The sequence below is a fragment of the Zingiber officinale genome, chromosome 4B (genome assembly GCF_018446385.1).
Source record: "Zingiber officinale cultivar Zhangliang chromosome 4B, Zo_v1.1, whole genome shotgun sequence".
Taxonomy (NCBI): domain Eukaryota; kingdom Viridiplantae; phylum Streptophyta; class Magnoliopsida; order Zingiberales; family Zingiberaceae; genus Zingiber; species Zingiber officinale.
In genome coordinates this window covers 118,772,208-118,844,296 of record NC_055993.1, presented here as the reverse complement: position 1 = coordinate 118,844,296, position 72,089 = coordinate 118,772,208, and the positions used below count along the sequence as shown (strand labels likewise).

Below are 72,089 nucleotides of genomic sequence, written 5' to 3'. Positions count from 1 at the left end.
ATTAAGTATCAGAGCCCTAAAATAATCAGGTAAAGTAATTTGATTAGAACCGTAAAGTATAATCATGCTTAAATTGAAACACACTTTTCCCAACTGTCTAACCTTTAGCTACTTGCTGATTGCCTAGAGGGCAGTAGCTTTCACATGGTTAGTCAAATTAAGTCCATTTGGTCCAGTTAGATTTGGCTAGAGCTGGAAGACTTGACTTGATTAATATTTATGATGTGTTTAACGCCCAGACTCATATTGATGCACAAACATAAGCATTCCTGAGTCTAGGCTGTACCCTATGCATCTCACGCCATTCTAAGTTTTTCAAACACAAGCAAGGTAGACCTAGGTGTTTGTGAGATGCTCTGGCTTCATTCTAGAGGTACATGATATCTAGGGGAAAACCTAAGCTAAATCCAAATTTTGAAAAATCTAACAAAATTGGAGTTTTGAAAACTGTTTTTCCTAGAATTTGAATGAGTAACTGATAACTGAGCATTGTCTATTCTACCCAACATATTCCTATTTGTCTTCTAAGTGAGCTGAACTCAAGTTCAGGTAAGGGTTTTGTGAAGATGTCAGCTAGATTTGATTTTGACTCAACATAGTTGAGTGTAATATCACCCTTAGCTACATGATCCCTTACAAAATGGTGCTTCACTTCTATATGTTTAGTTCTTGAGTGATGAATTGAGTTTTTTGTTAAATTTATGGAACTTATATTATCAATCGAGATTTTTGTGTTATGATAGTTCAGTTGATAGTCTTTAAGAGTGTGCATCATCCAAAGTAATTGAGATGTGCATTCACCTAAGGCTATATATTCAGCTTCAGTGGTAGATAAAGCAACACAATGTTGCTTTCTACTTGACCAGCTTACTAGGCACTGTCCTAGAAATTGACAACTACCACTTGTGCTTTTTCTATCTAACTTGCATCCGGCGTAATCCGAGTCAGAATAGCCAATAAGGTCAAAGGTGCAAGTTCTAGGGTACCAGAGTCCTATATTTAGAGTACCTTTAATGTACCTAAGTATTCTTTTTACATAGGTTAAATGTGACTCTTTTGCACAAGATTGGTATCTTGCGCACATACCAACTGCAAATAAAATGTCGGGTCGGCTTGCAGTTAGGTAAAGCAAGCTTCCTATGGCACTCCTATAGTACTTTGGATCTACTGGTTTTCCCTCAGGGTCAGAGTCTATGTTAATGTTGGTTGCCATTGGAGTATTTATTATTTTTGAATTTTCCATGCAGAATTTTTTAATTAATTCCTTTGCATATTTAGTTTGATAAATGTATATTCCATCTTTAGTTTGTTTTATTTGTAAGCCTAAGAAAAAATTAAGTTCACCAACCATACTCATTTCAAATTCATTTTCCATTAATCTAATAAATTATTTTAAAAATTTAGAGTTGTTTGATCCAAAAATTATATCATCAACATAGATTTGAGCTATGAAGATATCTTTTTCTACAGTTTTTACAAATAGAGTTGGATCTATTTGACCTTGTTTAAAACCTTTGGATATTAAGTGATTTGATAATCGTTCATACCATGCCCTAGGGGCTTGTTTAAGTCCGTACAAGGCCTTTTTTAATTTAAATACATGATTAGGATATCCTAAGTCCTCAAATCCTGGGGGTTGGCTTACATATACTTCCTCCTTAATAAATCCATTTAAGAATGCTGACTTGACATCCATTTGGTATAGTTTAAATCCTTTGTTTGCTGCATAGGCTAACAACATTCTAATGGATTCGAGTCTAGCTACTGGGGCATAGGTTTCATCATAGTCCAAACCTTCAACTTGGCTAAATCCTTTAGCTACAAGCCTAGCCTTATTTCTAATTATTTCACCTTGATCATCTAGCTTGTTTCTAAATACCCATTTTGTATCGATTATTGATTTGTTTGAGGGTTTAGATACAAGTTCCCAGACTTGATTTCTCTCAAATTCGGCTAACTCTTCCTGCATAGCTATGATCCAGTCCGGGTCAGGAAGTGCTTCTTCTATTGTTTTTGGTTCGATTTTAGAAATTAGGGCAATCTGACTGTGGATTCTATAGGAGGATCTAGTTCTAACTCCTAGATTTGGATCACCCAAAATTTGATCAGATGGGTGAGAGGTACTGGCCCTAGTTGGTCTTATCAATGGGTCAGGGGCTGGTTCCTCTGGTTTATTAAGATTTGGTTGAATTTCATCATCTTCTATATTTCTTGGATCAATATCAACATTCTCATTTATATTTGGTAGATTATTTTCTTCATCAAATATTATATTAGTTGTTTCTTCAACTTTTAGGGTGTTTTGATTGTAGACTCTATAGGCTCGACTATTTGAGGAGTATCCTAAGAATATTCCTTTGTTAGATTTGGGTGTGAATTTTCTTAAATAATCTTTAGTATTTAAAATGTGAACTTTACATCCAAATATTTTTAAATAATTTAAGTTAGGAATTTTATGATAATATAGTTCATAAGGGGTTTTCTTGTGAAATTTGTTGATCAAAATTCGGTTTTGAATATGATTTGCAGTATTTATTGCTTCTGCCCAAAATTGGTGATTTAAATTATATTCATTTAACATGGTTCTAGCGGCTTCTTGTAGAGTTCTATTTTTACGTTCCACCAGACCATTTTGTTGGGGGGGTTCTGGGACATGAAAATTCATGTTGGTATCCATTTATTTTACAAAATTGGGTAAATTTATGATTTTCAAATTCTCCTCCGTGATCACTTCTTATTCTTTTAATTTTAGTATCTTTTTCATTTTCTATTAATTTACAAAAGTTACTAAATATTTCATAGGTTTCATCTTTATTTTTTAGGAATTTTACCCATGAAAATCTAGAGTAGTCATCAATTATTACTAAGCAATACTGGTTCTTGCTTAGTGACTTAGCTCCATGTGAATCAAATAAGTCAAGGTGAAGGAGCTCAAGTAAGGAGCTGGTTCTTTCGAGATTTGTTGATTTGTGTGTTGACTTCCGGGCGCCCGGATCCCTTCCGGGCGCCCGGAGCACCTTGTTCCAGAAAACTCCCTTTTCCTGCAAAACAAAGTTAGTCCGAGGCAATATATATCCTGTAAGATAGATTGTTAGCACATTTTATAATAGTATGAATTATCACAAATAGTATGACTTAGATTCCGTCTTTCCGAGACCGGAATCTAGTCACGATCTCGACTTAGATATCCGAAATGGATCTAAGTCGGATCGACGCCTAATGTTCCCTTCCCGGGAACACGTCCTCGAAGTCACTCCCCTCCAGTGACTTACCTCACTTACCTGCCAGACGTCCGGTCAGCCCGTCGACCCGTCTGGACTTCTCGCCAAGCGTCCGGTCAGCCCGTCGACCCGCTTGGACTTCTCGCCAAGCGTCCGGTCAGCCCGTCGACCTAGCTGGACTTCGTGCCAGACATCCGGTCAGCCCGTCGACCTGTCTGGACTTCTCCTGCACACTCGATCAAAGTGTCAGACAACAACAAAACTAACTTAACCTATTTGCATTCATCAAAACCTAGGTTAGACCGTTAGTGCTACCCGCACCAACAGTTACTAGTCTATGTAGCACACAAAGGATTCAAGTTATACTAAATAGATATTAAATCTACATTCTTTAATGGGCAAATTAAAGAGGAGGTCTATATAAGTCAACCACCAAGTTTTGAAGACTTAAAACATTTAAACTATGTTTTTAAACTAAAAAGGCACTATATGGATTAAAGAAAGCACTTAGGCTAGGTATAAAAGACTGTCTAGTTTTCTAAGTTCAAAAGGGTTTAAAGAAGGTTAAATTGACCCCACACTTTTTATAAAAGCTCTTGACTTAGACATAATTATAACCCAGGTATAAGTAGATGACATAGTAGTTAGATCAACCAACTCAAAATTTTTAAAAGAATTCATATCTTTAATGGAAAATGAATTTGAAATGAGCCTGATTGGCGAGTTAAATTACTTCTTAGGACTATAAATTAAACAAACTAAAGAAAGAAACTATGTCCACCAAGCCAAATATACAAAAGAACTAATTAAGAAATTTGGTATGGAAAACTCTAAAGAGTTAAAAACACCAATGACAAGTACCATAAACCTAGATAGTGACCTAAATGGTAATTCAATTGACTTAAAACACTATAAAAGCCTGATAGGAAGATTACTTTACTTAACTGTAAGCATACCTAACTTATTATTTATAGTAAGTATGAGCTCTAGATATAAAACATGCACTAAAGAATCTCACTTATCAAATGTTAAAAGAATAATTAGATATCTAAAAGAAACCGTAAATGTAGAAATGGGGTACCCAAGAACATCAAACTTTGAGTTAGTTGACTATTCTGATTCAGATTATGCTAGCTATAAGTTAGATAGAAAGAGTACAAGTGGAGGATGTTAATTGCTAGGACCATCTTTAGTTAGCTAGTTAAGTAGAAAGTAATATTGTGTTGCCTAATCTACTACTGAAGCAAAATACATAGCTCAATTGTTATGGATATCTCATACCTTAAAAGACTTCAATCTAGAATACAAAAATGTTAAAACTTGTATTGATAACATTGTTGAGACCTTGACGTTCGCTAGAGGGGGGGTGAATAGCGTCTCACCCAAATCATCGCTTCTTACGCTTGTTAGTGCACAGCGGAAACAAAAATACTAACAAACAAAAGCAAAGCTAACCCTAGAAAACAATAAACAAGAAGCAAACTCAATGACACGTTGTTTAACGTGGTTCAGAGATGAAGCTCCTACTCCACGGCTATCCGTAAGGTCGACGATCCCAATCCGTCGATGGATGACTCCTCGGAAAACCTCCGGCTAGCTCGTGTAGCTCCTTGTGGGTGGAGAAACCTCGCCATAAACTCTCACCAAGGACTCTTGAGAAGCTAGGGCACTGGTAGATTACTAATAGGGGTTAACCACCTCTATTTCGTCAACTTTAACCAACCTTCCAATTCTTGGTTATATAGGCAACGGGTTGGAAAACCCCGCCTACCAGTCGACTTCCCTTTGTGGAAATTCGACCGTTGTAGCCCAATGGCTCGATATCAGCCCTCTGTTCGCTCCCAGTCGACTGCACCAATCGACTGATGAAATGTAACGCCCGAAAATTCTCAAATCAATTTTATAAATATCCTAGTATTTTTCCGGAATTTTAGGATATTTTTATGGAATTTTTAGAGTAGTAGAAGTAGCAAAAATAAATAGAAACGTAAAATAGCCTAAGCGGGAATTGAACCCGAGACCTATGAGACCCTATGTCTTATGGATGACTCTAGTACCCAAGTGAACCCAGCAGGGCCATGTTGAAAGAAGAGGGAAACCATTATATTTATATTTGAGATTGGCCGGATAAACCACTTAGTATAAATAGGAAAATTATTAAGTGGAGAATTATTATTTTTTTTTAACGTAACTCTTCTCTTCCTAAAACCCTCACACGCCGCCCCTCTTCCTCTCCACCCTCTCGGTGCCCAAGACCTAGGAACCTAGGGTTCCGTTCCAAGGGCCATAGGAGCACCTTCCGGCGACGACTCCAGCACGAGAACGTTCCTCTCCGCGAGAAAGGCACGTAGACACAAGGAGATCGACAAAGGGATCTTCTCCACCGGAAACCTAGCGTTTAGATTTGTAAGAAACTTCAAGCAGGAGGTAAGAAACCCCTCACTTGCAGTATAAGTAGCTATTCGTATGTTTTTATGCATTAGTTTAGTCGTATGCAGATTTTCAGCACATAGAGTGTGAATTAGTGCACACCAAGTGTTTGATAAAATGTTTAGCTCAGTTAAATGCAACATATGCATTTTTAATAGCTTAGATAAATGCAATAGGAGCATTTTATAGCATACTTAGCCTTGCTTCAGCTTATATGAGACTATGGTCCAATGGGTGGGCTCCCACAGTCGCCTCTAGGTTCAGATAACCTAGTTCTAGGTTCAGATAACCTGGTAAGAGCAAGGTAAGGCATATTAGCTACAAATCAGTATTTTACTTTCCAGTGGCACTGTACTGGACTTCAGTTGTCCTTGGGTTGGGCTCCCACAGTCGTCCCTAGGTTTAGATAACCTAGTAAACCCTACTAGAATCGGGATTTGTAATCCCGAGTTTAGTTAGGGATGCGCGCATAGCAAGTACAGTTGTCGGGCCCATCAACAGCATGATTATGTATTTTCATCTATTTATGATAAATAGCTTTCAAAACTTCATAACATAGTTTATGTGAATACAGAGCAGCTTAGCATCAGTTAGTAGTAGTGTAGCTTAGCTTTTATTTCAGTTTAGTTCTTATGGATCCACATGATGGTTTTATGTTTAGCTATGATTGCCATGTATCGTTTGTGATTATGCCATGTTTTAGAATCCATGTTTAGCAATGTTCAGCATATATTTCAAATAGCATGTTTTAAAAAGCATAAATTGCATCGTATGCATGTTTTGTGAGGTAGATGGTTTCTTACTAAGCTCTCGAGCTTACAGATACTTCTTTTCCTTATACTGCAGATAAAGGTAAAGGAAAGATGGACTAGCGGAGGCTGGAGGTCAATGCTACAAAGATGTGTGTGGGCAGGAACTTGGAATGAAGACCCTTGGGAACTAGCAAATTTAAAGAATTAGAACCTTTTGTTCTTTTTAATGTTTATGCACCTTTAGAATGTTTAAGAATTTTGAATTGTGAAACCATGCTTATGCCATGCCTAGGACACTAGCTAGCTTATTGATGAGTAGTAAATCATGCATAATGTTAGTGAAGACCAATTACAATGTTCTGTAGGCATTTTAGGTCTATTGTATTGAGTTATGTATGATCGAGCTCTGAAATCAGAGCTCTGCAGCGAAATCAGAAACTCCAATCGATCTACCGATCGATTGGAGGGACCTCAATCGATCAGTTGATTAATTGAGAGCTGATTTCCGCGAACAGTAAGCTTCTGGATCGACCAGCCGATCGATTGGACTAAGTTCAATTGATCAGCCGATCGATTGGAGCTATTGTCGCGAACAGTAAGCTTCTGGATCGATCAGCCAATCGATCCGGTAGTGTGCCGTCGCGAATAGAGAGCTTTGGAATCGATCACTGGATCGATTGGCAAGCCTGGATCGATCAGACGATCGATCCAGAATTTACCCCGTGCACAGTAGTGTGTTGAATCGATCAGTGGATCGATCCAATAGCTTTCAATTGATTGAGTTCGATCCCAATCGATTGGGGAGCTGGGTTTCGACCAAGAAACCTTGTAGTTCAGTTCCTTGACCATAAGGGATGTAAGACATGACAGGTACATCATAGATTATACCCCTTAGCATATGATTGATGAAAAAAAATAGTGATTTGAGTATTAGCTCCAGATTTGTGGTAGCAACTAGCAAAGTTTTAATTAGTGCAGCTTTCCGCACCTAGACTTTAGCAAAGGTCAGGGAGTAAGATAGCACAGCATAATGTGACGGTCCGGCCTCGCAGCCTAGTAGCAGTAGGAGGCGGGTCGTTACATGAAACCACCAGTCGACTGCTACAGTAACACTACAGTACTGCTACAGTAAATCCTAATTCTATGATTTTACCCCGAGTACATTCACTCAGCACTCGTTCTCACCCGACCAACCTAGACCTTGCCTTCTAGCCTCCTCCATCAGCCTTGCGTCCCTCGGATGTCTCTCCATCCTTCACGTCTTGCCTTCTGGAGCTTCCATCGACCTTGTCATTGTTGTCGGGTCTTCATTTGCCAAGAGGTCGCACCTTCGGGACTTCGTCCATTGCCAAGTCACACTTGGACTTACGTTACCAAGACTACATGCTTGGACTTACACCGCCAAGACTCATCATTGGACTTTCCTCCTTTGCCAAGATCACACTTGGACTTTTCTTGTTGTACCTGTATCCTGCACACTCACAATACATATCAAATACAATAATAAACCTAACTTAAACCTTTACCCAAACATCAAAACCTAGGGTACCCAGATTACTCCAACAAACATAAGCTCTATAAATCTAACTAAAACCCCAGTTCATCACTCTAGAAATAAACATATAGAAGTCAAATACCACTTTATTAGAGATCATGTCACAAAAGGAAATATTGAATTTAACTATATTGAATCTAAATCTAACTTAGCTAACATATTCATCAAACTATTACCTGAATATGAATTTAGCAACTTAAGAAGACAATTAGGGATGTGCTTTATAGACTAGTTTTTAATATGCACTTTCTAGATAAATTACTACTTATTGGTTTTCAAAATTCTCCTTTCAAAAATTTATTTTCAAAATTACTTTCAAAATATTTTATCTTTATGGAGTATCCCAGGACTTACCGTAGAATTGCATACTCCTATAGTTTTAGCAGCCAACATCTCATAAGCACAGTAGGATACCTTGCTTGTATTTTGAAATATAGAACGGTGTGAGATGCTTAGGACTTAGCCTAAAATTTCAGATGTTTATGTCAGTGTATCGACATAAATCTGAGCTTTAAACACATACATTGATCAATCTGAGTAATTTAGCTAGTAATAAACTAGTTATAGACAAACACTCAAATTGACCAACCTGAGTCAACAGCTGCTATCTTGTATTCTTGTGGCAGTCAGCTAAGTACAAAGGTTGAATATTTCTTTAAAGACTATTTCATAGATGTGTTTTTTTTAATATTTTCAAAATTTATATATTCCATACATGCTTGGATTTATAGGAAAATATAAATTTAAGGGGGCGCATAAACATTATTTTTTACTTCAATTCAAGACTAAGTCTCTTTTCCTTAGAAAATTTTAAAAATTTATATTTTTTTACTTATTAGTTCAAAATTTATCCTCTTTATAATCTTTTAAAACTTATGTTTCAAAATTCTCTTTACAAACCATTTTCAAATTCTACACTTATGATTTTTTAGAAAACTTCATATTTTCAAAAAAAATCAAAATTGCTCAAATTCTACATTTTCAACAAAGTTTTAAAAAATTTCAAAAAATTGTTTTCTAAAAAATAATTTCATAACTTAGTTTTTGGTTCATGATTCTTATTTTCAAAAATTCTAAGCTTTCTTCAAAATATCTTTCAAGCTATTTTCGAAAATGATAATGTATTTGTCCTTAGAAAAATCTTCAAAAGTATGCTTTTCAAAACTTATTATTTCAAAAACTTATTAGAAATTTTGAGAAAAAAATTCGAACTAAAACTTGTGGCATACTTTTCTTTGAGATTGTCAAATCTTATGCTTAGAAATCTTTGGTTTTAAAATTTTTCCAAGTAATGTTTCTAACTCCAAAACTTAAATCTTGAAATGCTTCAAGTTTGTTGGTTGTATTTTTTTCTATTTTTTTATGTATGTCAAAGGGGGAGAGATAGTGAATTCAAAGGGGGAATTACTAAACTCAAGAGTAGAATTAAATACTTATTTACTTAAGTGTGCAGGTTATTTACTCAACCGGGAAAGTCCTAGTCGTGGCTAGACAGGAAAGTCTGAGTAGATTGTGGAAGTCACGCACAAAGTCCAGGTGGATCAAGGACATGGCACTTGGCAGTTAGAGACGATAGGTCTGGAGGACCTGATATTGAGAGGAAGTCGTGGTAAGCCGATCTGATACTAAGCAGAGGTCCAAACAGGTTTGGAGGACCCAATGTTTAGCAGGTAGGTTAAGATAAGCAACTGGAGTGGAGTGACGAGGAGGTCGTGTTCTAAGAAGGAACAAACTCTAGATCGTTGATCCAACTGAAGAAATAGGCAGGTTTCCAAGTTGAGATCAAGACAGATCTTATTGTCTTTTCCTATTCATTCATTACTACTTTACTAACTTTATGTTGTAGGAATATTTTATACTAATGTGTAAACTAACTCTGTTTACAGAATCCAGGTGGATTGGTCAATCGAATAGGATGATCAGTTGATCGAACCAAGTTGACATGACACAGAGTGATCAAGCAGAGCACACTTGGTATTCAAAGAGATCAGTCGACCGAACCCAAGGATAAGTTGACCGAACCCATTTTGGTAGACAACCTAGAAGATTGAAATCTTGGCAAAGTTGGAATTCAAGTAGATCGGTTGACCGAACATTAAATAGCATTAATGATAAAATAGATTCAGATTGCAGTGAAGAAGGCAATTTGAGTGATCGATTGACTGAACAGGGTGATCGGTTAACCAAACATTTAATGCTCTTAATTACGCGAAGATCAGATCTTGTCGTCGAATGAAACCTCAGTATTCAATTGATTGATAGAGGGTTCAGTCGACCAAACAGATCAGTTGACCGAAGGATTTTCAGTCGATCAATCAACACTTATAAAATCAAGCCTCGAGCGCCAAGCTGAAGCATCTTTCTACATTTCACTGTTCTACTGCGTTACTGCTCGTGCTACTTCTGATCTTCCACTCAACGTGCAAGCTACATCACTAAGAAGCTCTGATGATCTTTGTTATTGTATTGTCGGTATTTTTATTTAGCTTGTACTCTTTTGTATTAACTTCTCTATACGCATAACCTCTTTTTTGAAGTTTTCGAAAGGAGGAATTTTAATGAATTACCCAACGGTGCAATCAAGGATCGCGGGTCTTGGAGTAGGAGTCGTCACATGCTCTAAACCAAGTAATTGAATGAATCTACCTGTTCTTGTTTTCATTCCGCTGCTACTTTGATATTTCGTATTGAAAAGAAAAGTTTTAAAACAAATGATATTCAACCCCCCTCTATCGTTTCCCATTAATCCTTTAAAATTTGTCCAAGCGAAAGAACTAATGTTTTGCCACCTGAATATTTTTTTATTACCCACATAAGAGTATAACAGAGGCATTAATATGAAATTAATAGCGATTTTGTAACTTCTCGACAATAATAGCCGACATTAACTCATTAATGACGATTCTGTAACTTTTCAACAATAATAGCAAACATTAAACCCATTAATGACGATATTAAAGCCAGTGTTGAATGCCCATAGCTTGATCATTATTGCAGCTAGAGATGAGCGGTCCTATAAAAGGAGGTCGTAAGCAAGAGTAGAGAGATAGAAGTGAAAGAAATATTAAAAGAATTTTTCCACCATCATTCCCTGATTCTTCTCTTAGCCTTACATCCGCTTGACTAAACTACTTGTGATAGCACTCAAGTGTATTCTCGATTCATCGTGATCCACCAGTGCTTGCTGTCGATTTACGGTCTGTCATTGTATCCTGGGAAATAGACGATTCGAAGAACCTTGAAACACAGTCGGAGGTGGGATGAATTTGTTTCAAGGAAACTGCGTTGAGTGCATGCCTCAATATCTCCCTCTACAAACTCTACTTCCCAACTCAATGACTTCGACTTCCGACTATGCTTCCCAATTCGGTGACTCTGCTTCCCAACTCTCGACTCACCGACTCCGACTCCCGACTATGCTTCCCAATTTAGTGACTCTACTTCCCGACTCTCGACTCAGTGACTCTGCTTTCGGACTCGGTGATACGAAACAGCTATCTGTTGGTGCAATATCCCTAGGTTAAGGATGACCTGGTTGACTGAGCTTGAGTTGGCTCAAGCTTGAGTCTTTATGTTTGGGTTTCGATGTTTGACAATACAGATAATACATGGAGATTACAGGTGTAATCATCCGATTGGGGAGATTACTAGAGCAATTTCCCTCTAGTTAGGGTTTGACCAGTCTGAGTTTGAAGAAGAGTCAAGTAGGTCAAGATTGACCGGATACTTGACTGGGAAGTCCTAGTGAGTGAAGCTAGGCAGAAAGAAAAATCTTGGTGAGTGAAGCCAGGTGAAAGACCTAGTGAGTGAAGCTATGTAGTTGGAAAATCGTAGTGAGTGAAGCTAGGTGAAAGTCCTGGTGAATGAAGCCAGGCAGGTGGAAAGTCCCGATGAGTGGAGCCGAGCAGTGGAAAAATCCTGGTGAGTGAAGCCAGGTGAAAATCCTAGTGGTTGAAGCTAGGTGAAAGTCCTAGTGAGTGAAGCCAAGCAGATGGGAATTCCTAGTGAGTGAAGCTAGGCAGATGGAAAGACCTGGTGAGTGAAGCCAGACATGTGGAAATCTAGGTGGGTCAAGGTTGACCGGACACTTGGTGTTTGGAAGTCCAAGTGGGTCATGGAGGACCGGACAATTGGCATGAGATGATAAGTCCAAGTGGGTCAAGGTTGACCGGACACTTGGCACAAAGAGAAAGTCCAGATGGGTCAAAAGTTGACCGAATTCTTAGCGGTCATAAGTCCAATAGGGAGTTGGCATGAAACTAGGAAGTTCGGACGTAGTAAACTTCCGAAGGCCATAACTTTTGACTCGGATATCGGAATGAGGTGATCTCAGATGCGAAACGAAGCTAATTTCAAGCTCTATCAAGTTTTCTGCTTTCCAATCGATTGGCCAATCAATAGGGGGTTCAATCGATTGGTCAACCGATTGGTTTACGTGAATTCATGCAGAAATGGGCTGAATTGATTGGGTAATCGATTGAAACTTCCCCAATCGATCGGTCAATCGATTGAGAGAGGTTTTGAGTGAACAGTGAGCTTCTGAATCGATCCGTTGATCGATTGAAACCTCCAATTGATCGGGCAATAGATTGGGAGGCTGGAAAATCACGCGATAGCTCTGGAAATCGCGTGAGACACGTTGAATCGATTGGGCAATAGATTCAAGTATTTTCCAAGAGCACAGAGGCGCTCTGGATTGATCGATCGATCGATCGATCGATCCCAAGCCTCCCCAATCGATTGGGAGCAATCCAATCGATTGGGATTCGATCGTTGGCGCAAATATAGACGTTGGCGAGCGTTTTCTTCGACAGAGCTTCCATCTCTTCTCTACGGCAATCACAACAAAGCTCCACAGCGATCCTTTCTTCCTCACCGCCAGTTCTTGAAAGTTCTTGGAGGCACATCCAAGTCAAGAGGCGAGTTGCAACAAGAAGAAGAAGAAGCTAGGGTTTCATTGTAATCTTGTAAGATTTACTTGTATTTTGCTTCTTTCTTTCTTATTATTATATTGTGAGCTTGTAAGGCTTCTCCGCCTACGGTAGTTACCGTAAAGGAGTGTTTTCATAGTGGAGGGTGCGTGAGTGTGTGGATCCTTGGACTAGTCACCTCTTCTTGAGGTAGATACCAAGTAAATCCCTAGAGTTAGCGTTGTTGTGTTGGTTCTTGTATTTTCCGCTGCACATCTTCACAAGAAGTGAGCAACGACAAGCACGAGATTACGACGAGCTATTCACCCCTCCCCCCTCTAGCTACATTTCCGTCCCAACAAGTGGTATCAGAGCAAGGTTGCTCTTCACCGGAATCATCGCCGAAAGGGGCAAAAAGCTAGAGCGTGAAGAAGTTGGAGCAATTCTACAAGTCGAAGACTTCATTCAAGAAGCTCAACTTCAAATGGAATTCCAAGATGGACTTGGATTCGATACAAGGGTGCCTCCACCGTTCACAATGATGAGCCTCGATCTTTGGAAATCAAGGATCAAAAATTTCTTGATGTTGGAGATAGAGCAATGGTTTGCTCTCATGGAAGGCTTCGAAGCTCCAACAAGTTCAAAGGGCAAAGTTCTCAAGAGAAGCAAGTGGAGCCAAGAACAAATTCAAAGGAGCGAGGCAAATGATAAAGTGACCAAGCTTTTAGTCAATCTATTACCTAGCCACATTTTGGAGCAAATTGGAGAATTCAAGGATGCCAAGGAGCTTTGGAGCAAATTGACAACGATTCATGAGATCCCCTCCACTGTACCAATCTAAGAAGAATCAAATGAGGGTGATTCATTGAATCAAGATCAAAAAGAAGAAGAAGAGGACTCCGAGGTTGAGAGGTGCTCAATATCGGAAGAAGAAGTCCTAGAAGCTTCATCCTCAAAGGAGTGCAACCAAAAGAGCAAGGAAGGAGCATATTCCTTGTTTCATGTAAAAGAGGATGAAGAGGAAGATGAAGTCTCCACCTCTAGGATTAAGGGGGAGAGACCTTTGTTGACATCGGATCAAGAAGAAGGAGAAGCTTCTACATCCGGGTCAAATGGAGAAAAATATGTTGCATCCTCCAAAAATCAAGAAACATCAAATGGAGGAGCAAGTGTCATCCCTACACATGAAGGTAAAAATGGTTCAATTAAGAATAAAAATCATATTATATGTTTTGAGTGTAGGGAACATGGGCACTACAAAAGCAAATACCCAAAATTGGCCAAGAAAAAGAGCCAAGTGGCACTAAAGGGCAAGGAGAAGCCCACAGAGACCGCTCCCGGAATAAAGAAGAGCAAGGAGCACATTGTGTGCTTCTCTTGCAATCAAAAGGGACACTATTGTAGTCAATGTCCCAAGGGGAAGAAAGCGATCAAGGCTCAAGGAGGAAGCACAACTCAAGGGGGAGCTTCAAAGGTAATACGCAAGGTATCATTTATTGAGCCTACCTCTTTAAATTATGGTAAAAAGCATGCTAGTTCTAATTTATATCATTTTTATTCTATTTACCATAAAAATAGGAAGCATGATAGAATAAACGAAAATCATGTGGCTCTTCATGCTAAAACTACCAAACCTAAGGTTAGAAAGATAGAAAATAATTTAGGCAATAACTTTAAGGATTCTAGGTATTTTCCTAAGAAAAAGAAAAATCAAAGTGTAAATGAAAAATCTAAGGTTGAGGAGTTATGGAGAGAAAATCAAGTCTTAAGGTCAAGACTTGATAAATTGGAGAGGACTCTTAGAAAAATCACAAATGATACACAAGGGTTCAAGAGTCAAAACCTAGGTTTAGAGAAACAAGGGTCATCCTATGGTTGTAAATGTTTGAGATACAAACCTAAGGCTAAGAAGGATGCAATTTCTTACCATAGGGTTTCATATAGCTATGGAACTAACCCTAGGCCTAGTGGTCAAGTCAAAAATACAAGGGAAGTTATCCCTAGAAGTATTTTTACAACAACAAACGTGACTAAGACTTCTAAGAAGTCTAAGAAAGTCACTAGGAAGGTCACAAGGGAAGAAATCCCTAGAGTTGATATAGAAAAAGTGACCAAGGCTTCTAAAAAGCCTAACAAGGTCACTAAGAAGGTATCTAGGGAAGTTATCCCTAGTGAGTACCTAGAGCATCCAAGGAACTCCAATAGGTTTTGGGTTCCTAGGAGTATTTTCTCTACCCCTTAGATGGGATAGAGAGTGTCAACTCCGATTAGAAGGGTAGTTAACCCAACTTTGATGAAGTTGACACTCGGAGAGCATTTTCAAGGTTATTGTTAACCTTTGAAAATGAAAAGGATTATGATTTACTCTTGAAATGAGTAAAATATGTCATAATTTGAGAAAATTGATTTTAAATTAAATTGGCATAAGTGGGAGAATTGTAAAGAAATGTCAAGTTGAGATTTTGGCATTTTATTGGGAAGTTAAAGGTAAATCTAAGCCTTATTTTAATTTGTTACTCTTTAAAAGAGTAATTTGTGCCAAATTTTGAGGAATATGCTTAATTTAAATTGGCACAATGTAGGAAAAGTAAAGGAAATGTCAAAATTGGGTTTTGGCATATTTTTTTTTTTGGAAAATATTGGGAAATCTATGTTTAAATTTTAAGTTAGCTAAGATTTAAGGATACTCAGATAGTCATTCTAGGTATTTTATTTATGCTAAGTTGTCATGCTTTGTTTGCCCATCATATGTCATGACATCATATTTATTTTTGCACTCATGCCTTATTATGAAAAACACAAAAATACCATGTCATGTCATACATACATCATGTAGTCATAAGAAATTTTCTTTTGAAAATTATTTATCTTTGATGTATGCCATAACGCATCTGCATTATTTTAATTCCTTACAAACTAAGGACAAATGACATTCATTAACAAGTAACATCCTTGGTGGATGTTCCTAATCTTAAAATACCTAGATAGATATGCATGATCCCTAGATTAGGGCAAAACCAAAGTTTACATCTCACTAAAGAACTATAAGGTGACTTGTATGTGGTTTTTGTACACATTAGATATAAGTGAGATGTTAGGGTGATGAACAAAACTCAAAGTGTTGATTAAGTGCATTCTTTTGAGTTTTAAGTTCATCAAAACAACACTAGTTATGTGTTTTCCAATCATTGGGAAAGCTAATGTACAAGTCATGTGCATTGAGCCCAAAGAACATGGTTGGATATTGATTTTGAAAAAGGTTTTAAAATGCTTTTATAAAACCTTGATGAAGACTATCTTTTGATAGTAATCATCATCGAAAAATTAGACACAAACTAGAAGAAAACACTAAAGTTTTTACAAGTTTTCAACTTTGTGTCAATCTTGGAAAATAGAAAGTATTTTCATAAAAAACTATTTTTTTCTTGATAGTATATGCCCTAAGGAATGTCTACATGAATTTTCATGATTTTTCAAATTTTGTAGAATTTTTGGGGAGTTTCTGAAATTGACTGAAAGTGAATTTCAGCATTTTTAGAGCTTCAATTGATCACCTGATCGATTGGAGTTCCTCAATCGATCGGGCGATTGATTGAGAAGGCATTTCTCATGAGCAGAAGCTCGCTGGATCAATCCACCGATCGATCCACACAGTCTGAATCGATCAGTCGATCGATTCAGCTGGGTTCAATCGATTGGGACCCAACTCCAATCGATTGAAATGTTGATTTTGGTTGGGTAAGCTAGAATTCAGCATTTTTTTAGTCTATATAACCCCTCCTTATCCCTCAAAATACATTTGTATACATTTAGGGAGAGTTTTCATGATGAAAACAAGGATGGATTGGTTAAGGAAGATTAAGTAAAGGTTTAGGTTGAGGTTTAGTTTTCAATATTGAATTTTTAAACCTTAAAACTTCAAAATTTGGGTTTCCTATATGTTTAGGGATTCCAAGTCATTGTTGGTGCAATGATAGAAGTTACGTGCATGTCTTTAGGGGGAGTTACTCTTTAACGACATGAAAATCTATTTTTCATACACCTTGGAAGGTGGTTAACCTTCTTTCGTGAAAAATGCTCAAGGTTAAGCATTTGAATACAATGGGGAGTGGATATCTTCATTGTTTAGGTGGTATATGCTCAAAGATGAGCATTCGATGAAAATGAAGAGTATGAGACCTTCAGTTGAATCGTGTTTAAACATGCCAAGTGGTAATGCTCAAGGGTGAGCATTAAGGAAAATGAAAGGTATGGGACTTTCATTATCATGTTGTGAGCAACGAGTGAAGTTGTGAACAACGTTAGGTAACTCTTCAGGGGAAGAGTTTTTGATGTGTGCCAAAAGAGGGAGAATGTGTGGTTAAGTTAGGCATTCATTATCTAAAGAGGGAGTTTGCCCTCTAGGAAAGGGGGAGAATGAAGGAAACCCTTATTCATACATTGGCATGAAGGAAGTTGAGGCTATGAGATTAGTCTAACTTAAAGGTATTGTCAAACATCAAAAAGGGGGAGATTGTTGGTGCAATATCTCTAGGTTAAGGATGACCTGGTTGATTAAGCTTGAGTTGGCTCAAGCTTGAGTCTTTATGTTTGGATTTCGATGTTTGACAATACATATAATACATAGAGATTACAGGTGTAATTATCCGATTGGGGAGATTGCTAGAGCAATTTCTCTCTAGTTAGGGTTTGACCAGTCTGAGTTTGAAGAAGAGTCAAGTAGGTCAAGATTGACCGGATACTTGACTGGGAAGTCCTAGTGAGTGAAGCTAGACAGAAAGTGTTGGTTAGTCCTAGGAAAACGTACCGGTTCCACTGTACAAAAATTTTTGTACAAGTGTCGAACCTTTCCTTAAATAACATATTGTGTTCTTTAGAAGTTAAATTAGGAATCGCAGACGGAACTTAACATCATTGATTCCAAATTTAACTTATCTGTTCTTAATGGTTTAGATTTGAATCGCAAACGGAACTTAACACTATTGATTCAAATCCACCTATGTTATTAATTCCATTAAATATTAATTTCCAAAATTGGCTTCCAAGACTGCATGGCGAGGCACATGGCCTTCTTGGATATGGGAGCAACCACCACCGCCTAGTCAAAGCCTTTTAAGGAAAGCTAATATCTAATTTCCTTAAATAACTCTAGGTTAACCAAAAAGAACAATCGAATCACAAATTCAAAAAAGAAGAAAACACAAAATCGAAAAATAAATTTGATAAACTAGATCTAATTGCATCTTGTATTTAGAATTCTTACAAAGAAAATAACTAGTATGATGTGGAAGAAAATTACTAGTTATACCTTCTCTTTGTAAGCTAATAACCTCGAGATCTTCTGCCGTATTCCTCGCCTCGCCTTGGACGTCGTGTGGGCGACGATCCTCCAAGATGAACACCACCCAAAAGCTTCCTCCTCTTCTTCTAAAATCCGGCCACCACCACCAAGGAGAAGAGAGCAAAAGAGAAAAGAGAAGGGAGAGAGGGGCCGACCACTTGAGATCTCCAACCAAAAGAATAAGAGTTATGTCACATGAAGTCTCCTCACCCCTTCTTTTATATTACTTGCCCAAGGCAAATAAGGAAAAACTTTTTACAAAAATTAAAATCATCCTCTAGTTTTTTCTTTCCCCTTTTTAATTTTCTTTTTCTTTCCTCTTGATTGAATCAATCACCAATTTTAATTTTGTGATGATTTTCTTAATTTAATTATGGTCGGTCACTTGCTTGGGCACCAAGTAAGGTGGCCGACCACCTCATCAAGAGAAAAGGAAATATATTTTTTAAAAAAAATTTATAAGAAGAAATCTTCTTATAAAATTTACAAGCTTTCTTTCCTAAAGTAGGAGTTAAAAAAGGAAAGTTCTAAAAATTAAAACCATGTTTTAAAATTTAAAACTTCTCTTATAAAATTTCCTTTTTTTCTTCCTTTATTTTCTTAAACCATGAGGATGGTTAAAAAATAAAAGTTTTAAAAACTTTTAAAACTCTCTATTAAAACGTGTGACCAAATTCAAATAAGAAAAAAAATTTAAATTAAAATCTCTCTTTTAAAACTTATAATTTTCTACAAAGAGAAGATTTTAAAAATTCAAAAACAACCCTCCTTGTTTGAATATTGTGGTCGGCCCCTTCATGCTTGGTCACTAAGCAAAGGGTCGGCCCCTATAGAAGAGGATGTGGCCGGCCCTTGCTTAGTCACCAAGCATTGGACCGGCCCACTTCTTGGACACCAAGAAGAGCCTTACATTTGGATGGACTTGAGGCTATAATGAGGCTACGACAGGGACCTAGAGGAGAAATTGATTTTGACCTTCCGATGAGCTTGAGTATCCCGTGCTCGCCCCGAACACACAACTCAAGTTCATCGATAATAACTCATTCCACTAAAGAGTTATTATCGCACTACCGCACCAATCCCAAATTACATTATGGGCTCCTTCTTATTATGAGTGTGTTAGTCTCCCTGTGTTTAAGATAACAAATGTCCACTAATTAAGTAAGTTATTGACAACTCAATTAATATCTAGCTCCAAGAGTAATACCACTCAACTTCATTGTCATGTCGGACTAAGTCCACTTGCAGGGTTTAACATGGCAATCCTTATGAGCTCCTCTTGGGGACATTCTCAACCTAGATAACTATGACACAGATTCCTTCTATAATCAACAAGACACACTATAAGTAATATCATTTCCCAACTTATCGGGCATATTGATTTATCGAGTTATACCTCACCCTTTGATAAGTCAAAAAAATAAATATTAAATATATGTGCTTGTTATTATATTAGGATTAAGAGCACACACTTCCATAATAACTAAGGTCTAGTTCTTTTATTAAGTCAGTACAAAAAGAACTTACCTAAATGGTCCTACTCAATACACTTAGAGTGTACCGATGTAATTTATTAATCAAGATAGACTAATACTTAATTACACTATGACTATTCTGATGGTTTGTTCCTTTCCATCTTAGTCATGAGCAACTGTTTATAATTTATAAAGAACCGAAAACATGATCTTCTAAGTGTGACACCACACACCATGTTATCTACTTATATAAATTAATTGAACAATTACATTTAACAAATAAATGAAGATATTGACCAATGTGATTCTTTTATTTCAAAATTAAATGTTTACAAAAGCTAGACTTTTAGTATACACTCCAACAGAAAGAAAAAAATTCTAGTAAGTGAAGTTAGGTGAAAGTCCTGGTGAGTGAAGCCAGGTAGGTGGAAAGTCCCGGTGAGTGAAGCCCGACAGTGGAAAAATCCTGGTGAGTGAAGCCATGTGAAAATCCTAGTGGTTGAAGCTAGGTGAAAGTCCTGGTGAGTGAAGTCAGGCAGATGGGAAGTCCTAGTGAGTGAAGCTAGGCAGATGAAAAGACCTGGTGAGTGAAGCCAGGCATGCGGAAATCTAGGTGGGTCAAGGTTGACCGGACACTTGGTGTTTGGAAGTCCAAGTGGGTCATGGAGGACCGGACAATTGACATGAGATGATAAGTCCAAGTGGGTCAAGGTTGACCGGACACTTGGCGCAAAGAGAAAGTTCAGATGGGTCAAAAGTTGACCGAATTCTTAGCGGTCGTAAGTCCAATAGGGAGTTGGTGTAGGACCGTTGGGCCGGCTAGGAGGGGGTTGTTGGATATCCTGCTAACACAAAAAGGAAAACAAACCCTCCTCGAACTCTTTAGGCTAACACTTGCATAATTAAGTTAAGCAGATAAATTAAAAGCATAAAGAAAAGCGAGGCACAAAAGATTTACTTGGTTACAACCGATGTGGTTGTTAATCCAAGGAAGATTAAGCTCAATAAAACTCCTTCGGGCGGAGAAGCCTCGTACAACGTTGAAGTGCAGAAAACAGAAGCTTAGACTAAAAGAGAGTGTGCAAGCACTGGATTTACAATCAATGAGTTCTATCTAAGCTTCTGGACCAAGGCTATATTTATAGTCTTGGTCCGGGCACCTGGAAGGGTTCCGGCGCCTGGGGATAAATTTTAACCCGATCGAGTCAAACTCGATCCCGTTGAAAGTCGATTCCGGCGCCGAAGGGTTCCGGCGCCTTTGCCGGGCACCGAATGGTTCCCGGCGCCGAGCCCTAAGGTCAACATAAGTTGACTTTTCGACTCGGCTCACTGCCTCGATCCACCTCATCTCGGTCCGGTATGTTCGCCCGGCCTTTGCTTGGGTGATCTCGGCCTTAATAGGGCTCACCCAACCCATGTTCCGACCTTCGAGCGTCCTCCGACTTTTCGTCCCTCGGAATTGCCACGTGTTCATTCTCGCCCACCGTACTCATCCGCAGCCTTCGTCCCTCGTCCTTCTCCCTAGCTGCGCCTCTTGCTCCCCGAGCAATCTTCCGCCCGCTGTCCCTAACCACCGCTGCATTTCCTTCTCGTCCGTGTACTCTTCCAAAGACTCGTCCCTGACGCACAATCCTTCTCGCTAGTCGCCTTCCGCCGAGTACTGCTCCTAAGCTCCCGCACACTTAGACACAAGGTTAAATACAACGCAGGACCTAACTTGACTTGTTGATCACACCAAAACAACCTTGGGGTTCCAACAATCTCCCCCTTTTTGGTGTGATCAACCCAAGTTAAGCTAGGGACAAAAATAGATATGAAATTAAACAGTTTATTGCAATAACATGTAACATGATAGATAAAATTAAATTTTAACAGAATTAAATTTCAATTTTCTCTACCTCCCCCTAGACTTATACTTTCTCTTCTCCCCCTTTGATCACAATAAAAATGGGGAACAACTAAAATCTAAGGGTTGACATTAAAAAAATTTGAAAATATATTTCAATAATTTTCAGGGAAATATTTCTAAGTCAAGACAAATTTTTAAGTCAAGAAAAAAATTTCAAGTATTCGTCATCAATAATTAAACACTTTCTAAGCCGAAAAATTTATGCAAGAAAATTTTAAAAAATTTGATAGCATGAAAAAAAAAATTTCTATGCATTTATTTATTTTATACTGATACTTATATCAACAAGTTTTAAATTTCCATTTCAATTTTTCATAACTTCTCAAATTACACTTTTTCAAAATTAAAGCCACAGATATTAAACATGCAATAATTTGTATCATGTTAATTTCTATTTGAATTGCAACTTCACAAAAATATTCAAATAGCATAGATTCTAACTTGATAAAATTTTTCGACAATATAAAAAATTCTTTCGGCAATGTGCAAAATTCGTTTGAAAGAATATTTTGTAATTTGCCAGAATTTTTTAACAATAAGAATTTGCAGGAATCTATTAATAATAAGTTTCTTAATCCGAAAATATTTTTCGATGAATCAATTTCTAATTCATAAAACTTTTTCAATAAAGTAATTTGTAATTCCAAATTTTTAGGACCAGAAAAAGTTTTCGATAATATTTCTAAGTTGCATAATTCTTTCGAAAAACTTCTTTGTGATTCACAAAAGTTTTTTAGCAAGGTTTCCAACTTGCAAAATTCTTTTGTTAAGATATTTTGAAATTCGAAGAACTCTTTCGATAATATTTTAAATTTGCAAAATAAGTTTGACAATTGATTTTCTAATATAAAAAACTCTTTCGATGATTCGCAAAAATTTTCAGGCAATTCTTCGATTGAATCATTCAATTGATCAGAGGTTCGAGTCCATACCTGACTTACCTTGTCAGTAATTGATTCTCCCCCTATCGAGTTGCTTTCTTCCGAAGATTCTCCCCCTTCATCGATCTCGGGATGTACTTCGGCTGTTGTAGTACTTACCTCGATTTCAGACTCTTCTGTCGGTGGCTCGGTGTCTATTGAGGTGTCAGCTTCTGAAGGTTCTTCGTAGAGCTGCAAGAACTTTTCCCAAAGTTCTTTTGCGCTTTCATAATCTGCGACCTTTTTGAAATCTTCCTTTGGTATTACATTCAGAAGATAATATTTTGCTCGTCCATTTGCCATAGACTCCTCACGTTGCTTTTCGTTCCAGAGGCGTAGATCGAGTCCTTCTCCGTTCGTGTTCTTTGGTTCTTCATAACCAAATTTCATTATTAAAGAAATATCAGAATCTGAGTTAAGGTATACCTCCATGTTTTGTTTCCAGATGGAAAACTCCCCCTCGAATGCAGGTGGGTAGTCACTAGCTCCGGCCATCGTTTTTGTTGCGTCAGACGGCGGTTAGTCCATACCACTTGTAGGACCGTTGGGCTGGCTAGGAGGGGGTTGTTGGATATCCTGCTAACACAAAAAGAAAACAAACCCTCCTCGAACTCTTTAGGCTAACACTTGCATAATTAAGTTAAGCAGATAAATTAAAAGCATAAAGAAAAGCGAGGCACAAAAGATTTACTTGGTTACAACCGATGTGGTTGTTAATCCAAGGAAGATTAAGCTCAATAAAACTCCTTCGGGCGGAGAAGCCTCGTACAACGTTGAAGTGCAGAAAACAGAAGCTTAAACTAAAAGAGAGTGTGCAAGCACTGGATTTACAATCAATGAGTTCTATCTAAACTTCTGGACCAAGGCTATATTTATAGTCTTGGTCCGGGCGCCTGGAAGGGTTCCGGGCGCCCTGGGGGGATAAATTTTATCCCCCAAAGGTCGGATCGAGTCAAAACTCGATCCTGTTGAAAAGTCGATTCCGGGCGCCCGGAAGGGTTCCGGGCACCCCGGTCGGTTCTGGGCGCCCGGAGCCCTAAGGTCAACATAAGTTGACTTTTCGACTCCGGTTCAGCTCGTCTCGATCCAGCTCATCTCGGTCCGGGTCTGTTCGCTCCGACTCCATTTGCTTGGGTGATCTCGGCCTTCCGGAATAGGGCTCACCCGAACCTATGTTCCGACCTTCTCGAGCGTGCTTCCCTCCGGCTTCTCGTCCCTCGGAATTGCCGCGTGTTCCTTCTCGTCCACCAGCGTACTCATCCGCAGTCTTCGTCCCTCAGTCGCACCCCATGCCGACCTTCGCGCTAGCTGCGTCTCTTGCTCCCCGAGCAATCTTCCGCTCCGGCTTTCGTCCCTCGGAACCACCGCGCGCACTTCCTTCTCGTCCGCCGGTGTACTCTTCCGCAGCACCTCGTCCCCCGGACGCACAGCGTGCCGTCCTTCTCGCTAGCTGCGTCTTCCGCTCGAGTACCTGTGCTCCTAAGCTCTTGCACACTTAGACACAAGGTTAAATACAACGCAGGACCTAACTTGACTTGTTGATCACACCAAAACAACCTTGGGGTTCCAACAGTTGGCATGGAACTAGAAAGTTCGGACGTAGTAAACTTCCGAATGCCATAACTTTTGACTCGGATATCGGAATGAGGTGATCTCGGATGCGAAACGAAGCTAATTTCAAGATCTATCCAGTTTTCTACTTTCCAATCAATTGTCCAATTGATAGGGGGTTCAATCGATTGGTTTACGCGAATTCATGCAGAAATGGGCTGAATCGATTGGGTAATCTATTGAAACTTCCCCAATCGATCGGTCAATCGATTGGAAGAGTTTTTGAGAGAACAGTGAGCTTCTGAGTGGATCCGTTGATCGATTGAAATCTCCAATCGATCGGACAATCGATTGTGAGGCTAGAAAATCACGCGATAGCTCTGGAAATCGCGCGAGACACGTTGAATCGATTGGGCAATCGATTCAAGTGTTTTCCAAGAGTACAGAGGCGCTCTAGATCGATCGGTCGATCAATCCAAAGCCTCCCCAATCGATTGGGAGCAATCCAATCGATTGAGATTTGACTGTTGGCGCAAATATAGAGGTTGGCGAGCGTTTTCTTCGACAGAGCTTCTATCTCTTCTCTACGGCAATCACAGCAAAGCTCCACAGCGATCCTTTCTTCCTCACCGCCAGTTCTTGAAGGTTCTTGGAGGCACATCCAAGTCAAGAGGCGAGTTGCAACAAGAAGAAGAAGAAGCTAGAGTTTCATTATAATCTTGTAAGATTTACTTGTATTTTGCTTCTTTCTTTCTTATTGTTGTATTGTGAGCTTGTAAGGCTTCTCCGCCTACGGTAGTTATCATAAAGGAGTGTTTTCATAGTGGAGAGTGCGTGAGTGTGTGGATCCTTGGACTAGTCACCTCTTCTTGAGGTGGATACCAAGTAAATCCCTAGAGTTAGCGTTGTTGTGTTGGTTCTTGTATTTTCCGCTGCACATCTTCACAAGAAGCGAGCAACGACAAGCACGAGATTGTGACAAGTTATTCACCCCATCCCCTCTAGCTATATTTCGGTCCCAACACTATCTTCCAGACAATCTAGCAGCTCAACCTAACTTTCAAGGCTGACAGTCTGAGATTATTTATTCAAGTCATCTTGATAAATAGGCTAAAATTGATTACTTCTCCTCTATATCCAATGACAAATTATCCAACAATAAAAAGTTAGATTAAGGATGAAATAGACAATGACAGGAACACAAACAACTCTCATGGATAAAATAGTCATTCTTTTTATTCAAAACAACTTCTTTAAAAGATAATTTATGTTCAATTGGATTTGAATTATGAATGGATTTATATAGTAGATAAAAAATAATTTTATTTTGTCATAAATTTATTTTTTAAATAGATAAGAAATTAATATTAACTAGGTTAAAAATAATATTTATAGTTGGTTGGTTCTAAATGATATTTTCTGATGGTAAAAAATTTAATATAATTTAAAAAAAAATAAAATAAGGAATTTTCATGGCTTTCACTATATAGCCACTTGCATTTTGCATATTTCCAAAATTAATTTGATATTTTTTAAATAAAAAATAAAAGACCTTTTTAAATTATTCTAAATTTTCATTAATATTTTTTTTAAAAAAAAATATTTTCTTAAATCAAACCTTTCTGAAAAAGCTGCCGTGTATATATATATATCAGGGAACCCTAGTGCAGCTCTCTCTAGACCCAGCTCCGCGCCGCAACTCCCCTCCCTTCCTCCATCCTATCACGATCTCTGTACCAATCTCTCGGCCGCCGGGACGCGGGTCGGCCGTTAGGTTCCTTCGATCTGGGCGGTCAGTATTCCTTCGGCAACTCCAATTTTCCAGGGTGCTGCGGCTCTCCGTTGTCCCATTTCTCTCCTACGAGGTGTTCGTATATTCAACTCCGTCGCAACAGAATTAGGTGATAAACTTTTGTTTAAAAACATAGATTTAATTGAGTGATTTCTTCATCAGTCAGGATGAACTTCGAGTTTGATTTTGAAAAATATAAGATTTTAGCTTGATATTGCTAAAGTCTGTTACTTTGTTCATTATTTGGTTTTAGCGTCTGTTGATGTGATAAGTCGATCGATACCACAAATACAAGAAAACTATGTGTTGTAAAATATATTAAACATTGTGAATCAGATTATTCTGCGATGGTGATGTTTTGGTGTAATAGTAAAGTAGGATAGGCTTTACATTCGTATATGACAAACTCATGCTGTATATGATCAAGTTATTTGCTGCTTTCTTTGTTTGGTTTTTGATATTTAGATTGAAAAAGGTCCCATCCGAGGATAATAGAGTATCTGAATTCAAAATTTCACAGGATCATTTTTCATATTAGCTTGTCTTTATCTAGGGGGGAAAATACTTAAATAAACAGATGGTTAGGTTACAGTATAAATTATTTCTTAATTTTTGCATTAAACTTTATGCACATCTTCATTCAATGCACATTGATAAATGTTAGCGGGCATTGTTATCCCAATAAAAACAATTGGAAAAAGAGATGAAAATCTTTTTTTGTCTTTTATTGTTATTTTCTGGTACATGTTATTGCATTGGTTAAGCATGTTTCTCAAGTTACTAGTCTAGTTAATTGACAGTCTCAATTGTGATATGCGACTTTAAAAAAATAAATTCCAAAGTTTTCTGATATAATATTTTCAGGTCAAGTATAGTAATTGACCATTTGGTTGTGATGGTTAGACCCTCCTCAAACTAACAATCACTGGACATTACACTGGTTAGTTTTTTGAGATAACTTCATTTGGAGAGAAGGAAACGATTATCATGGCTTGAATCTTAATTAAAAGAAAAGAGAACTTGAATCTCAATTGCAGATCCCAAAACTTGAATCTTAGCTTCTTGATCTGGTTGTTTTTTGTCGATGAATGTTTGCTTTTTTTTTTGTGTGGATTTCATTTCCTCTATTGATTATGGTCATATGATAATTAGTTCAATTACTGTGGAACTATGATAATAAGAGTTTGTTAGAACATAAATCAATACAAAATTGATATCAGCTTGTTTGATTTTGATGTCTTGCTTCGATTGATTAGGATCAACATTTTTTTTTATAAGTGTGAAATTATGATACAAGGAGTCTGTTAGAACTCTTCAACAAAATAAATTGATATCAGTTAAGTTTTTCAAATCATTTGGATGCCTTCAGTATACACGTTTTTCATATAGTACTTGAGGACAGTTGAGTTTGTTCTGGTTGATTATGCTTTTTATTAATGCACATTTTTCCAGGCAAGGTAAAAATATTGTAACAGAAGTCTTTTGTGTAGTTAACTTATTGTGAAGATGGTTCAGTACAACTTCAAGAAGATCACAGTAGTCCCGTCTGGGAAGGACTTCATTGACATCATCCTTTCACGAACCCAGCGTCAAACTCCAACTGTTGTCCACAAGGGATATGCCATCTCTCGCCTTCGTGAATTTTATATGCGCAAGGTGAAGTATACCCAACAGAACTTCCACGAGAAGCTGTCAGCCATCATCGATGAATTTCCTCGGTTGGAAGGCATACACCCATTCTATGGAGATTTGCTTCATGTATTGTATAACAAAGATCACTACAAGCTTGCTCTTGGTCAGGTTAACACTGCCAGAAACATTATTGGGAAGATTGCAAAAGATTATGTTAGGTTGCTCAAGTATGGTGATTCATTGTACCGTTGCAAGAGCTTGAAGGTTGCTGCTCTGGGTCGTATGTGCACTGTTATAAAGCGTATCAGCCCTAGCTTGGCTTATCTGGAGCAGATACGGCAGCACATGGCTAGGCTTCCTTCAATTGATCCCAATACTCGCACAATTTTGATCTGTGGATATCCTAATGTGGGCAAGAGTTCCTTCATTAACAAGATCACTAGGGCTGATGTTGATGTCCAGCCATATGCCTTCACTACTAAGTCTCTCTTTGTTGGTCACACAGATTACAAATATCTTCGTTATCAGGTTATTGATACCCCTGGGATTCTAGATCGTCCTTTTGAAGACAGAAATATCATAGAAATGTGCAGTATCACTGCATTGGCACATTTGAAAGCTGCAGTCTTGTTCTTCCTTGACATATCTGGATCATGTGGTTACAGTATTGCTCAGCAAGCAGCTCTCTTCCATAGCATCAAGTCATTGTTCATGAACAAACCACTTGTTATTGTGTGCAATAAGATCGATTTGCAGCCATTGGAAGGGCTTCCTGAGGAGGACATGAAGCTGGTGATGGAGATGAAAGCTGAGGCTGTCAAGTCAATATTAGCCCAAGGTGGAGATTCCAAGGATGACGAGGGAGTTTTACTCACTATGAGTACTATGACAGACGAGGGAGTAATTGCTGTCAAGAATGCTGCCTGTGAAAGGCTTTTGAACCAGAGGGTAGAAATAAAGATGAAGTCGAAAAAGATAAATGATTGTTTGAACAGATTCCATGTTGCAGTTCCAAAGCCTCGCGATACAAAAGAGCGCCCACCATGCATTCCTCAAGCTGTTATAGAAGCTAGAGCCACTGCTAATGCGAAGGAGAAACGGAAGCTCGAGAAGGATCTGGAAGAGGAGAATGGCGGAGCTGGTGTTTATTCTGCTAGCTTAAGAAAGCATTATCTGTTAGCTAATGATGAGTGGAAGGAAGACGTTATGCCAGAGATCCTAGATGGGCACAACGTGTATGATTTTGTTGATCCTGACATCTTGCAGAGGTTAGAGGAACTTGAACAAGAAGAGGGTCTGCGTCTTGAAGGAGAGGCAGTTGAGGAGGACTTTGAAATGGATGGGAAAGAACTTACTGAGGAAGAGAAAGCACTCCTCTCTGAGATCAGAAGAAAGAAGAAATTGCTTATCCAAGAGCATAGGATAAAGAAGAGCACTGCCGAGAGCCGTCCTGTTGTACCAAGGAAATTTGATAAAGATAGAAAATACACAACTGATAGGATGGGTAGAGAGCTATCTGCTCTTGGGATCAATCCTTCTGCAGCTGTCAATCGTGCTCGTAGTCGATCTCTCTCTACGAGGGGTCGCAAACGGGATAGATCTCTGGCAGGACAAGGTGAAGATGGGGAAGCTATGGATATTGACACTGAACACTCTAACAAGAAGCTGCGTGTGCGGTCAAGGTCGATATCCGCATCTCGATCGCGGGCAATAATTGGTGCCCCTGGTGGATTCACTCCTGGAGAAGGGTTCAGAGACATCGTTCAAAAACAACAGGCACTTAAAATCGCTAAGAAGTCAGTGAGGCAGAGAAACAAGGCTGCTTGCAAGGGAGAAGGTGATAGAGTTATTCCAAACCTGAAGCCAAAACATTTGTTCTCTGGAAAGCGAGGCAAAGGCAAGACCACCAGGCGCTAGTTTATGCAAATGTTTTCTAAGTTTTGTCTCCTTGCACTTTATCTTCCCCATGGACTTGTTATCAACAGTATAAGAGTTTTGAAGAAAAAGTGTATCAATTTATTCCAGATATTTTGCTGAGTTGATTGTGACTTGGTAGTAGCATTTTAGTGTCATTTATGCCAGAGCTTGACTTATTTTTAGTGTTTTTGTGAATTTCAATTTGAATAATGCATTTTGGATGCTACATTTAGTTACAGGGAAATTTTCTGATTGAGTTTAACAATTCCAAGTCTTGATTTCATACTTGAAAGTAAGAATGTGAGATTAGATTAACTTGACAGTAATTGATTAAGTTGTAAAACTATTGATTAGCATTGTGGTTGAACTTTAGAGGATGACAAACATTTAGTGGCATGGTTTGGAAGATTTGAAGTGTCGACTGGTTGTGTGAGAGATCGAGTGAGACATTTTATAAGATTGATAGAGTTTGTTCTTTTGGTTGATTGTTTAGAATGAATGGAAAACTGTGGAATGGTCGAGTTTCATTCTTTTATCTTTTTTATGTTGATAGAATGAGACATGAAGTAGAACAATGTATCATGTTGAGTCGGTAGAGGAGCTCAAACAACTGGACGCTGAGAACAGGAAGAAACATAACAGAATTTCTGATTTACAGAATTTCTGATTTGATCGAAGGCGGCCTATGACTGTAGCAGAGGATTGCTGCCGGTTCGACTTGCAGGTTCAGTGGAAAGGGAGGCTGACCGAGACTCCATTACTCGGAGAAGGCCTAAGATCATGGCAGACCTAATATCAAACGGTTCCATATTCTATAGAAGGGAATAAATCATGGAGGATATTTGTCATAATACAATGACTTTTTATATAGAGAAGGTAAGACATTTAACGAGTTATTTTGTATCCGTTGGGAATTGATCATAAATCTATTAGAGAATTACTCAGGTAAATACTAACCTAATCGTGGAGGCTAGTATCATGTGATATCGATCTTGTTTTAGGTCGACAGGTATGCCAATGTGAGAGATCATATTTCAGTCCAATATTGTTAGGTTGGTAGGTTGGCCAACCTCTTTTGTTGATTGCCACTTCAACTCCCCTACGCTGAGCTTGATTTCTCAAACACTTGTTTTTGTTTTTTAAATTTTAGGCTCCAGTGAATCATAGTGAAGCCGTCGATTTTTTTCCCAGCTTACGGAGGCATGAGAAAGTGGAGTCATTAATCGTGCAGTTCCAAAGGAGTTTTAAAAGCAGCTTTTCATTTCACTTTGACCGTGCAGTTTCGGAATAATAGATTCTTTATTTTCCAAATTTTGACCATGTAATTTTAGAATAATGAGATCAGATTTCCATCGGCGAGTCAAAAATTACATATTAATATCATTCATTTGGTGGAATAGGTATGAAAGATCTAGCGACTAACAACAATGGGTTGGCCTTGCTGCGGGTGGACGCCGCATCAGCCACGGCGGCGAGGCTCTCTGGAAACCTCCCGTCTGCACCTTCTATTAAAATCGCTCACCCAACACTTATCTTATGATTTTTTTCAAAAAATAAAATAATAATAGTAATCTTCAGCCAGTAAATGGCGAATCGAACCATAACTGATGATTTTGAATCGTAACATTAAGAGTCGACATTCATGGAACATCCATTCCGAGATCGGATCTATTTTGCACTCTAACTTTGAATCTATTAATATATATTTTTTTAAAAAATAAATTCTTTAATAAAACCGATGATTTTGAATCGTAACATTAAGAGTCGACATTCATGGAACATCCATTCCGAGATCTTAAAAATACATATTATCCACTTTATTCCCAACACTTCCATATGTTCATCATTGGTTCGGATTGATGGCTGAAAAAAAATCTTTCAGAGAATTTGAGCATCAAACAACTGCAGGGTTGCAAGTTCCAATCAATGTCAGTTAAACAACTAGCTCAGATTTCATTCACAGGCCTAATAAAGAGCATTAGAAATCAGTTATGAGGAAAGTGGTATCTCAATTTCGTCCATGGAAACGAAGGCATTTGTAAACTGGAGGCAGACTCGATCAGTAGTGTTGAGCCACTTAAGAAGAGATTGACAGAATAAAAAAGACATCCACACGACTGAGCAACCTGCCATGTAACTCCTGCTGCTTTCCTCACATCAAGATCTTTTGTGATTCGATATCACTAAAAACAGTTCCAATCTACAATATCACAATCATGCTCAACAATTCTGGGGACTAAACACATTTATTAAGAAGAACACTTAAAGTACCAACCAGACGCAAACTGAAAATAAATGCAGCAACACAAGACTCAGACAAACGGCAATGTAAGCTTAAGGTTTCAACAGACTTGGGACTCTAATGGAGACGACCAAGGCAAGCAAAGGGATCATATATCACTGACCACCTCGAAGGCGGAGAACCAGGTGAAGGGTAGACTCCTTTTGGATATTGTAGTCGGCCAGGGTGCGGCCGTCCTCCAGCTGCTTGCCGGCAAAGATGAGCCTCTGCTGATCCGGGGGGATGCCTTCCTTATCCTGGATCTTTGCCTTCACGTTATCGATGGTGTCGGAGCTCTCGACCTCCAAAGTAATGGTCTTGCCGGTGAGGGTCTTCACAAAGATTTGCATGCCTCCCCTCAGCCTCAGTACAAGGTGAAGAGTGGACTCCTTCTGGATGTTGTAGTCAGCCAGGGTGCGGCCGTCCTCCAGCTGCTTGCCGGCAAAGATCAACCTTTGCTGGTCAGGGGGGATCCCTTCCTTATCCTGGATCTTAGCTTTGACGTTGTCGATGGTGTCGGAGCTCTCCACCTCGAGGGTGATGGTCTTGCCAGTAAGGGTTTTGACAAAGATCTGCATGCCACCACGGAGACGGAGCACGAGGTGGAGGGTAGACTCCTTCTGGATGTTGTAATCGGCCAAGGTGCGGCCGTCCTCGAGCTGCTTACCGGCAAAAATCAACCTTTGCTGGTCCGGGGGGATCCCCTCCTTGTCCTGGATCTTGGCTTTGACGTTGTCAATGGTGTCGGAGCTCTCCACCTCGAGGGTGATGGTCTTGCCAGTCAAGGTTTTAACAAAGATCTGCATGCCACCACGGAGACGGAGCACGAGGTGGAGGGTAGATTCCTTCTGGATGTTGTAATCGGCCAAGGTGCGGCCGTCCTCGAGCTGCTTACCGGCAAAAATCAACCTTTGCTGGTCCGGGGGGATCCCCTCCTTGTCCTGGATCTTGGCTTTGACGTTGTCAATGGTGTCGGAGCTCTCCACCTCGAGGGTGATGGTCTTGCCAGTCAAGGTTTTAACAAAGATCTGCATGCCACCACGGAGACGGAGCACGAGGTGGAGGGTAGATTCCTTCTGGATGTTGTAATCGGCCAAGGTGCGGCCGTCCTCGAGTTGCTTACCGGCAAAGATCAACCTTTGCTGGTCCGGGGGGATCCCCTCCTTATCCTGGATCTTGGCCTTCACGTTGTCGATGGTATCGGAAGACTCGACCTCAAGGGTGATGGTCTTGCCGGTAAGGGTCTTGACAAAGATCTGCATGCCACCACGGAGACGTAGCACGAGGTGGAGGGTGGACTCTTTCTGGATGTTGTAGTCGGCAAGGGTGCGGCCGTCCTCGAGCTGCTTGCCAGCGAAGATCAACCTTTGCTGATCCGGCGGGATCCCCTCCTTGTCCTGGATCTTGGCCTTTACGTTGTCAATGGTGTCAGACGACTCGACCTCAAGGGTGATCGTCTTGCCGGTGAGAGTTTTAACGAAGATCTGCATCTGCTTCAATTAATAGGAAAAATTAAGACCCAACTGAACAAAACAAAAGATTTAGATCCAAAAATCAGAACAATCTACTGCAAAAAAAAAAAAAAAAAAAAACGAACGATCGGCGTACGGCAATCTTGTTGCAATTAAAAAATACCCAACAATCGAGTTGCAATCGTATAGAACTATGAAACCCTAGCTAATCGAAAATCCAATCAACAACAACAAGAACAGAGGAAGATGGAAAAAAAAAATTTGAAGAACTAAACAACAATTACTAAAAAATCGGAAGATGACAAAAGCATACCTTGATCGAAGAGAAAGAAAGGAAAAGCGCAGCGCTTTGTTCCTATTCGATTAACAATTGGGATACGATAGACGGGTCGATTAGGGTTCCTTTTATAGAGCTTTCAATGGATATGAACACCTCCCAGTGAATTTACCGCCAATTGATGCTTCCCACGAGAGCAAGGACGTCTTCGTTAAGTTACCGTGGCTCCGTCGTATTTAGACTATTTGCTCCACAAGGGTGGCCCTGTTTGTTGTCCAATCATATCTCGGGTATGTGACGTCGTCCAAATCGTCGGTGGTCCGAAGACCGATTCTTCCGTTAGGCAGGAGACACTTTCGTGGAAGCCTACGGAACTTTCTGGATTTATTTTAGCCGCCTAGTTGGAGCGCCAACAATATGAAAACAAAGAAATGTGGATTTAATTTTAGTTTTCTTTTTAGGTAATAATCTTCCTATGTATAATGTATGTATTCAATCAAGAAATAAATATTGTAGGTCAAAATCAATGAAATAAGTTTTATATCCAGATAAGTTGAGATACTAAGGTGGAGTTTAGTTTTCTTTTCATATTTTGAAAAATATTTTTTTTCCTTTTTTTAGAAAATAATTTTAGATATTTTTTATTTTTCCATAAAAATAATATCTCCTTTTCTAAAAAAAACTATCAGTGTGAAAATTGCCAACCAAAGCTTTCTATTTTATCAGAAAATATAAATAGAAAATTTACAATCGAGAATCTTCTTATTTTCTATTTTCTGTTTATTTTTTTTTATTTTAGTGCCGTTAATATGCATTCAATTTCAATTATTTTACTAGAGTTACTTAATTGTGTTTTTAAAAATAAATAAATAAATAAAGTCCTTTGACCCTATTTTATTAAATTTTAAATTATTCATAATTTAACTATTATAGTTCAGATCTCTTATTTATTATGATTTATTGTTGAATAAAACCTCAAATTTAATATATATATTTTTTAAATTATAGCAAAAGATTAATCTTAGCGTCCCTCATATCATATTATACTAAGAGAAGTAAATTATATAACCAACTTATATCTAACCATCAAATAATTATGGTATGGAGGAGTTTTTCATTAAGGACATATACGGGATTTATTTTTTATCCTATTATACTAAATCTATCATCCTCTACCATTAAAATTTAAATATTATTTAATTAATATTTTTAGCTATTTCCAAATAGACTTCTCTCAATTCCTCATATAACTTTTAATTTTCTTGGATTTCACTTTTATTTTATTCTTTTATCAACAATTAATTAATTTTTTTTATCATTTTCATTTGTAATCTAACAACGAATACTTTAGTAATCCATGTTGTGGCCTTTAAACCGAGTAATCCATGGCTATTTTTTTTCTCGAAGGCCTCATACCCTATAGATCTGATCCTGACCTAGATTGGTACTATAAAGGATCATAATTCTACAAATTATGGTCTTCATCACTCTCCCACTCGCCATCCACCCAATTGAAGGTCCAATGAAAAGTTAGTGTGGTCATGATTGTAACGGATAGGTCCAAATTGAGGAATCCTAATATTATGATAGTAGCATTCAAGATGTGATCATCAAGGATTTACAGAGTTAAGTCGTGAACTCAGTGAGAAGATGCAAAGTCATTTTCTTCTTTTTTGGCTACGCCCAAGCTTTGTATCAATGACTTCATGAGTTGAGATAGAGAACGAGATCAGTCGGTGATTAAATGGTGGAGCTCTACCAGTTGATTGTCCAGAACGATCTATTTGAGATAGAAGAGTAGATGATGACATGATACTTAAGGTTTGCACCAGTCCTTACAAGATGTTCTCATTCTTCATTCGTTGTAGACAATTTCAGAGGCTTATCAACATTAACTAGCTATTAAAAATTAACCGAACTGAAAGCCTACTGTAGTTTAAGACGACCAAAATAGCCTCAAGGATTTGTTTCCTATTTAGCAGTCACTGAAGGTTAATTCGAAACCCACTATCAAGTGTTTCGTTGGGGTGAGTAGGGTATAGAGCAACCAATTGCATAAAATCTATTAATTAGAAGGGCAAAAATTTGTTAATTAAGGAAGAAATGGAAGACAAGATAGAGCCCGTTAGTGAGCTAGTGTATGATATGTATGACTATGATGATGATCATTAGACATTAGTCGTTCGTAAGAGTCTACCAACTCTTAAAGGTAATTTAAGGGATGATTAGTTGAAAATCAATATTTTTTGCACAATCTGTACAGTTGCAAATAAAATGTGCAAAATGATGATCGTCAGTATGAATTATAAGAATGTTGTGTCCAAGAAGGCTATCTAAAAATTACAGTTAAAGGTGGACCATTATCCTAAGTCATACAAGTTATCATGGCTAACTAAAGATAATGAGGTAATAATAGTTGAAGGTGGACCATTATCCTAAGTCATACAAGTTATCATGGCTAACTAAAGACAATGAGGTAATAATAGATAGGGGATTTCAATTGACAGCAAATATTATGATAATCCTTGATATAATGTTGTGTTTATGGAGACATCTTATGTATAGGAATGACAATGAGTCATGTTTTTCATCCTCATATCCATTGGGAATCGAATATTCATTCTTATATCTATACCTATTAAAGAATCAGATATATACTAATAATTTTTTTTCTTTCCATCTAATTATATCATCATTCAACAAAAATATATTAGAATTAACATCATATTAAAAAAATATATATAATTAAAAAATAAATTTAACATTTATATAATCTACTAAGCATTAACAAAAATAGTTACTCCAAGCAATAACAAAAATAGTTAATGTATTTTGAAAAAAAACTTTTATATATATAATAGGATATTTGGATTGAATATTAAATATCGATAGTCTCTCTCTATCATCGTATATTCGGGTCGAATATCGAATTCTTTATTGAGTTCAAAGAAAATTGTTATTATTAGATTGACTTTGGTAGTATCATTGTAGTGGTATTCATAATGGATAGAAACGTCCCTTAAATTCACGGGAAAACAATATTATGTTGATGTCCCAATAGAAAGAAACCACTTTTACCTGATAGTCAATAATACTAATTGATAGGAGTACAACAACTGTTAAAAGATTTTATGTCAGAGAATCTTCCTTTGAGCTGAACCTCATCTAAATTCGAGAAGCCCAACATGTTCGTGCTTTGAAAAATAATTTGTGTCCCCTAACACATGCGGTCATGGTTGGCTTTAGGCATAGGCTATTGATCCTGTCGGGAATCTGAGAAGACGAAACTGTCGAAATAATGGAATGTTGACCGCATCTCCATGACCTGAATGGTGAGTTGTCTTCTGTGTTGACCAAGTTGTCAGAAGTCCTCTGGTCAACAGTCAATGTTGTCAAAATCGCGAGTCGGAACGTAGAATCACACGATTCTACGCATTTTTGGTGGCCTTCCGCGTTGCGTGCCCAAGCGGAAGCGAAATCGGGTGGAGTCGTGCAAAATCGCGTGGAAGCGTAGCGGAAATCGTAGACTCGTAAGAGTCCAGCGATTCTACGCGAAATATCCGCTGGTTTTCCAAGACCGGAAGGTCGATCGCAGTGATCTTTCAAACACGGGTCCAAGAAACCCTAACTTTCCTAAGTCGCGTCGCGAGCCATCGTCGCCGCAACTGCTGTGCTTCGTTCTTCTTCAGCAACCATCGTCTCCTTCACGTATGCATCTGTCTCCTCCTCCCTGTGCGTCCGGTGTGCGTCGACCGGCACTGTGACTGACTTCGATTAAAGGTATGCCACCATCCGCCTCTGCCCCTTCTCCATCTATCTCATTTGTGGGTCTCTGTTCTTTACTTCTTTGGCAGTCTCTGTCCCGTCTGCATCTCTGAAGGCTGTTGGCCACGTCTGTGGTTCGCGAGCTGCTGTTGCAGAGTTGCAGTGTCGTTGGTGAAGCTGAAGCTGCGTGGTGGTGTTCTTGTTCTTCTTTAATTTCACGAAAATGAGTAGAGAAGCTAGTGTTGGTGGGTCTGGTGAAGCAAGCTCCAATAGTGGTGTAGCCACTCCAAGCGTAGCTTCCACAACTAGTGGAACTTCATATTCCAAAAGATTGGCAGTGAATGCTCCTGGAAATAGATCTGATCTAGGTTGGAAACATGGAATTGCAATTGATGAAAATCCAAAGAAAGTGCAATGCAAATACTGTCAAAAGGTGATAAATGGAGGGATTTATAGACTCAAGCATCATTTGGCAGGAACACAAAAGGATGTTGGAGCATGCAAGGCTGTTAGTGATGATGTAAGGAAGGAAATGTGGAAAATTGTATCATCATTGCAAGAAAATTTAATAAAGAGGGCAAAGGAGATTGAAGGAAGATCAAGTGATTCAAGTCCTCTTGGCCAATATGAAGATGAGGAGGTGGAGGGTGCAAAAAGACAAAGGCGAGAAATTGCAAAGAATCCTGCTGATCTATTCAAGAAAAGGGGTGTGAGTAGTCAAACTACCATCAATGGCATTTTCAAGAAGAATTTGAGGGAGGAAGTTTGCCAAGGGATTGCCTCTTTTTTCTACAATAATGCTATACCTTTTCATGTGGCAAAAAGTGATGAATTCAAGAAGATGCTAGACTTGGTTGCAAGACATGGTATTGGCTTTAAGCCTCCATCCTACCATGAGATTAGAGTCAAGTATTTGAAACAACAAGTTGATTGCACCAAAGAAGTTATAGAGCAGCACAAAGCATTTTGGAAGAAAATGGGATGCACAATTATGACTGATGGGTGGACAGATAAGAGGAGGAGGACTATATTAAACTTCTTAGTTAATAGTCCTATGGGAACCATTTTTTTGAAGTCAATTGATGCATCTGATATATCTAAAACAGCTGACAAGATTTTCAAGTTGATGGATGAAATTGTTGAAGAAGTTGGTGAAGAGAATGTAGTGCAAATTGTCACAAACAATGCAGCAAACTACAAAGCAGCCGGGGAGATGTTGATGGGGAAGAGAAAGAGGCTATATTGGACGCCTTGTGCAGCCCGTTGCATCGATTTAATGTTGGAGGATTTTGAAAAAAAGATACTAATACATAAAGAGACAATTGCACGAGGTAAAAAGATCACAACTTACATCTATTCAAGGACTGCGCTTATTTCTCTATTGCATCATTTTACCAAAGAAAAGGATTTGATTAGACCAGCCACTACCCATTTTGCCACATCTTACTTGACTTTGGGTTGCTTGAATGACAATAAGGGAGCATTGATTAGAATGTTTACATCCAAAGAATAGAAATCTAGTCAATTTGCAAAGACTAAAGATGGAAAGGTTATTGAAAATGTGGTAATGGATAAGGACTTCTGGAAAAGCATTATTACATGCTTGAGGAGTGCTTATCCTTTGATCAAAGTCCTTCGTTTGGTAGACTCGGATGAGAAGCCTGCCATGGGGTTCATTTATGAGGAAATTGACAGAGCCAAAGAAAAGATACAAGCTGCCTTTAATGGTATTAAGAAAAGGTAACTTAATTTATTACTAATTATTAAATACTCGTATAAATTTATAATTTCTTGGAAACTAATTCAAATTTTTTTCTCACTCTTTAGTTACTTGCCTCTATGGGAAATTATAGATGCAAGATGGGATAATCAACTGCATCGGCTTTTGCATGCTGCGGGCTATTACCTTAACCCTCAATTTCATTACAGTCCTAATTTTAAAGCTGACTTTGAAGTGAAAAGAGGAATATATGATTGTCTACAAAGGATGGTTGAAAGTATGGAAGAAGTAAATAAGATTGATGCTCAACTGGAAGACTTCAAATATCGAAAGAAATTCTTTGGTAGTGCAGTAGCCACTTGTGGAATTGAAACCAAAACTCCAACACAATGGTGGGAATCATATGGTTATGAACATCCTGAGTTGCAAAAGTTTGCTATTCGTGTTTTGAGCTTGACATGTAGCTCATCTGGCTGTGAGAGGAATTGGAGTGCATTTGAGATGGTATTGCATTTCATTCTTGAATGAAATTACCTAGTTGTATGTGATTATATGAGTATGTGTTAATTGATTTTGTTATTATTTAGGTCCACACTAAGAGAAGAAATCGTTTGAAGGCAAAAACGATGAATGACGTAGTCTTTGTGATGACTAATTCAAAATTAGCCAAGAAGAAGGAATTGAGGAAAGTCAATGACTATAGCATTGATGACCTAGCTTCTGATGATGATTGGATTGTGGATGATAGTGAAAATTTAGATTTGGATGCTTCAAATGAAGATTTGGTTCCAGTTGAAGAAGGACCTAGTAGTAGAGCACCTCATGATGATTTGGAGCTGCCTAGTTATGATGATGATGAAGTTGAAGAAGGTGGAGATGCCATGGAGGATGCTGGAGATGAAGAACACATGGAGGATGATTATGAATTCATGAATTTATGAAGCTTAGAACTTGACTATTATTTTTCATGTTGTAGACTTATATGTTATCTAAAATTTGTCACTTATGACTTATTTTATGTGTGGATTGTAGAAGACCTTATAAATGTTTAGTTTAGTCAAATGTTTAATGTGTTTTTGAGGTTATTAATCTTATCTATGTTATTTTCTATGAGTATATATATGTTTATATATAATTTTACATTTTGGTAGAAACTTACGATTCGTGTTACGATACTACGAGTTTACGATTCTACAACTCCCTTTCGTTTCAATGTAGAATCTCGATTTTGACAACCTTGTCAACAGTACCTGCAACAAACGACCGGGTTGCCCCGGTCCCTGGTACCCCGATGTTCGAGGCAGGTCCCATGAATACATAAGCAGCCGAATAATAGTAAAATAACGAAATAAATACAGGATGAGTACAATGACGTACCCTGTCCCCGAGGGGCACCCTCGGATGGATCGGTGAGTTGGTCGCGATGTTGATCGAGTCGTCGCGACCCTGAAGAATAGACGAATGTAAGCCAGCTGAGGAGCCGGATTTGGGGGCGACAACATGGAATTCAATGCAGCATGGATCCAAGAGGCGACATGTCGACCGAAATATGACGATGGCTCCTGAGACGGAATACCACAACGGTTCGCAGGCGGGAACACGTCACGCAGGCCGGAGAATACCAGTAACTCACAATCATAATGGTGCAAAAAGTGAAACACAACAGCTCGATAGCCGTCACACAATGGCTCGATGGCCGGTACACAACAATGATCGGATCTGCGCCGAAAACGATGGGGATAACGATTGTCAAGCCGCTAGAGTCGCCTGTAGGGATGCCGGATCGACAGTAGAGACATCGAAGGTTGCTATAGGGGCGTCGGAGGGAACAGGTAGTGGAGATAGGAAGAGGGCAACAACGATGGCGCTATGAAGCCGGCAAAGGTCGTGGATCGGCCAAGGGTTGCTGCGGGAGACGACAACCAAAGAGAGTCGGTAGCAGCAACCCGGATGCTTGCGGCAGCGACGAGATCTAGCTCGCAGAGGGTGCACGGCGGCAGCGGTCTGGAGGCTTGCGGCAGCGATGAGATCTAACCCGCAGGGGGTGCACGACGGCAACGATCCGGAGGCTTGTGGCAGCGACGGGATCTGACCGTGACTGCTCAAAGCGCTGGCAGCTTGCGCACAGGAGGGGAGGGGGAGCTGCGACGCGAGGCGCGTGCCAATGAAAGGAGAGGGAGAGAGGAGAAGGCGATCTCGCTGACCAGGGATGGCCGGCGCCAGAGGCGATGAGGAGGAGCAGTGTTGAGGGGTGGGGTCGGCATGGAGAAGGGGAAGATGATGGCTCCCTCGCACGTGCCCTGGTGGCAGAAGACCCCCCCCCCCCCCTTTCCTCCTCCTGGTGGCGGCGCTGGTGAGAAGAGGTCGGAAGAAAGGAGGTAGAGGAGCAGCCGGCGACGAGCGTGAGAGGAAGAAAGCCCCTTTCTTGGTGGCGGAACAAAACACGAACCCCATCCTCCCTCTTGACCCATGAACAGTGCCTCTTCTCATAATCCCTAAACACTCTTCATGTGAAATGATCAAAAGACCCCTCTTTTTCTCCCTAATTACCTTTGGACCCAGGGACATATCCGCATCAGCTATTAAGGCCTATGCCTAGGGCCCTAATTTTTATTGGAGCCTATTATTTTTAATGTATTAAATATATTTTTATATGTTTTTTAAAGATAATGGAAAAAATAGGGTCCACATGATAAAAAATTACACAACCTTATTCTCTAAATTTTTTTAAAAATTGGGATCATTATTTTTAATATATTGAATATTATATATATATATATATATATATATATATATATATATATATATTTTAAGAGAATGGAAAAGAATAGGCCACGTTATTAAATAATCTCAATCTATCAAAACTTCGAATTTCACAAATAACTCATTAGGGTTTCAATGGATAGAGTCATGAAAGGACTTTTTTTAACAAATTAAAATTATTTTTAATTATGGATGTTATTTTATAAAATCTAATCTGTTCGTTTTCAATTATGAATGGTTACATTTATCAGTCGTTAGTGATGTTTTCTCTTTTGATCAGTAAGAATATAAATTAGAAATTTTTTATCTTATCCATACAATGCAAAATAAAAAATATTAATTTTTTTAAGTTCCCCCTCTTCCCCTTTTCCAACTCCCCCTCTCTGAGCTTCTTTTACTCATTGAGATTAGAGAAGAGAAATCGCACCTAACACTAACACGTTGATGCAGTCAGTGTTATGATGCTTGTTGCTTGATTAAATTCAAATGTTCATACATTTATTCATATTGTGTCTCATCAAAATGAAAGATTTTATTATTTTTTAGCAATAACGAGTTAGATACCTCTACAATTTCGGTTTCTTGATAGACATTAAGTTTAACTTTTATTTAAATATATTTACAGTCATAAATTATTCGATTTTTCATTTGTCTCAATTCTACCATTTATAATTGTTCTGATTTAGATAATGAAAAATATAATTTATTTTTTCTTTTGCTTTGTGCCTAAAAAGGCTTCCAGTTAGTTCTTGATAAATGATAATGACTGTTTGTTTTAGTCTCATTATGATCTTTATTTTCTACGGATTGTATTCAGTTTTATCATTTTATATATTATTTTTTATTTGTTTGTTTTTTGTGCTTGCTGATGATGATGAGTTGAGCACGGGAGCATGATTTTTTTTATATTGTTATCCTATTTTATTGTTCTTATTTTCTCAATTTTATTCTTTTTTATAAGGGTTGTTCTCTACTTCTCTTCATATTTTATTTAAATATACTTATTTTTAGCTAAGTGAATTGTAAGCTTACTATCTACTTAAAATATATTATTATATCTAATAATAATACTCTGTTTAAAATAATAAAGCTTATATTTCTTTAAATTATGTTATCAAAATTTGAATATAAAAATTTAATTAATAATTTTATATAAAAAAGTAAGAAAATTAAATTATATAAAAAATATTTTTTAAAATTAATATTTAATTTGTTAAAAAAAATTAAACCAATCTAAATCTAAATGAAAAAAAAGTGAGAATTTTTTTTTAAAACAAAGTCAAAGGTCTAATTTTTTTTTTCCACCTAAGGAGTTTAAATTCATCTACTTTGTTATATCTCTTGCAAAAGAGTCTAAAAGCTGCCGGTGCAGCTAGTTCTACACCACGAGGGAAGCCTCCATCACCAACATCATTATTTGGGCGGATGACACAAGTATGCAATTCATCTGGTCTTTTCTTTGATATGCAAATTTGTTGTGAATTTTTCTTAGTTACTGAACGAATTCTTCAGTAAATGTAAAATTCATCGACTTCATTTCTTGTGTAATGTGGTGCAGGGGTTCCGCTCTTCTTCAAATATTCCTGTGGATGAACTTGCTTTTGTGCGCAGTCCGCCAAGTAGAGGCCAAATACCCAGCATTGCTGTTCAAGCAACAGCTCTCAGCTAATGTTGAAAATTTTGTTGGGATCCTTCGTGATAATGCAAAGAAAGAGTTGAGCTCATTAATTTCAGTGTATACAGGTGAGATGATTTTCACATCTCCGTGGTTGTTAAAAATTTGCCAGTCATCGCTCATCACAAAACTAAAGTTCTTAAATACGGGCAAAATCTACAATTTCATGCTCTTAACACCACACGCATGAGCAGATTGCATTAGGTGGTGCATGCTCTAAGACCGACAATCTTAACCCGGAGTGTAATTTTTTCTTTTGAGTATTATGAGTATCAACATTGGCAAAATTTGTGCACATCTATGATTGCACAAGCACAAATTTAATAACCATTCATCATTAGGAAAAGTGTATATTTTATTATCTCATATTCTACTTGCCTTGGCGCAACGATAAAATTATTGTCATATGATCAAAAGGTCACGGATTCGAATCCTGGAAACAACCTCTTGCAAAAGCAGGATAAGGTTGCGTACAATAGATCATTCCCCAGGATCCCGCATGATGAGAGCTTCATGCACCGGACTGTCTTTTTTTTTTATATATTCTACTTGCCTCTGCAATTTAGTTTTACATAAATTCTCTGACTGCTTATCTATAATGCCTGCAAGTGTTCCACTCGTTCTTTATGCTCTTCATTACTCAGATAGTATTACATATATCATGTCCTACAGTAGAGACAGGTTAAATCAGTGTTTGGTGCATATGCTTTATGTTTGGAGAAAAGTTTAAATACCAGCCAGACACTAACTTCATCAGACTGGTCACTGGTGTGGCTGGCTTTGCTATAATCGGAGAATATATATACCAACTTGTATCTCAGAATAGCTTCTTTTAGATGATATTCTTGGCTCTAACAAATGCTACAAGGGCATATTACCATTAATCACATTCCAAGTTATAAACATGTTTGATGGTGTTTTAAGACCTTAAGCGCACATTTATTTACTTTATTGATAAAAATTTTTGAAACTGAAGGTAACTAGGACAGTAAGAGCAAAAAGTATGCTGAGAGGGCGTTCATTTGGAAGTAATGCTCAGAACAGCCCGTGGCAAAGCATCATCGACAATCTTGATAATCTCCTGGCAGTGTTGCAAGAGAACTATGTAAGGATTGTTTTGTTGTGTATAAATTAGGAACAAATGTTTATTCTGGCAACTAGGTTAGTATGCTACTATATGTTGTTATAGTCTTCTCCTGCGCCGAGAATGTTGCTCCTTTAGCAACGGAGAATATGTGAAATCTGGTTTGGATGAAATGGAATTGTGGTGTAATAAATTAAAACCAGAGGTAATTACTATATATTTATATTCTTTAGCTGGTAGACTCTGTATATACGTCTAATATTTTGGGTTTTCTTAATTGTAGCTTGTTGGATCATCGTCGGATGAACTTAAGCACACAAAACAAGCTACTGGTTTCTTGGTAAGTTCATTTCAATACACAGTGGTTTGTCAATCTACGTGGAGCAGTTGTCTCTTAGATATCTGTAAATTCTGTGCACCATTTTCTTGAATGAATCATTAACTAATATCTAATATCATATCATTCCATTTTATTCTCGAGTGTAATTGTAGTTTGTCCATTTGATCTGTTACTGGTGTATATTGAGTTGGTTATTCCTATTAATTACACATTTATTTCTCAATGTGGAATTACCCCCAAGAAGATTGCAAAGAAACACTAGTTGATGTAATTCTATTTCTTTACTATTAAATTTAATTTTTGGTGGTTATACTTGCTACTTGAGAAGAACCTGAGAAGCTTTTAAGTGAATATTAGAGTGTAGATTCTTAGTGTCGTCAGTAATTCACAAAGCTTCTAATTGACTATTGTCCACAAACATAAATCTAATTCATTCTGAGCCCTAACAAGATGAAATCGAACTTTCCAACAGCAACCTTAGTCAGACCATGTCCCTTGACAACAATTACGTGACTCCATCCCTATGTCTAAGAAAAAGTATTATGTACATCCACCACCCAATTAAGCCCAGCTAACATAGTCAGACCATGTCCCTTGACACGAGAAATCCCCAACTCTAAAGACAAAATATTACGTACATCTAAGCCCTCCTTCGTGCTTAGCTCAGGTCGAACTGCAATACGTGACCATGCCCTTGAGTCGATCCTTGCTCAGCTAATACGTGACCTTGCCCTTGAGTCGATCCTTGCTCAGTTCAGATTGCAATTACGTGACCTTGCCCGAACTCTGTCAAATCAGCCACCGATATGAATATGTACCGAGTCAACAAGTCATGTAACATTGTAACCCCTGCAGCTTTTCGCGCATCATCTTCCGTGATTCCAGCTCCAAAGAGAACAAGAATGATATCTCATCCGACTCCACAATAAAATAGAATTATTATAAACATTTTGCCAATCTCACAGCAGCGCTTTAGGTGAGGACGTGCTCAAAAGATTTTTTATTTTCTCAAAAGATTTAGGGACATAGTAGACACTCTCTTATTATTATGAAGAACAATCAGAGTTTCAACCAGACGCAAACTTAAAATATAATGCTGCAACACAAGGACACAGACAAACGACATTGTATACTTCAGGTTTCATCAGACTAGGGACTCTAGTGGAGACGACCAAACCCAGCCAAAGGGATCATATATCACTGACCACCTCGAAGGCGGAGAACCAGATGAAGGGTAGACTCCTTTTGGATATTGTAGTCGGCCAGGGTGCGGCCGTCCTCCAGCTGCTTGCCGGCAAAGATGAGCCTCTGCTGGTCCGGGGGGATGCCTTCCTTATCCTGGATCTTTGCCTTCACGTTATCGATGGTGTCGGAGCTCTCGACCTCCAAAGTAATGGTCTTGCCGGTGAGGGTCTTCACAAAGATTTGCATGCCTCCCCTCAGCCTCAGCACAAGGTGAAGGGTGGATTCCTTCTGGATGTTGTAGTCGGCCAGGGTGCGGCCGTCCTCAAGCTGCTTGCCGGCAAAGATTAGCCTTTGCTGATCCGGAGGGATTCCCTCCTTGTCCTGAATCTTGGCCTTCACGTTGTCGATGGTGTCGGAGCTCTCCACCTCAAGGGTGATGGTCTTGCCAGTGAGGGTCTTCACAAAGATCTGCATTCCACCACGGAGACGGAGCACGAGGTGGAGAGTTGATTCCTTCTGGATGTTGTAATCGGCCAAGGTGCGGCCGTCCTCAAGCTGCTTTCCGGCAAAGATTAACCTTTGCTGGTCCGGAGGGATACCCTCCTTGTCCTGAATCTTAGCTTTGACATTGTCAATGGTGTCGGAACTCTCCACCTCGAGGGTTATGGTCTTGCCGGTCAAGGTTTTAACAAAGATCTGCATGCCACCACGGAGACGGAGAACAAGGTGGAGGGTAGACTCCTTCTGGATGTTGTAATCGGCCAAGGTGCGGCCGTCCTCGAGCTGCTTACCGGCGAAGATCAACCTTTGCTGGTCCGGAGGGATCCCCTCCTTGTCCTGGATCTTGGCCTTCACGTTGTCGATGGTATCGGAAGACTCGACCTCAAGGGTGATGGTCTTGCCGGTAAGGGTCTTGACAAAGATCTGCATGCCACCACGGAGACGAAGCACGAGGTGGAGGGTGGACTCTTTCTGGATGTTGTAGTCGGCAAGGGTGCGGCCGTCCTCGAGCTGCTTGCCGGCAAAGATCAACCTTTGCTGATCCGGCGGGATCCCCTCCTTGTCCTGGATCTTGGCCTTCACGTTGTCGATAGTATCAGAGGACTCGACCTCAAGGGTGATCGTCTTTCCGGTGAGAGTTTTAACGAAGATCTGCATGCCTCCACGGAGACGCAGAACGAGGTGGAGGGTGGACTCTTTCTGGATGTTGTAGTCGGCAAGGGTGCGGCCGTCCTCGAGCTGCTTGCCGGCGAAGATCAGCCTTTGCTGATCCGGTGGGATCCCCTCCTTGTCCTGGATCTTGGCTTTTACGTTGTCAATGGTGTCAGACGACTCTACCTCAAGGGTAATCGTCTTGCCGGTGAGAGTTTTAACGAAGATCTGCATCTGCTTCAATTAATATGAAAAATTAAGACCCAACTGAACAAAACAAACCATTTAGATCCAAAGATTTAGAAATCAGAACAATCTACTCCAAAACAAAAAAGAATCAAACGATCGGCGTAAGTCAAATTTGTTGCAATTAAAAATACCCAAGACTCGAGTTGCAATCGTATCGAACTATGAAAGCCTAGTTAATCGAAAATCAAATCAACTACAACAAGAACAGATAAAGAGGAAAGAAAAATTGAAGAGCTAAAAACAACTACTAAGAAATCGGAAGATAAAAAAGCATACCTTGATCGAAGAGAAAGAGGCGAAAAGCACAGCGCTTTGTTCCTATTCGATTAACAATTGGGATATGAGAGACAGGCAGATTAGGGTTCCTTTTATAGAACTTTTAATCGATATGAACACCTCCCGGTGAAGATACCGCGAATTGATGCTTCTTCGCGAGGGCAATGACGTCTTCGTAAAGTTACCGTTGCTCCGTCGTAACCGTTATCCGCCTTGCAATTTTTAGACTATTTGACCGTCCACCACAACCGGGGCCCAGCTTGTTGCCAATTATATCTCGTGTACATTTGGTAAACTCAAAAAAAAGTTCAAACGTTACGCCAGATAACGTTTTCGGGGGACGGAGACTTATTCTTCCGTTAGGCAGCATACTCTTTCGTGGAAGCCTCCGGAACTTTCTTGATTTATTTTAGCCGCCTAGTTGGACAATTTTTCCGGTCTTATTTTTTATTTTCTGATCAATTTTGTTTTAGTTAGTTTGCATTCAATTTCATTTATTGTATATTAGTTATTTTATTTTTTAAAAAATAAATAAAGTCATTAAACCTTACTCTTTTAACTTTTTAAATTATTCAGATCTCTTATTTATTATGATTTATTGTTGAATTGCTCCTAAAATTTAATAATTTATTTCACCTATACTATAATATATGAAGATGGAGACATTTTTTATAATAACAAATTTTAAAAAATAATATATAAGGAAAGAATCTTTATTTCCCTCCCAAGTAAACATTGCCTTAAGAGCATTACAATTTAAATATTATCCAATTATATTTTTATTTGTTTTCAAATCCTCCTCTTTGTATTCCTGGTATAACTTTTTAATTTCCTTGGATTTCACTTTTATTTTGCCCTTCTTTCATCAATTAATTGATTGATCTACCAATGAATAGTTAGTATTTTTATTATTTTCACTGGTAATCTAACAATGACTATCTTAATCAATAAAAATTTATCATTACTCAATTGATTTATTATTGTAGTAAAGATGATTATATTACCATATGTTGGTTAGTAGTGGGAGGTTTTTTTTTTTAAAAAAATATACACCTATAGAAAATCGATCCATTGATCCATTATAATGAATCTGTCAGTCTTTAAACAATGGGCCATTCCGTCTAAACTCAATTCATTTATTATAACTCTTAGATAACGGGACCATTGCAATGCTAATTACATGCCAAATTAACAATTCCTTTTAGCTTTCTCCTTCTCGAATAATCCAATTAGTCGATTTGGTCTTGAATTGTGAGTCACCAAGTTTGAGTTGAATTATCATTTTTTTCTTGTAGTCTGTTAATGACTATCTTAGTTAAATCCATAATTAGTCGACTAATCTACCGTAGAACTTAGTAATTCACAGGGCTAGTGTGTCAAATCAACTACTATTAATTTTCTCCCTTTGCACCAATTAACTGATTACTCATTCAACTTGGTCTAAAATTAGAACATTTTATTTATAAAAATAATAAATTCAGTTAATCTCATTGATTAATCTTGGGATGTTCGATCCGATCTCATAAAATTTTTCCAACACTCATCAAAGTAAATCGAGAAACTCTCGCGACAGACAGCTAAGAAGTCCAACATTTTTAGTTACACGTCCCATTTGGTAAATTAGAAAACGCTCACGGCGAGCAGCTAAGAAGCTTAGGTGCCCCATTTGATAAATCGGGAAGCGTTTGCGGTGGATGGCCAAGAAGCACAACATCCTTTGGTTATACACCCCATTTGAAAGAAAACATTTTATAAATTTACTATAACTGAGCTCGAACCGTGAATACCTGAATAACAATCTAGATATCATACCGTTGTACCATAGCTCCGGATAAGAACATGTTATTCATGCACCACTAAGTATGAGTTCACTCCTTAATTAACTCAGCTTAGCAATTGATTATTTCCAATTGTCATCTGTCAATTGTAATCTTAATTAATTGGAAATCTCGACTGAGTAATCAAACCATTGGAGTGTCATGTGTTAAATCAATGACTACTTTCACTTTCTCCTAATAGGATCAATCAATCAGCTGATTTCAATCAGTCAATTAATTCTGAACAAAATATTTTGTTCATGAGCTATTATGTTTGAGCCCACTCTTTAGTTGATTGGAATCCACCATTAACCAATTACTAATGATTAATGATGATCTTCCTAATGATCAAATCTTTAACTACTTTGAGATCTACTATCTCCCAAGATATTAGTCTCTTAGATTACCCCCACTCTAAGTCCTCAAACTCCTTGATGTCTCTTCTATCACTATTTCCTATGTAATTCGTCTTCTTTTAACTATCTTTTGTTCTTGGAGGTCATTTTTTTCATTGTACAATTATGGAATATTAGACTTTTAGATTGTCATCATGAGCACTTTTTGATATATTTAGTGGCCGGAGGAAATTAACATATATAAGGTTGAATTGATGATCTCAAATTCAATATTATTTGATTTATCACTTTCTTTTTAATATCTCCCTTTTATTATCTCTAGTGTACCTTGAACCATCAAATCGATCAACTTGGTCCTATCAAGCCAAATTACACTAACTATTCTAAATGTGAAACCGTCACATCAGTGACCCCCCTAGAGTCGGTCCCACGGATATGGAGAGAGGTAAATGCAGGTACACAGGTAGAAAGTGCATAGCGGAGACGTTAACCCCAGGCAGTGACATCCCGGGGATCGACCCCTGGACCTTTCAGCCACAGAACCATGCACTCCCCATCTGTGCTACGCCCTGAGGACAATTACACTAACTATTCTAGCATCGTCTAAATGTTTCTTTTCTTACAGTCTTTCAAATGTCTTATGCAATATTCTTCTAAAAAATATCAATCTTTTAAATCATTGAGCGTGTTGTCTTGATCGCGCTAAGGTATCATCCACATCAAACTCAAGCTCTATGTGTGTCATGCTAGATCCTTACTTAGTTTAACATACATATGAGTACAAAATATAAGGTGCAACTTAAATGTTTAAAAAATATATATATAATATTCGATTTGAAATTAGAAAATATAAATAATTTTGACTTGCGTTCAAATAAAATTCGCGAACCTTGATTGAGTAGAATTAAATTATAGTTTGGAATGACTTAAATTCAAGTTTGGTTCAAGTTATCTAGACTGAAAAAAATTAAAAAATATTTCAAGTTTATCAAATACTCATGCATAATCGAATAAAATATTATAATTTTAAATTAAATTTTAAAAAATTATCAAATATATTCGACTTTAACTCAATAATTTTAAATACGAATCAATTATGTATTTATTTATTTTTTGAGAAAATTTAAAAAAAACATCATGAAGCTCAATTAAATAGATGGAATCTTAAACTCATCTTTTTTAATTTTTTTTATTTTTAATTTCATTCATTTTTGGTGAAATTTCAGAAACTTTTATAGTCTTCTAATTAATTTCCATTAATGCAAATAAATATTTGAATACAAAATTGGATGCCAGCGGCAGCGAGACATCGGGCGTTTTAAGAAAAATCTAAAAGGAAAATAATTTACGGTTTTAATTGAAAAAAAGAAAAACAGCCTAAAATTCGGGACCGGATCCTTGATCGCAAAGGTTGGATCAGTTTTGGTCTAATCTTTATATTAGTAGAGGGCAATGACCCTCCATCTGTTAATAGATGAATGTTATTATCTTCCACCAATTCTCTTATCTTAGTCCAGAATAAAGAGATCAGATGATGATGATCCGATCCCACAAAATTCACAGTAGCTTCAATGAAAAATATTAATTATAATATAGAAAAACATTTATTTAAAAAGGTTTTATAGCATTAACTCTGGAGAGGCATTTATTTCTTTTCTTTTGCTTTTGATACGTAAAATAGAAAAGCATAGAAATTAACTATACATTAATTTAATTCCACTGTTTAAGTTAGTTAATGTTAGAAATCAAAGTTTTAAAATTAATATATTTACAGTTTTACAGTAATTAATATTTCCATATTTTAATTAGATTATGCATTTATAATTGTGTTATTTTACTCTGTTAAGTAAGAAATATTATAATGATTAGACAAATTAGCAAGGGCAAAAATAAAAAAAGGGTCAAAACGATCATATATTTAAAAAAAATTGAAAAAAATATCATTTTATTTTTATCTAACAATGCTTTTATTTTAACATTTAGTATATTTTAGAAATTTTAATAAATATTAGAACAGTTTGTTTTTAACTAAAAAACTATAATAAATAAATTAGATGTTCGTAAATAAATTTGATGCTCAATTTGATAAAATTTAGGTTTAAGAAATATTGGGTGTTCGATGGTATTAGTGTGTACAAGATTTGTCGACTAGATGTTGTTTAAGCTGACTAGATTTTTTTTTTTTTTTTAACTTGAGCTTGATTTATACTTAATTTGAACTTAATTTATTTAAATGTTGATTGAAATTTTATTGATAAACATAATACATAAATTTTTGTTCATGGATATTACTTATAAATATTGTTCACAAATGAATATTTCATCATCCTTATGCACAAACATTAACAAGTTAAATACATACATATTTAAATTTATGTATTTAATTAATGTTATGTATATTAAATGAATATAAATAAATTATTATCATGTTAAAAACTAATGCTTAATTCATTTACAACTTTAGAGATTACCATTGATGGATCTAATACCTCTTTCTTCTATAGCAGCGAAATGGATGGGATTTGAGTTGCATGATATTCTCTGTTTAAACTTATTTTACATGACTAATCAACCGTTATTTAATTTACATGGCTAATTAAGTGTCGAATTTTTTTTCTATTTGTTTGTTTGTTATTTTTTACTTCCATTGTTTTACTGCCATCCTCGGTTGCTCGTCAAAGTTCAAATATGATAGCCTCGGTTGTGTTAAATATGTGAATGGAGAAAAGATGGAAGAAGAGAGAAGCTCCATTATAAATGATATTTTAGTTCAACTTATTAATTAGAATATAATTGACTCAATGAGTCTAATTCAAATTAGACTCAATCCAATAGTTAGATTCAATTGAGTCTAACACAATGAGTTTAATTTGAATTATATTTAATCCAATGATCTATCATGTGAATCTTGTTGGTTGCTACTCGGAAAACCTATATGTTCCACTGTACAAAAATTTTGTACAAAGGTCTGAACCTTTTCCTAGCTACCATGTGTTTTTTTAAATTAAATTTTGGATCGCCTGCGAAACTTAACACGTTTGATCCAAAACTTAATCTATTTGTTCTTTTAGGTTTTGACTTGGATCTCCTGCGGAACTTAACACGTTCGACCCAAGTCTCCTTAAGTTATTAATTCCATTAAATATTAATTTTCATAATTGGTTCCCAGTACTGACGTGGCAAGGCACATGGCCTTCTTGGATATGGGAGCAACCACCACCGACTAGACAAAACATTTTATGGAAAGCTAATATTTAATTTCCTAAAATAACTTTAGGTTAACCAAAGAGAACAATCAAATCACAAGGAAAAGAAAAAAACAAAAGAACACAATATCGAAAAACATATTCGAAATTCTAGAACGTAAGCCTCTTGTATTTGGTATTATTTCCATAAATAACTAGCATGATGCGGAAAGAAAAATTACTAGTTATACCTTGTAGAAAAACCTCTTGATCTTCTACCGTATTCCTCTTCTAACCTCGGACGTTGTGTGGGCAACGATCTTCCGAGACGAGAAACCACCAATCACCTTCTTCTCCTCCTAGCTAGGTTCGGCCAACAAAGAGGAAGCTTCACCAAGGAAGAAAATCAAAACACTAACCAAGCTCCAAGAGATGCTAGCTTTCTCTCCTTCTTCTTCTTCTTCTCCGAGTAGTATCCGGCCACCACAAGAGCTCCAATGAAAGAAGGAGATTCGGCCACCACAAGAAGAAGAGAGGGAGAGGATGGCTGGCCACACTAAGGAACAAAAGAGGGAGAGAAATAATAGATGTTGTGTCTTGTGAAGGCACCCTCACCCCTTCTTTTATATTCCTTGGCCTAGGCAAATTAGGAAATTTAATTACAATAAAATTTCCTTAATTCCCTTGACATGATTTAATTGAGAAAAATAAAATAATATTTCCCCAATTAATCTCTAATGGCCGGCCACATCATTGGAGAACAAATTGGACATGTTTCAATCAACAATTAAAACTTCCTAATTGTTTCCGGAAATTTAAAAAAATAAAATTTCTCTTTAAAAATCTCTTCATGGTTGACAAAAGGAAATTTCTATAATTTTAATTTTATCAACATGTGAATAATTTTAAAGATAAAATATCTCACCAATCTACAAATAAGAAAGAGATCTAATCTCTTTCTTTAATCTTTTGTAGATCTTTTATAAGAGAGATATTTTAATTTAAATTCTCTTCATAAATTATTTCTTCCACATAATAAAAATTAAAATTAAAATTCCTTTTTAATTTAATTTGGCCGGCCCCCACTAGCTTGGGTTCAAGCTAGGGCCGGCCACCCAATTTGCTAGCTTGGCCGGCCTCTATTGGGTGGGTATAGAAGGTGGGTATAGGTGGGTATAGAACTCTACAAATAAGAGGCTACGATAGGGACCGAGAGGAGGAATTGATTTTGGTCTCTCGATAAAATTAAGCATCCCGTGTTCGCCCCGAACACACAACTTAATTTTATCAATGATAATTCATTCCACTAGAGAACTATCATTGAACTACCGCACAAATCCCAAATTATATTTTTGGGCTCCTTCTTATTATGAGTGTGTTAGTCTCCCTGTGTTTAAGATATCGAATGTCCACTAATTAAGTGAGTTACTGACAACTCATTTAATTAATATCTAAGTCCAAGAGTAGTACCACTCAACCTTATTATCATGTTGGACTAAGTCCACCTGCAGGGTTTAACATGACAATCTTTATGAGCTCCTCTTGAGGACATTATCAACCTAGTATCTCTAGGACACAGTTTCCTTCTATAATCAACAACACACACTATAAGTGATACCATTTCCCAACTTATCGGGTTTATTGATTCATCGAACTAAATCTCACCCATTGATAAATTAAAGAAATAAATATCAAACATATGTGCTTGTTATTATATTAGGATTAAGAGCACACACTTCCATAATAACTGAGGTCTTTGTTCCTTTATAAAGTCAGTATAAAAGAAACGACCTCTAATGGTCCTACTCAATACACTCTGAGTGTACTAGTGTAATTATATAGTCAAGATAAACTAATACCTAATTACACTACGACCTTCTAATGGTTTGTTCCTTTCCATTTTAGTCGTGAGCTACTGTTTATAATTTATAAGGTACTGATAACATCATCTTCTGTATGTGACACCACATACTATGTTATCTACAATATAAATTAAATGAACAACTACAAACAAATGTAGACAATTTGACCAAATGTGATTCTTTATTCATAATGAATGTTTACAAAGCTTAGGCTTTCAGTATACAATCCAACAATCTCCCACTTATACTAATGACTAAGCTGCCATATCTTCTACCATACATTTGATTCCCATTCCCTCCACATGCCGATCGAAAACTTTCGCCGGAAGGGCCTTAGTGAAAGGATCTGCCAGGTTATCCGCTGATGCAATCTTGGCGATGACAACTTCTCCTCGCTTCACAATATCTCTTATCAGGTGGTAGTTGCGCTCTATATGTTTACTTGCCTTATGGGCTCGTGGTTCCTTCGAGTTTGCAACTGCACCGCTATTATCACAATAAATTGTGATGATTTTGGGCAAACCAGGAATCACATCTAAGTCCATTAGGAAGTTCCTAAGCCATACAGCTTCCTTGGCTGCCACATACTCAGCTTCCATGGTTGAGTCTGAAACGTATTTCTGCTTAACACTCCTCCATGCAATAGCTCCACCTCCTAAAGTAAACACATAGCCTGATGTAGACTTACTATTGTCCCTATCTGATTGGAAGTAAAAAATCGGTGTAACCTTCAAGGAGAAAATCGTCTGCTTGGTAAATCAGCATATAATCTCTAGTCCTTCTCAGGTACTTTAATATATGCTTTACAGCAGTCCAATGTCCTTGTCCAGGGTTACTTTTGTAACACCCATAGGATCCCTAGAAATTTTACATGAATCTCGTACATAGCATTGCATACATTAGGCTTTCTACTGACGAAGCATAAGGAACTGCTTTCATGTCCTCTATCTCTTTTGATGTCTTTGGAGACATCTCTTTAGATAGAGCTACTCCATGTCTAAAAGGTAAGAAACCTTTCTTGGAATCCTGCATGCTAAAACGAGCAAGGATTGTATCTATATATGAAGCTTGGGATAGACACAACATTCTTTTCTTACGATCCCTTATAACTTTGATCCCAAGAATGTGTGCACAATCTCCTAAGTCCTTCATATCAAATTGTTTGGACAACCATACCCTTACGTCTGATAATACCTTGACATTGTTGCCAATTAACAAAATATCATCTACGTATAGTACAAGAAATACCACCACGTTTCCGTTACACTTCTTATATACACAAGATTCATCCGGACTTTGAATAAATCCATATGACTGGATTACTTCATTAAACCGGATGTTCCAAGATCTTGAAGCTTGTTTTAGTCCATAAATGGACCGATTGAGCTTACACACTAGATGCTCTTTGCCTTTTTCAATAAACCCTTCTGGTTGCTTCATATGGATGTTCTCTTCAAGACTTCCATTAAGGAAAGTTGTCTAGACATCCATTTGCCAAATCTCATAATCCATATGAGCAGCAATGGATAAGAGTATCCGGATAGACTTAAGCATGGCTACCTGTGAAAAGGTTTCCTCATAATCGATTCCCTCTTTCTGAGTGTACCCTTTCGCAACAAGTCTAGCTTTGAAGGTTTCTACCTTCCCGTCTATCCCTCTTTTCCTTTTGTAGATCCACTTGCATCCAACGGCTTTTATACCATCAGGTGGTTCTATAAGCTCCCATACCTTATTAGAGTACATAGACTCTATTTCAGAATTCATTGCCTTTTGCCAAGATGCTGCATCTATATCTTGGAGTGCTTCATCATATGTTCGTGGATCAGGTTCATGTTTACCCGGGATCAAGTCCGAAGACTCTCCCAAAAACATGAATCTATCAGGCTGCCTTACAACCCTCCCACTACGACGAGGCATTGTCTGTGGTTGTGTATCATGTGTGACACGTGTTGCAGTCTCTTGTGGTACTTCATCTTGTACTGTTGGTACTGAAGTAGACATGTCCTCTCTAAGTTCTTCTAAAACAACTTTACTACTGGGCTTGTGATCCATTATATAGTCTTCTTCTAAAAACTGGGCATTGATGCTAACAATGACCTTCTGGTCTTTAGGACTATAAAATAAACCACCTTTCGTTCCTTTGGGATATCCTACAAACACGCGAACTTCTGTACGAGATTCTAACTTATCAGCATTTGGTTTCAGCACATGTGCTGGACTACCCCAAATCCGAATATGTCTTAGACTGGGTTTTCGCCCATTCCACAATTCTATGGGAGTAGAAGAGACTGATTTAGAAGGTACTAAGTTCAGAACGTATACTGCTGTTTCCAGAGCATATCCCCAAAACGAATTTGGTAATTCTGAATAACTCATCATCGATCTAACCATCTCCATGAGAGTCCTATTCCTTCGTTCTGCTAAACCATTCTGTTGGTGTGTTCCAGGTGCAGACAGTTGGGATTGAATCCCGACCTCTGATAAGTAATTCCTAAACTCTCCTAAGAGGTATTCGCCACCACGATCAGATCGTAGTGTCTTGATACTTTTATCTAATCGTTTTTCCACATCAGCCTTGTATTCTTTGAACTTATCAAAGCACTTGGACTTGCGGTGCATTAGGTAAATATATCCGTATCTTGAATAATCGTCTATGAAAGAGACAAAATATTCAAAACCTCCTCTTGCCTGGACAGACATAGGACCACACAAATCAGAGTGAACCAATTCTAACACTTCTTTGACTCTATACCCCTTGGCCTTAAAAGGCCTCTTGGTCATTTTACCTTCCAAGCAAGATTCACAAGTTGGAAAATTTTCCAACTCTAATGAACCCAAAAGTCCATCAGCTATAAGCCTCTGAATCCTACTTAAGTTAATATGACCAAGCCTTAGATGCCAAAGATATGCTTGGTTCATTTCTGAAGGTTCTTTTCTCTTATTTGAGTTAGAAGATGAATTATAAATTTCCATGTTTTGCTTTGTGGAAGAAATTGGATTTAAAGTATACAAATTGCCAACTAATGCACCAGAACAGATAATCACTTTATTTCTTTTAATAACTACATTGTTACTGAAAGAAACTGAATATCCATCTAAAAATAGTTTAGAAACTGAAATTAAATTCTTTCTAAAACTGGGTACATAAAGACAATTTCTTAAAATCAAATTTTTATTTCTACTAAAAGATAAGTAGACGTCTCCCACTGCAACAGCCGCCACCTTAGTAGCATTGCCCATGTAGACGGTAATCTCTCCTTCAGTTAGTCGTCGGATTTCCTGGAACCCCTGCAGGGAATTGCAGACATGATCAGTGGCTCCCGTATTTACACACCAGGTGCTGGTAGATAACACCGCTAAACATGTTTCAACAACTATAGCATGAGATATACCTTTGTTGTTCTGATTCCTACGAGGACAGTCCGCCTTCCAATGCCCTGACTGTTTGCAGATGAAGCACTTGCCCTTCGGCTTCTTCACTCCAACTTTGTACACTGAGATTTATTCACTTTCTTTGAACCACTTGTTTCTTCTTCTTCTTTCCTCTCGGTTTAGAAGTAGAACCATTTTCAAGATAGTGAATTTGAGAATTGTGACGAAATAATCATTCTGCTGCAGTCAGTAGTTTCCCTAATGAATAAATCCTCTTATTCATATTATAGCTCAGAAGTGCTCAAAACTTCTAGGTAGCGTTGGAGGATCATATCGATCCGGGTTTCCCATCAATTTCTCCTCCAAGGATCGTATCTCGTTCGGATAAGCCATCATCTTTAGGATATGATCCTTACAGGAGTACCCTCTTGCATGGTGGTGTCATTATCTTTCTCATAGCTTCTTGTCTAGAAGCCCTATCCACGATGACCAAAGAGTTCCTTGAGATTGCTCATAATATCATAAGTCATTGGTAAATCTTTGCCGATGTTGCAATACATTTGACATTGAAGCCAAAATGTAACACCGCGCCATCTCATCTGCCTTTACCCATCTCTTATGATATTCAATCTCCTCTTGGGTAGATTCACCAGTGGGTGCATCAGGACAAGGTTCAGTCAGTACAAATTTATAGCTTTCAGCGGTCAGAACAATATCTAGGTTTCTTTTCCAATCTATGTAATTTGGTCCAGTAAGTCTATTTTGTTGAAGTATGATGGACAGTGGGTTGAAAGTCATCCTAAGAATCACAAATAACTTTTGGTCAGAACTCTAAATTTAGAATAATATTGATTCCTCAAACAATACTATTTTAAATTAACCAACACCTCATAACACCGTGAATTTTGTATGCCACGTTAGTGTGGACGTATACAAATTCATCATTTGTAAAGGAGGGTTTTAACTCATTAATTTTATTATCTTGTCAACCTAACTCTTGACAAATAAAATTAATAGTTGGTATTATTTGGTCACACAAATAATAGCAGTGACTCTGTTGAGGAGGATACTATTAGATGTGTCTAAGTGTATACCATTACTTGACACTAAGTCCATTAATAAGATTATGCCCCTTCCGTTGGGGAAGATCACACGCTCTTAATTAACTTCCTATAGTCATCCAAAAATGGAAGTCTGTTCTAGTGATCCGCAAACAAGCTCATCCGTTATGGAGGAAGGCACACAGAGCCAACGCGCAAGCTTGTTTGCATCACTTACAAACCAGTAATGGAGACCATGGGATTTACTTAAAAATCCCTCTCCCACTTAGTTATTTATAAATGAGGAATTTTAACTATGCTAGTCTACTTAACTTGTAAACTAACATGCACACATAGCACAATATAAAAGCAATAAATAGAAAATCTAATTTTCAACTATTATGGCTTTTATCTCTAGTTGTCCTCCGTGTGTTGTCATCCCAAGCTGCTGCCATATTTGGCCACCGCTACCGAGTTTAGCTGTCGCATCCATCTTGCTCCTAGTTCCGCTGCGCCTCTGGTCTTTAGAAGGTTCCACGCTTTGCAAGATTCGATCTGCGACATAAATAGAATTTTACATTTTTGATCCTATATTCCATAAAAGGAATGTACATGTATCTAGATCAAAAATAAAATCCTAATAAAACTAAATACAGCTCCTGCTGTATTTTAATACAATCATGCACACACATATAAATGCCCTTGACATGTCCAAGGGTCCAATCACACACATAATAACTAAAAGCCATAATAGTTGGATCCTGCATCCACAAAGTTAGCACATCCTACTATTAACCTGCCTAAATTATGTATGACATGTGCATAATTAAACTAAATACCAAATACACAGAGGCAAAACCCTAGCTCTGATACCAATTGTTGGTTGCTACTCGGAAAATCTATAGGTTCCACTGTACAAAAATTTTGTACAAAGGTCTGAACCTTTTCCTAGCTACCATGTGTTCTTTTAAATTAAATTTTGGATCGCCTGCGGAACTTAACACGTTTGATCCAAAACTTAATCTATTTGTTCTTTTAGGTTTTGACTTGGATCTCCTGCGGAACTTAACACGTTCGACCCAAGTCTCCTTAAGTTATTAATTCCATTAAATATTAATTTCCATAATTGGTTCCCAGTACTGACGTGGCGAGGCACATGGCCTTCTTGGATATGGGAGCAACCACCACCGACTAGACAAAACCTTTTATGGAAAGCTAATATTTAATTTCCTAAAATAACTTTAGGTTAACCAAAGAGAACAATCAAATCACAAGGAAAAGAAAAAACAAAAAGAACACAATCTCGAAAAACATATTCGAAATTCTAGAACGTAAGCCTCTTGTATTTGGTATTATTTCCATAAATAACTAGCATGATGCGGAAAGAAAAATTACTAGTTATACCTTGTAGAAAAACCTCTTGATCTTCTACCGTATTCCTCTTCTAACCTCGGACGTTGTGTGGGCAACGATCTTCCGAGATGAGAAACCACCAATCACCTTCTTCTCCTCCTAGCTAGGTTCGGCCAACAAAGAGGAAGCTTCACCAAGGAAGAAAATCAAAACACTAACCAAGCTCCAAGAGATGCTAGCTTTCTCTCCTTCTTCTTCTTCTTCTCCGAGTAGTATCCGGCCACCACAAGAGCTCCAATGGAAGAAGGAGATTCGACCACCACAAGAGGAAGAGAGGGAGAGGATGGCCGGCCACACCAAGGAACAAAAGAGGGAGAGAAATAATAGATGTTGTGTCTTGTGAAGACACCCTCACCCTTTCTTTTATTCCTTGGCCTAGGCAAATTAGGAAATTTAATTACAATAAAATTTCCTTAATTCCCTTGACATGATTTAATTGAGAAAAATAAAATAATATTTCCCCAATTAATCTCTAATGGCCGGCCACATCATTGGAGAACAAATTGGACAAGTTTCAATCAACAATTAAAACTTCCTAATTTGTTTCCGGAAATTTTAAAAAATAAAATTTCTCTTTAAAAATCTCTTCATGGTTGACAAAAGGAAATTTCTATAATTTTAATTTTATCAACATGTGAATAATTTTAAAGATAAAATATCTCACCAATCTACAAATAAGGAAAGAGATTTAATCTCTTTCTTTAATCTTTTGTAGATCTTTTATAAGAGAGATATTTTAATTTAAATTCTCTTCATAAATTATTTCTTCCACATAATAAAAATTAAAATTAAAATTCCTTTTTAATTTAATTTGGCCGACCCCCACTAGCTTGGGTTCAAGCTAGGGCCGGCCACCCAAATTCATACCTAGGCCGGCCCTAGCTTGTTCCCAAGCTAGCTTGGCCGGCCCCTATTGGGTGGGTATAGAAGGTGGGTATAGGTGGGTATAGAACTCTACAAATAAGAGGCTACGATAGGGACCGAGAGGAGGAATTGATTTTGGTCTCTCGATAAAATTAAGCATCCCGTGTTCGCCCCGAACACACAACTTAATTTTATCAATGATAATTCATTCCACTAGAGAACTATCATTGAACTACCGCACAAATCCCAAATTACATTTTTGGGCTCCTTCTTATTATGAGTGTGTTAGTCTCCCTGTGTTTAAGATATCGAATGTCCACTAATTAAGTGAGTTACTGACAACTCATTTAATTAATATCTAAGTCCAAGAGTAGTACCACTCAACCTTATTATCATGTCGGACTAAGTCCACCTGCAGGGTTTAACATGACAATCTTTATGAGCTCCTCTTGAGGACATTATCAACCTAGTATCTCTAGGACACAGTTTCCTTCTATAATCAACAACACACACTATAAGTGATACCATTTCCCAACTTATCGGGTTTATTGATTCATCGAACTAAATCTCACCCATTGATAAATTAAAGAAATAAATATCAAACATATGTGCTTGTTATTATATTAGGATTAAGAGCACACACTTCCATAATAACTGAGGTCTTTGTTCCTTTATAAAGTCAGTATAAAAGAAACGACCTCTAATGGTCCTACTCAATACACTCTGAGTGTACTAGTGTAATTATATAGTCAAGATAAACTAATACCTAATTACACTACGACCTTCTAATGGTTTGTTCCTTTCCATTTTAGTCGTGAGCTACTGTTTATAATTTATAAGGTACTGATAACATCATCTTCTGTATGTGACACCACATACTATGTTATCTACAATATAAATTAAATGAACAACTACAAACAAATGTAGACAATTTGACCAAATGTGATTCTTTATTCATAATGAATGTTTACAAAGCTTAGGCTTTCAGTATACAATCCAACAAATCTATCTCCATTGACTTACTTTTTGTGTGTAACTCAATAAGTTCTCGTAAAGTTGACAATGTATCCAAATCAACTTTTAGATACATAAGCAATGAGTGACATCTAGCAAGACATCATTGTTACCCAAGTAACGAGAATGTCGAGATTCGACTTAACCTTTCCATGGCTATTATCTTGTATGACTAATCTTTCTATCTTTGATATCTAGATTGATCAATGAGATATAGACCATGTCATTCTCTTATCAATCTTTGTGTTTCTTGATATCTAAGTAGACACTTAATTAAATAAGTTCAATATCGCATATTGACTCATTTAAGCATGGTCATGCATTCTTGTGTCCTACTAATCAAGGGGCCCACAGATATTACTTCCGTTATATGGAAGGGATAGATCTCATTTACATCACTCACATCCCTCTGCATAACTTATTGCATACCCAGTGATCGACTTTATGGTCCATCCTGTTACAAGTGACGTTTATCGATACCAAAGTATATAACTCCTTATGTAGGGAACCGTAGTGATTTCAGGTCTAAGGACTATTCATACTAATAGTCACATGAGAATGTTTATAACACTCATATAACGATCCATGAAACATTCTTATGCCGGACCATTCAATATATATTCTATAATATATACCCATGTGTCAACCTAATATCTCATACCCATGACTTGTGAGATTAAGTCATCCGCTGACATACATGCTAGTATCAACACATTAATATTGTTCTTGTATATTAATGTTTGACTAGGAATAGTAAAGAGTAGTGTTCTATGTATCTCTACAATATCTCACTATCAATTCAACCAATTGATAAGTTGCAAATTAGAACCTACTACCCAAGGACATTATTATACTTATTCATTCGATACTGAACTGAAGTAAATATAATAACCAACTTTACCTTTTATTAATAATGGAATATGATACAAAATGAGCTCTTTACAATCATCTCATAATTGGTACTAGGGCTAATACTAACACTTATCACTCGATCGACCTTTGTAATTGCCCTGACCAACCACTTTAGTCGTGCTTCGCTCAGCCACCGTAGGCGGGCCTTTTGACATCTTGGCTTTGACCTCCACCTCGGCATTTGACCCGTGCCAGGTGGGCCCTCCTCTATCACCGTATCACAAGCCTCCCCCTTAAGTCTAGTCGAATGAGGCTGCAAGTCCGACTGACTGGACCAGTAAAGTCTTCGGTGGCTTCCACATCTGATTTGACCAAGTGCGCTCCCTTAGATGAGTGCCTTGATGTCATCTAAATTTCTCGAAGGCCGTGCAAATCTCTGATCATTAATACTTTTTAATTAAGCCTCATTAATGTCTTTTGCTAGCTGAACATCACGTGCCTCACTTTTTGCCGCTGCACATTTGACGTGACAGGCGGATATCCACGGATGATGTGACAGACGTCTTTTCAAATTCTACGGTTGGATCTTCTCCTGGATTTTCGAACCCTGGATCGGACGACTCAGGACGATCGACCGCGAGGTTTATAAACCTCGCTTACGTCGCTATCTACTTCACTTCGCGTGCCTTCATCTTCAAGCCTTTTGCGACGCTTCACCCTTCTTCTTCGATGATCTTTTCTATAAGCTTCTTCACCTTTTCCTTATCTAAATCCATTCGCTACTTCTTCTTGCATCTTTTATTTTCGATGGCTAGTTCTTCGCAACCCCCCCTGTCCCTGGACTCTAGTATACTTCCACCGAGTCCAGGTTCGACGAGGACGATATCCAAAGTTTGAAATCCATCTATAAATGTCCCTCCGACTACCAAATTTCTATTCCTTCTGCGTACAACCAGCCACACGAGCCACCAGAGGGCTTTTTGTATTTTTTTAAGGACCAGCTTATCACCGGTCCGTGGTTCCTTATTCATCCATTCTTCTCTGCTGTTTGTAAATATTTCCCTATTTCTCTTAACCAGTTAGTGCCGAACTCCTTCAGACTACTGTGCGGGGTCGTTGTCTTGTTCCGCTTGCACGACATTCCCTTAACTACTAGGCTCTTCCATTATTTTTATTACCTTAAATTGTCCAAGTCGGGGACCTTCTTGTTCCAAGTCCGAGTGAGCTTGGTCTTTTTTTATAAGATGTTGTCCTCCAATAAGCATTGGAGGGACCATTACTTTTTTCTTTGTTTTCTCGAGCGGCCAGACTTCCCAATCGGTTGGCAGATGGAAGTGATGAATCTCCCATCGCTTGGGAAGTACAAAAGCCGATCGAACTTTCTCTAGGTAGCTTCCAATTTAGTCGGCCAAAAAGACCACATTCATCGATTACTGTTAGAGGGCATCCTTTACGTGTTCGGCTTGAGCCCGATCTGCACACGACTTCTGTCTAGCCTAGGGATGCTCTTTTTTTCCTTCATCCTCGAAACTAACTGATTTTGCTTTCTTTTTTATAGCTCGCATCATGTTAAGAGTGCATCTGGCTAGCAAGAGCAAGCTTGCAGATGTCAAGATCAATGCTGCGGCAGTGGCCAAACTGGAGAGTCAAGCCCTACAGTCGATCAACTCCCACAAGGATCCGTTCGGCGAGGCTGAAGGAACGCAAGTGCCAGCCAGCGAGGGTGGGAGAAGTCAGACAGCAGCAAGTGACGCAGCGGCTGCTACAGCCGATTTTCCTCCCGAACGACGCTCGATGATGCTGATCGCGGTGGCTTCTAAATCAACCACTTCAGGCAAACCCCTACAACGCCGCAAGAGGCACCATGTGGAAGGGTCCTCTCAATCTGCAACTTCTGCCATGTAGAGTCCAGCCCAAGGCGGCTCACAACTATCTCCCGAGAGGAGTGAGACTTCCACGCCTGCTCCTCCAGAGCAAGGAGTCGTAGTGCTCCACATCTCACTGTCATCCGACTGGACGTCGTCATTGCTCGGGCTGTCGCTGGGGACAATTTGCGCACTACCGGTCACCTTTCTGTCACTCCAATTTTTACCAGCAGCCCAAGTCTCCCGCATCCGACTGGTCCCCACGCCCCAGTCTACGGGCAGAGCTACCTTAGATCCCTCTGGTCCAAGTGGTTAGAGACAAATAACAACGAGTATACATTTGCCGACTGACGATTGGCGCAGTCCGAACTATATTGGGTCCCGCACCCCTGAGCACCAGATACAGATCCAGGGGCTGCTTGCACAAATATGGGCCGATGCTTGGGCCCGTGCGATAACCAGCTCTCCAGAGGAGCTCGCAAACTGCTACACCCAGATGTCCACTGGGGTATGTGTGTTGCCTTCATACTGACTTCTTTTTATCCGCTCGACTCTTACAATTTCTCTGTTGTTGTAGTACTAGGTCGAGAGCTTGGTCATGTGCCAAATGCTTGCATTTTTGGAGCATAAAGTCCAACAACTGCACGCTCCGAGCGGCTAGTCGGCGGCTTCTGAGGTGCGGTGGGAGCAGCTGAATGCCGAGGCTGCTCAATTGAAGGTTGATATGCAAAAGAGTGTCGAGCAGGCTTCGCAACTGGCGAGGCTCAATAAGAGGCCAGCTCTTTCCTGGCGAAGATCCTTTCGACCAATACCAGGAAGCTCCGAGCCATTGAGGACCTAGAGATCAAGAACAAAGAGGCTCAGATCCTGGCTCAAAACCTGAAGGAGGTTGTTCCAGCTCTGGCTATTGACCAAGAAAGCTGATCGGCTGAACAAGTAGCAGCGCAAGAACAGCTCACTCTAAGGATGTCGAGTTGGACACTTTGAAGGTAGAGCTGGAGGCTCTCGGCCAGCTGAAGGGCGGTGGTTATATTCCATTCACATTGACCAACAAGGTCATCAGTCGGGATAAACTGACCTAGTCGCTGCCCGATGATGTGCTGGATTGTCTGGAGTGAACCCGCCCCATGTGAAGCTCGCCTCATTTTGTACTGCCCCTCGCCAACTTGTAAAAATTTTCTAAGTCTTAATACATGATCACCCGTTTGGTGTATCCTTGTTTATTTGATTTTGTGTTTCATCATGCATCGTCATTCGACGTTTCTTTGCTTTGTTGGGATGTCGCACTTTGCTTATGCTTGCTTCACCACTTGGATTGAGTACGACTACAAACCACTTTCTATTTTGCGAAAAATTTCAAAGTGTGGTGTTGTGTCCTCCCGATCATCGATGTAACTAGTCGTTGGAATATCCGAGCGATCACTTCACTGCTACTGAACGACCTTATTTTAGTGGAAATTGTTGCTTCTTCGAGCAACACGTTTCCTGGTCATCCTTATTCTCGGCTTACATATTCATCGATCCTCTTCGTTTGTCGTAGACTTGATTTTAGAGCAGTTGATTGGTCATTATTCGTTGTAGACTCGGGTTTATAGTTGTCACTCGGGTGTTGATGAAAACCAAGGTTTAATGTCGCTCGACGGTTAACGAAGACTTGGGTTTAAGGTCGCCACTCAACTGTTGACGAAGACAAGGGTTTAAGATTGCTGCTTGACCATTGATGAAGTAGGAGTTTAAGGTCGCCGCTCAGCCATTGGCGAAGACATGGATTTAAGGTCGTTACTCGACCTTTGGTGAAGACAGGGGTTTAAGGTTGCCGCTTGACCGTTGATGAAGACAGGGGTTTAAGGTCGCTGCTCGACCATTGGTGAAGACAGGAGTTTAAGGTAGACCTGACCACGGTTCGGAACCGACGGTTCGACGGTTTGGAACCGCCAGTTCGACGGTTCCAGGCAGGTCGACCCTTAACCTTAACCGCCCAAGACGGTTACGGTTCACGGTTCGGTTCACGGTTCGTCACGGTTCGTCACGGTTCGTCACGGTTCAAGATTAATATGTTAAAAAAAATTAAAAATTAAAAATTAAACATTAAAAATTAGAAATTAAAATTTATTAAAAAAAGATCTTGCACTTATTTAAGTTGCCTACGTATCCCTTTAGGGGAATCAAAGCCCACGTAGTTCTTTTACATTTTTATCCTTTTACATTTTCATTCACTTCCATTTCCTGTTCCTGTCGTATTTGTTCCTTCAGTATCAAAATCTTCAACTTCGTCATCTGAAAGTTGCATTCCTTGGATTCTTTTCTCCGCTCTGGTCCAATCGTCCAGTAATGCTTGGGCTTCCAATGAGTCGGGAGACAAAGTTGATCGTCGTTCATCTAATATGTTGCCGCCGACACTGAACGCCCGCTCTACAACAACAATTGACACTGGACAAGCTAAAATTTCTTTGGCGATCACGGAGAACATGGTAAAGCTTTGAGCCTTCTGTGACCACCACTTTAAGATATCGAAGTTTTTGCTATCTGCTTCATTAAAATCAAAAGAAGTCGTAAAATAATTCTCAAGTTCCTGTGTGGAACTTGAGGATCCCCGTGGACGTTTTGTCCGTTCTTTTAATAAGAGTTGTGCTTTTGTAAGTTTTAAATTACTACTAGTAGTTTGTTGAATTTGAAATATTAATTTGTGTTCCATATTTTACATATTGATTATAAATATCATATAAATAAATTCTAACATTATATATAATATTAATGGATCGGGGAAAAGAATCTTTAATTGGAATTAAAGCATCATAATATAAAGTTAACATTTCTTGTAAAACTTCTAATTTAAATCTAGGATCTAAAGCAAATGCAATTAAATAAATTTCAGGAATTAAATAAAAATATTTTTCCCATTTAGTTTTCATAGCTAAGATGCAAGGAGATAAAGATTCATTATTAATATGTTCATTTAAAACTAATACTATATTAGAAAAATTTTCTAAAACTAATTGAGCAGTGGGATAATAAACACCCGAAAGTTGTTCGGTTGCATCATTAAATACTTTTAAAATTTCACAAATACTACTACAAATATTCCATTGTTGTGAAAATAAATATATATTAGTATTAGTGTTTTGTGCAAAAAATGAACATAATAATTCTTTATATTGAAATGAATCTTGTAATAATTGGTAGGTTGAATCCCAACGTGTTGGTACATCACGTGGAAATTTTTTAGGTCTCATTCCATTAATTTTACAAAACCTACCCCATTGTTTCATTATAGATGGATGAGACCATAAATAAGAAATTGCAATTCTAATTGGTTTAATATAACTTTCTAAAATTTTTAAACCATCTTGAACACATAAATTTAAAACATGGCATACACAACGAATATGAAAAAATAAACCTCCAATAATAGGTTGACAAACAAATTTTAGATCATCTATACAAGCGGTATTAGAACTAGCATTATCTAATGATATTGAAAATATTTTATGAGTTAAACTATATTCTTCTAAAATTAAACATAATAATTGTGCGATATTATGAGCATTATGTGATTCATCAAAAACTCTATAAGCTAATAATATTTTTTGGAGGTTCCAAGAGTTATCGATCCAATGGCAAGTCACACCCATATACGAATGTGTTTGCCAATGATCACTCCAAATATCAGAACATAAAGAAACTTTATTATCTAATTTACTAAATTCATCAATTAAATTCTTTTTTCCTTGTTTTACTAATTTTTTAATTGTACGAGTAAGTGTAGTCCTAGGAACACGTTTAGCACATGGATTAAGAGATTCTTTACAAAAATCTTCAAATGTGCATTTAGATCCAAAACTAAAAGAAAGATGTTCTACGGAAACAAATTTAGCTAATGATTCTCTTAATTTATTATCCGAATATAAAAATAAACCTGAATCGGTACTACCGCTAGTTGAAGAAAATCTTGATAATTGTGTTTGAGAACGGTCGAGTCCATATTCCGTCGGGTGCTTCGTTTCTACATGTCGTTTCAACGACCCATAGCCGCCGCCGGCTTGGAATTTGTAAGAAGCATTGCAGTGCTTACATTTTGCACGCATTTCTCCCGACGGAAGAGTGACATGTTGGTTGCTACTCGGAAAACCTAGAGGTTCCACTGTACAAAAATTTTGTACAAAGGTCTGAACCTTTTCCTAGCTACCATGTGTTCTTTTAAATTAAATTTTGGATCGCCTGCGGAACTTAACACGTTTGATCCAAAACTTAATCTATTTGTTCTTTTAGGTTTTGACTTGGATCTCCTGCGGAACTTAACACGTTCGACCCAAATCTCCTTAAGTTATTAATTCCATTAAATATTAATTTCCATAATTGGTTCCCAGTACTGACGTGGCGAGGCACATGGCCTTCTTGGATATGAGAGCAACCACCACCGACTAGACAAAACCTTTTATGGAAAGATAATATTTAATTTCCTAAAATAACTTTAGGTTAACCGAAAAGAACAATCAAATCACAAGGGAAAGAAAAACAAAAGAACACTATATCGAAAACAAATTTGAAACTCTAGAATCGTATGCCTCTTGTATTTAGTATTATTTCCAAAAATAACTAGTATGATGCGGAAAGAAAAATACTAGTTATACCGTTTAGAAAAACCTCTTGATCTTCTACCGTATTCCTCTTCTAACCTCGGACGTTGTGTGGGCAACGATCTTCCGAGATGAGAAACCACCAATCACCTTCTTCTTCCTTGCAAGTTTCGGCCATCAAAACATCTTCTAGGATGAAGAGGTTCGGCCACCACCACCATGCTCCAAGGGATGCTAGAAACGAGGCTTGCTTTCTCTCCTTCTTCTCCTTCCTTGATCCGGCCACTAACAAAAGCTCCACCAAGAGGTAAGTTTCGGCCAACAAGAGGAGAGGAGAGAAATAGGGCCGGCCACACCACCAAGGAAAAAAGAGGGAGAAAAATAGAATAGAGTCGTTAGCTTTGAAGCCTCCTCTACCCCCTCTTTTATAATCCTTGATCCTGGCGAATAAGGAAAATTTAATAAAAATTTCCTTAATTCTTTTTCCATTGAAAAGGAAAAATTATTTAATTAAAAACAATTTTCTTTCTCAATTTTATTTGGCCGGCCACACCAAAGCTACAAACAAGGAGAGTTTTAATTAATTAAAACTTCCTAATTTGTCTCCAGAAATTTATAAAATTTCTCCAATAATTTAATTCCTTCATGATTGATTTATAAAAAGGAAATTTAATAAATTAAAATTTTTCTTTTAAACATGTGGATAAAAAGAAAGTTATCTCTAAAAATTAAAATCTCTTTTAATCTACAAATAAGGAAAGATATCAAATCTTTTCTCAATCTTTTGTAGAAACTAATAAAAGAGAATTATTAATTTTTAAACTTTCTTTTAAATCATGAACATGGTTAAAAAGGAAAGTTTTCTTAAAATTTAAAATCCTCCTTTAATCAACAAATAAGGAAAGATTTCAAATTTTAAACTCTCTTTTAAACATGTAGATGATTTACAAATAAGGAAAGTTTTTACCAAAAATTAAAACCATCCTTTTAAACTACAAATAAGGAAAGAGATTAATCTCTTCTCTTAATCTTTTGTAGAAAGCTATAAAAGGAAATTTTTAATTTTTAAACTCTCTTTTAAAATTCACATAAGAAATAATTTTAATAAAAATCCTTTTAAATATTCTAGTGGCCGGCCACCTAAGCTTGGGACCCAAGCTTTTGCCGGCCACCTACATGACTCATCCACTTGGTCTTGGCCGGCCCTAGCTTGGGTTCCAAGCTAGCTTGGCCGGCCCCATTGGATGGGTAAGAAGGTGGGTATGCGGTGGATATAAATCTCTATATACTAGAGGCTACGATAGGGACCTAGAGGAGGAATTGGTTTTGGTCTCCCGATGAAATTAAGCATCCCGTGTTCGCCCCGAACACACAACTTAATTTCATCAATAATAATTCATTCCACTAAAGAACTATTATTGAACTACCGCACCAATCCCAAATTATATTTTGGGCTCCTTCTTATTATGAGTGTGTTAGTCTCCCTGTGTTTAAGATAACAAATGTCCACTAATTAAATAAGTTACTGACAACTCACTTAATTAATATCTAGCTCCAAGAGTAGTACCACTCAACTTCATCGTCATGTCGGACTAAGTCCACCTGCAGGGTTTAACATGACAATCCTTATGAGCTCCTCTTGGGGACATTCTCAACCTAGATCACTAGGACACAGTTTCCTTCTATAATCAACAACACACACTATAAGTGATATCATTTCCCAACTTATCGGGCTTTTTGATTTATCGAACTAAATCTCACCCATTGATAAATTAAAGAAATAAATATCAAATATATGTGCTTGTTATTATATTAGGATTAAGAGCACACACTTCCATAATAACTGAGGTCTTTGTTCCTTCATAAAGTCAGTACAAAAGGAACGACCTCAAATGGTCCTACTCAATACACTCTAAGTGTACTAGTGTAATTATATAGTTAAGATAAACTAATACCTAATTACACTACGACCTTCCAATGGTTTGTTCCTTTCCATCTTGGTCGTGAGCTACTGTTTATAATTTATAAGGTACTGATAACATGATCTTCTGTGTGTGACACCACACACCATGTTATCTACAATATAAATTAATTGAACAACTACATTCATCATAAATGTAAACATTTGACCAATGTGATTCTTATAAATGTTTATACCAAAAGCTAGGCTTTTAGTATACACTCTAACAATCTCCTACTTATACTAAAAGACTAAGCTGCCATATCTG

At 37.9% G+C, this 72,089-nt stretch overlaps 5 protein-coding genes across 6 annotated transcripts; 3 read left to right on the top strand and 2 right to left on the bottom strand.

Annotated features, from left to right (window-relative positions):
* Positions 1-25,727: 25,727 nt before the first annotated feature.
* LOC121976223 (nucleolar GTP-binding protein 1-like) lies at positions 25,728-29,587 on the top strand. 2 transcript variants are annotated; one of them, XM_042528307.1, is made up of 2 exons: positions 25,728-25,965; positions 27,309-29,525. In XM_042528307.1, the coding sequence occupies exon 2, from the start codon at positions 27,363-27,365 to the stop codon at positions 29,403-29,405; it is 2,043 nt and encodes a 680-aa protein (XP_042384241.1). In that variant the 5' UTR covers positions 25,728-25,965; positions 27,309-27,362; the 3' UTR covers positions 29,406-29,525. The 2 variants fall into 2 exon arrangements, with proteins under 2 accessions (XP_042384241.1, XP_042384240.1); XM_042528306.1 differs by having other exon boundaries at positions 25,732-25,965; positions 27,347-29,587.
* Positions 29,588-31,552: 1,965 nt separating this feature from the next.
* LOC121976225 (polyubiquitin) lies at positions 31,553-33,630 on the bottom strand. Its single transcript, XM_042528308.1, has 2 exons — positions 33,472-33,630; positions 31,553-33,176 (listed from the first exon to the last, which is right to left on the bottom strand). Exon 2 carries the CDS (start codon positions 33,174-33,176, stop codon positions 31,803-31,805), a length of 1,374 nt encoding a protein of 457 aa, XP_042384242.1. The 5' UTR covers positions 33,472-33,630; the 3' UTR covers positions 31,553-31,802.
* A 3,530-nt stretch (positions 33,631-37,160) lies between these two features.
* On the top strand, positions 37,161-39,069 carry LOC121978590. Its single transcript, XM_042530918.1, has 4 exons — positions 37,161-37,215; positions 37,316-38,531; positions 38,847-38,940; positions 39,054-39,069. Exons 2-4 carry the CDS (start codon positions 37,424-37,426, stop codon positions 39,067-39,069), a joined length of 1,218 nt encoding a protein of 405 aa, XP_042386852.1. The 5' UTR covers positions 37,161-37,215; positions 37,316-37,423.
* Positions 39,016-39,914, top strand: LOC121976227. The gene is made up of 2 exons (XM_042528311.1): positions 39,016-39,424; positions 39,508-39,914. Exons 1-2 carry the CDS (start codon positions 39,188-39,190, stop codon positions 39,859-39,861), a joined length of 591 nt encoding a protein of 196 aa, XP_042384245.1. The 5' UTR covers positions 39,016-39,187; the 3' UTR covers positions 39,862-39,914.
* Positions 39,915-45,767: 5,853 nt separating this feature from the next.
* Positions 45,768-47,717, bottom strand: LOC121976226 (polyubiquitin). Its single transcript, XM_042528309.1, has 2 exons — positions 47,645-47,717; positions 45,768-47,353 (listed from the first exon to the last, which is right to left on the bottom strand). The coding sequence occupies exon 2, from the start codon at positions 47,351-47,353 to the stop codon at positions 45,980-45,982; it is 1,374 nt and encodes a 457-aa protein (XP_042384243.1). The 5' UTR covers positions 47,645-47,717; the 3' UTR covers positions 45,768-45,979.
* Between the last annotated feature and the right edge of the window lie 24,372 nt (positions 47,718-72,089).

Coding starts and splice junctions, on each gene's coding strand:
- LOC121976223 (XM_042528306.1), top strand. CDS start 27,363: ATGGTTCAGTACAACTTCAAGAAGATCACAGTAGTCCCGTCTGGGAAG.
- LOC121976225 (XM_042528308.1), bottom strand. CDS start 33,176: ATGCAGATCTTCGTTAAAACTCTCACCGGCAAGACGATCACCCTTGAG.
- LOC121978590 (XM_042530918.1), top strand. CDS start 37,424: ATGAGTAGAGAAGCTAGTGTTGGTGGGTCTGGTGAAGCAAGCTCCAAT. Junction 38,532..38,846: donor TAAAGAGACAATTGCACGAG/GTAAAAAGATCA, acceptor TTCGTTTGGTAG/ACTCGGATGAGAAGCCTGCC.
- LOC121976227 (XM_042528311.1), top strand. CDS start 39,188: ATGGTTGAAAGTATGGAAGAAGTAAATAAGATTGATGCTCAACTGGAA. Junction 39,425..39,507: donor ATTGGAGTGCATTTGAGATG/GTATTGCATTTC, acceptor GTTATTATTTAG/GTCCACACTAAGAGAAGAAA.
- LOC121976226 (XM_042528309.1), bottom strand. CDS start 47,353: ATGCAGATCTTCGTTAAAACTCTCACCGGCAAGACGATTACCCTTGAG.